Source organism: Mytilus edulis, chromosome 13 (genome assembly GCF_963676685.1).
Source record: "Mytilus edulis chromosome 13, xbMytEdul2.2, whole genome shotgun sequence".
NCBI classification, from domain to species: domain Eukaryota; kingdom Metazoa; phylum Mollusca; class Bivalvia; order Mytilida; family Mytilidae; genus Mytilus; species Mytilus edulis.
This window is the reverse complement of record NC_092356.1, coordinates 63,930,770-64,002,858: the sequence shown is the minus strand read 5'-3', so window position 1 is coordinate 64,002,858 and position 72,089 is coordinate 63,930,770. Positions and strand designations below refer to the sequence as shown.

Below are 72,089 nucleotides of genomic sequence, written 5' to 3'. Positions count from 1 at the left end.
GTGGTGGAACTTTTTAACCCATATTTACAATATTTACAATCCTTTCGATTTACAATTTCATAACATTGTTTTCGTTGTTAACTAATCGCGTGATAAAGCCGATCTGTTTTCGTCTGAATATGAGACATAAAATTTCACACTAATTTAACCTGAATCCCAGAGATGATCAAAACAAAGTAATTAAATCGCCACGACTGCATTTGCAGACGACTGTTATTAAATGCACATTTTCAAAACTAAATGCTACTTTTGATCATAATTCTTACTTACATACATTTTTTATGAAGAAAATTCTGTAATTTGTTCACATTTAGAAGAAGATAACCTTTTTAATTGCTGATTCCAGAAAGCAATTCGCCGACATATTTTCCGTAATGCTTCTTTGTTGATTGTTTACTATAAGGTAACAAGTACGGCTTCAAAACACGACAATTACGTATCTGCTATGTTTTCGTAAAAATTGATAAAATGACCATATGCGTATACTCATATGGTCCGACCATATGAGTATAATACTCGTTTGGTTATTAACGGGCCGGACCATATGAGTATTTGGACCGTATAGGTAAATTGTTTTTAATTACATTATAAAAGTTTCAATAATACAAAAACTTTATCTAAAAAAAGAATGATGGTTACATGACAATGTATTATTTTTATAATTCAAATACTACGTAAAAATTAAACATTGATGCCATAGTTAGTTTTTATCGTTAATTACATTCTTGAATGTAGGCTTGGGGTGACATTTACTTCCACATGGTATCATAGATTTTTTGCATTTGCAAGTCTTGCACGACCCTTTTCATTTACACCTTTTTTTTGTGAGTGAAAAGCTAGCCTTTTTATAGTTGCGAACAGTGATACCGAGGTCTTGGGCCATTCCGATATTTCTACGGTGTTTTAAGAAACTCTAGATTTCAAATATCGTAACATGATTGCAATACACCATATTCACAAGACAACTTAAATTAACTATGTTAGTTTCTAGTGACTTCTTGTGTAGCAGGTCATTAAGAAATTTTATTTATTTAAGTCGACATATTGCCATTCACTCGTAATAACAAATCGGTAATGACCATCGGTATAAAATGTGTTTATTATAGTTTTGACAAGTAAGTAAAATTAACTATGTGAAACTTCTATTTTTTATTTAGCTAATATTTTTATTATGATATAATAATAAAATAACCTATATGATAGCGTCTTTTTAATGAACGGTCATACCATATGAAGACTTTATAAGTATTAAAAGTAAACTGTAACAGATTGTAAATTACCCCGACCATACGCGTACGGTCGGACCATACGAGTATGGTCGGACTATATAAGTATATACCCATATGGTCATGACCATACGCGTATGGTCCAAATACTCATATGGTCCGGAACATATACATGCAATGGTCGAAGAAGTTGATAAACATCATGTTTCACCAGTCACTCATTTTATATCACGTTAGGATTAACAATTTACTTTTAGCAGTGTAGTAAATTCTTTGGAAAATACTGTTATCTTTAACTAATCTAAGCAGACGAAGATGTAACTTTATTTCAACATAATTCTTGAAAATTAACGATAAAAATAAACAAAAATATAAATGTGATTAATAAGACGGATTTCTACTCTATGAAAAATCATAACTAAAAAACAAATCATACTATTAACTAATAGCATTGTCTTCAATCCAACATAGTTTTTTAGAAGTTAAAAGTTATAATAATTAGAAATGCATTCAGGATTTTGGATGACAAGGGTTTTGATCAACTAAAAGTATCACATTAAAAGATGAAATAACTATGCATATCTTTTGATTGCTTAAGTCTCATTCAAATTTTTCTGACCCTACTCAATCTCCTCTAAATCTGCATCTGGATATTTATATTACACTTAAAACTAAGTTGCACAAAGTTAAACTGATAATGAAATTAAGGAGACATTGAATGATTGCTTATAAGACAACTATCAAAATGAAAGTCGAAATAAAAAAAACCAGCCTGATTTATAAAAAAACACTTCGAATATGACAGACAGCAACAAACAACATCGACTAAATGACAGGCTTTTGACGGCAGACATGTGCATTTAAAATATGTCTTGGTTAAACATGTCTGTAAGCGCTCAACACTTCCACAACCTTGGACAATGGTTTGACATTATACCATAAGAACAAACTAAAGAAAAAAAAATTGCGTTGAATCTTATTTGATAGATGAACCTTCCGCTTACAAGTGTTTATTATTCCGTTATTTTGACTAAATTTTGTTAACTAAACTTTGAATCCGAACACTTCCTATAGATTGAGTGCAAAAATACCATAAACAGCTTGCGAATTACATGCGATTGTGTCACGCCAAAATTTAAGTACATAGCATACGAAATGATAATTCTTTACACGAAAATAGCAGTTATTCAATATGAATTACACCAATGAATTATGCAAGTAGAGTTTAACTTCAAAATCTCATATACTTAAATCATTAAAGAATATAGTAACATTTTCAAGCAATTTATAGTTACAAAATCCTTAACTAACAATTTAACAATTATATATTAAGTCATGTGTAGACAAAACACGCGTCTGACGTCCACAAACGCATTCCTTGTTTCTGCAAGAAGTTTATTTACAACCACTGGATCGATGTTGCTGCTGCTGGAGTTTCGCCCAGACAGTATCTCTAACACATTATTCAACTCTTCTATATTGATAAGAATTATCATGTACATGTAAATCAGCATAAATGAAATAACTTGAAAATTTCCTATCAATGATTATTTATGTCAATTTAAAAGTGCTTAATCTATTGAAGTATATCTTCTTTACGTTCTTTACTTACATGACTCAAAGCCTACTTTGTTTCGAGTTGACTCAATCAAACCCCCATGTTGTGCAACCTCAATAAGTATGTTATGATTACAAAATACGTTTAATCGTCGTTATAATTATGAAATTATAAAAAGGGCACTGGCCGTTTTAAATATCTAGTGTTGGGCTGGAATTCAGCTTACTTTGTGAAAAATCATACAGAGTCAAGGAAAAAATATACCGACGAGGATATCACTACAACGCTGGACTTTTTAATTGACAACATATTTATTGAATTTGGAGGTTTGGTCTTCCAACAGATTATTGGATTACCAATGGGTACCAATTGCGCTCCTCTACTTGCAGATTTGTTTTTATATTCCTATAAAGCAGAATTTATCCAAGGGCTTGTACAGAAAGGAGAAAAGAAATTAGCCCAGTTTTTTAATTTCACCTTTCGGTATATTGATGATGTACTGTCTCTTAATAATAATTGATTCAGTGATCACTTACATTTAATATATCCAAGTGAACTCGAAATTAAAGATACTACCGACACAGATAAATCTGCTTCATATTTATACCTTCTTCTCGAAATGACAACTGATCGTAGGTTGAATACCAACATTTATGACAAACGCGATGATTTTAATTTTCCTATAGTCAACTTTCCATTTCTGTGTAGCAATATCCCAGCGGCACCAGCATATGGAGTATATGTGTCTCAATTGATACGTTACTCTAGAGCTAGCTCAAAGTACGCTCATTTTGTTGAACGAGGAATACTGCTTTCTCAAAAGTTGATAAGACAGGGCTATGAATCAATCAAATTAAGGTCATCACTCAAGAAATTTTACTGTCGCCATCATGATCTGATTGGCCATTATGACAAAAGTGTGTCAGACATCATATCTGATATTCTTCCTCTGTCATAATAACCTTCCATCATTACCGAACTGAACATAGAAATAACACGACGGGTGTCGTATACGGTGCAGGAAATGCCTACCCTTCCGGAGCACCTGATTTCACTCCCGGTTTTTAGCGGAGTTCGTGTTGTTTCTTAGTTATTATTTATAACTGTTGATGCAAATGTCCTTTGGTTTTGTGAGTCTTTGTTTTGACCTATAATGGTTTACTTTTTTAAAATTGTTATTTGGATGGAGAGTTGTATCTTTGGCACTCACACCACATCTCCCTATATCCGTTAGATAATGACTGAAATTTTACAAATAAAATCCAAGAAAAAGTGTTTTAGATGAAATTTATTTTTTATTGTGTTTAATTTAACAGTGACTAATTATTTTGTATTACGTAAATACTGACGTTGATGTTCGTCAACAGAATATTTTTGGGATTTACAGCTGCTAACAGAATTAAAAATGTGAATGTTTTATGAAAACAAATGAATATAACAGTCTGGTAAGAACTGGATATGATTAAATTGTAGAAATTCTTTAAAAACTCATGTTACAAATTTGGATATAATTTAAAAAATGTCGAAAGTGACGTAGATGTTTAATTTTGTGTCTATAGCAGTTTAGTTTATCTAGATTTTGACTATTGGGTGTCTGTTTTCTTTTATCAAATCTATATTATAGTTAACAATTGAAAACAAAAATGAAAAGCACTTAATATTCTCATCTTTTAATTATATTAATGTAATTTTGGTAGAGTACATGAGATCGCTGACGAGTGCCCCAGATGAGAGAACGTCATCCAAACTCATGGGAATGATTGGTGGAATTTTCATATTCTCCGTGGTTGGATTTATAGTGCTACTGGACTGTGCCACCTGTAATAAGCGAAGGAAAGGTAAAGCAAAAAAAGCCGCCACTAAGTAGCATCAAAATTTCAAATGATTCTACATGATATTGATGGAAGTTATGCGAGATAGTGACATAACAAATATATATATATATTATCTATACATAATAAGTTATTCTTATATTAAAATAAAGGAATGTTGCTCTGATTGTTTTTGTATTCATTTGTTGAGAATATATAAAAACAAGATGTGGTATGAATCTCAATGAGACAACTATCTACAAGAGACCAAAATGACAAAGAAATTTAAAACTATAGTTTACCGCACAGCCTTCAACAAAGCCCATACTTCATAGTCAGCTATAAAAGGCCCCGACATGACAATGAAACACAATTCAAACGAGAAATCTAACAAACTCATTTTTGTCCATGCACATGCTTAATATTTGATGAAAACGAAAAAAAAAGCTTATATCACAAATGCATTTATGATATGCTCAATATTCAGATGGCCTAATCTGTGAACAAAATAATGAAAGAAAAGCTAAATAAAGTCCAAAAAAATGAAACAAAACCAAATATGTTACATAGCAACAAACGACAACCATAGAATAACAGGCTCTTGACTTCGGACAGGCACATACACTCTTAAAGTGAGGAGGTTAAACATGTTAGCGGTACCACAACCCTACTCTAACCTAGGACAACCTCGTACAGTTGTGTAACAGTTAAAAAACGCTTAACTCTTTAGATTAATACAAATTAAATAGAAATACATATTAGAAAAACACAGAGTGGACGTGGGTACTTGTACATTCCAACAACAAAACAGACACTACGTATACAGATCTGAGTGTACTGCAGTTACTAAGAGCTAGCCTAAAGCAAAAAAAACACATAATAAAAAAGCATATCTATCAAAAAGAAATACTAGTAGATCAAAGATTAAAAAATACAAATGCCTCATACAATTTCATTACCGCTACAAAGCTTCAACATCCTTGCAAACTTTGTGTTTGAAAACAGTGAGCAGAGTGTAATGTACAAAATTGACTCGTATATTGAAATATTGCAGAACAATTACTTTTCTTTACATTCATTAAAAGGACTTTCACACTATTTTTAAGTAGACACACAAATTCAATGTTATGCTATCCCATTTGTAAAGTTTTATGAATCTGGGTTCAATATTTTATGCTCATTCGTAATAAAAGATATAGAAATATGATCACCGTTATGCAATCTTCCGTCCGACAGTAAACCATTGCTAAAGCATGTAATTGGTCTATCTGAATAGTCACGTCAGGTTGGAGTCTGCACATAATAACCAGTCTCGAGCTGTCTTGCAACACTGAGTTGAGTTTCAACCCAAGTTTTTGATTGTTTTCGTGTTGCTCCGTCTTTAGTTTTCTATGTTGTATTTTGTGTTTTATTATTTGTCTGTTGGTCTGTAATTTTTAGCCATGGCGTTGTCGGTTTTTTTACAACTTATAAGTTTAAATGTTTCACATGTCTGGCATCTGAATTTTCCAAAGTTACCTTCTGCATTAATTATTAAGTTGTTCAAACATATGTACAACAGATTAATTACTAGAAATGAACAAAATCAACCAATGGACCATTTTTCTGATGTAAAGTATAAATATGTTTATCTAATTGGTCCTCATTAAATTGTTTCAGGCATGACTTGTTTAACTTTCTGAAATTGTTTATTATCTCAACCCCTTATTGTATTAATTTTATATTTACATTGTGAAATAGATTAAATTTATTCGTTTAGTTTATATTCACTTGTACATTGTATGTTTTCATATAAAATTGAGAATGGAAATGGGGAATGTGCCAAAGAGACAACTTTTGATTGAGTTAAGCCATTTTAATTTATACTATATAGTTTGTCTTTCTATGTTGGGATGTTACACTATTGTTGTAGGTAAGGGTGAAGATTGGTACCTATTAAAACGTTTAAAACCACTACATTTGTTTGTACTTGTCCTAAGCCAAGAACCTGATGTTCAGTGGTTGTCGTTTGTTGATGTAGTTCATACATATTTCTCGCTTCTCGTTTGTTGAATAGGTTAGACCGTTGGTTTTCCCGTTTGAATGGTTTAGAACTAGTAATTTTGTAGGTCTTTTATAGCTTGCTGTTCGGAGTGAGCTAAGGCTTTGGGTTGAAGACCGAACTTTGACCTACATTGGTTGATTTTTACAAATTGTGACTTTGATGGAGAGTTGTCTCATTGTCACTCATACCACATCTTCTTGATTCATATGGTATCTCAACAATTCTTCAATTGATTATACAAGGGAAAGGGGATGACCTGCAGGAGCTAACCCTTCGTAAACAATGAAAATAATGTCTTTCTAGTTCGAAGAAGTATACATATAAACAAGTCTAAATCGACAACCACGTTCAAACCTATAATTGTGTTGGATAAAAACCGCAATTTTATACGTGTGGAAGTAACAAATTTCGTTGAAGAGGGATCTAAATACAGCATAAACAACATTTGCCAAAAGACAAAAGAGTGAAAAATATATTTTAACAAAACGCATTAGGTAGAGAAAAAGATGTTTCTAAACCCATGCTGACTGCCAATGACGTTTGCCAAATTAGTTGATCAAAAGGTGAAGAGTCAAACAAAGTAGGATATACAGATTATATAAACCGGAGGAAAAATACAAACCCAAACAAAATAAATACAGATAAGTCTAAATTAAAAACAATGTTCAAACCTATAATTGTGTTGGAGAAAAACTGCAATTTTTATACGTGTGCATGTAACAAATATCGTTGTAGAGGAGTCTAAATACAACACAAACAACATTTTTCAAAAGACCAAAAGAGTGAACAAATATATTTTAACAAAACGCATTTGACTAACAGGTCGAACAACTGATGTTCTTAAACATTGCTGATTGCCATTGGCGATTGCCAAAAAAATTGATTACAAGGTGTAACAAAATAGATCTCTCTATAAGTTGAATATTAAGTAGAAAACAATAAACTTGTGGAAAAGATGATAAACCACATATACAACTCGTTTCCGCAAATATATTGTTCTTCCCTTGTCGGGATTCGAACAACAAAATATTTGCGAAAGCAAATTGACAGATCTAACATTGTTGGACTGATTTTTAGACGAGTTGTACATACATAAATGTACACAGTCAGGTATCACCATCACTGCCGGTGATCTGATGGATATATCTGTTGTATAAGTTGTCACTGGTTCAGACGTACTTATATATATAAAAAAAAATAAAGATATATATATCTACGGTTTGGTGTTGAACACCTTTAAATCAATTTGTTTTACGTTGAATATTTTTTTGCAGGTTACAACGTCTAACCAAGGAGGTTATTTAAGAGGAGAGAGGACGAAAGACGATAACTACACATAAAATGTTACCGACTTTTCTGTTAGTGGGTGTTAATTAGTTGAGATCGACTCTGTCACAGAGGGAGATTTTGTCCTAATTACATGTATATATGTATGTACTGGTAAATGCCTCCGATATCCGAAGAACCCCTAGAAAGCTGCGAGGGTACAGTGGCATCCATGTACACTCCCTAACGGGATTAATGGAGATGTTTCACTAACGTATATTTATACGACAATTATTTTTACAAGGACAATCAATCCCCACCCAACACAAAGGGAGTGTTAGGACAGTGGGAAGTCTGTTATTATTGTGGAGGAAGCTGACGTACTCGGAGAGAACCACCGGGCTACTCGGTGGAAACAGACAAACGAGAGAGATATCAGAAGATTGATCTCCAGGTCAAAGTAGGGGACAACTTTGACCAACCGAAGCCCCCAACGTACCCATTCTAGTTTAAACTCCGGTCTGGGTACCAGAGATGTGTGTGAGAGGGTGAAAATTACCCTTCTAATGTACTGATATTTTTAGCATCCCGAGTGAGAATTGAACTCGGGACCTTCAGCACTGTAGCTATCGGCCTTAACCACTAGACCACGAACTCACACTAATACCCGAGTAAGAACGGAAACACCCGAGGTGTCATAAACTGACCGGATATACAATTGTTGACTTGTTAAGTGTTTTTGTGATATTTTTTATTAAGTAATTAAAAATTAAAATTCTATGTTATTACCAATAGAAATGACACGAATATCTGTCTGATTGCCGTCAATGTTCATATCAACAGAAAGCACTTTTACGTTGTTCCCGATAAATTTCTCCATGTTTAAATTGCAAATATTGCTTCCGGGCGTTACCGGTCACTGTAACTAAAGTACTTTGCATATTGGTATATTTTCTATGATTATAACCTGCCAATTCTCATCAACAGAAATTGAAAGGTGAAGCGAAAATCTTTTCATTCTGGTTTGAAAATATAGAAAGTGACAGCCTCGATAGAATTATATTTTGTTTTGGCAGTACGATATTTATGTCGATTCCATAATAAGAATGGAGAATGTAAAATGTTTATGCTGCATTAATAATTCACGGTAATAAATAAAAACACATGTTTTTACCTGAACTATAAATGGACCTGTCAAACTAATGTTGATCAAGGAAATATTTCTCATCTCATCAAATAATGCAATTGTATATTATACTTATGAAAAAGGCAAGAAGAAACAGATTCAATTTTTTTATTTCTTAAAAATTGAGCTCACTAAATTTAATTTATATTATAGTAGATTTACTGAAATCATCGAAAAAGAGATTACACTCTTATCACATGATGTCCAGAGTAATCCGTACGCTATTTAAATATTTTTAAAGAAAGAAAAAAACATTTAAAAGTTTGAATGTTATATTGACTTACTAACATGCGTAAAAAGGAACTAACTGGACCAATTAAAACAAAGATATCAATCATTTGATTCCGTTGACACTATTTATCTTTTGATGATGTTTTAGTCAGAAATGTATTTATATTATTAAAGCAAGAAAGCAATCAACATTCTACATCATAATTGTAAACGATTGCTTCACAAGTTTCACCCATTATGTCATCAATAAAAGCTGAAATTCGATATAAAGACAACGAAGAGGATATGAATGTAATTGCGACTTACAGTACATGTTTATAGTATAATTATTTGTGTGCTAATTTTTATATTAAAAAATATATCTCATTGTGTTGATTACTATTACTGTTCATTACCGTGCACATTTCTTGTGAACCAGGCATATTCAACATGTAGTAAGAATCTCGGAATTCACTATGAATTTAAAATGTCCGAAGTATTTGTTAACACCTGAAAGATGTTAGATTACAAATTTGCATTTGTCCATCCTTATTGTTATTCAATTTGATCAATTATCTTTATTTAAAAACGAATGCGTGTAAATAAATCTCTTTGCTAAACAGAATAGATCTGTTATCTAATTTTTGTTGGAAAAATCTCCATTTCAAACTTTGTTGTTAGCATCGCTATTTGGTATTAAATGACACGTAAATAGTATTTGGAAATTTCGTTTGGAAATGCTGACGGGAGCATATGAACTTCAATCATACTTTCCACCGAAAGATGATTTATTTTCCGATAGTCTAAAATTACTAATTTGTAAAACTGTTATTTTATATTTGGACTCTATTAAAATAATGTGGACATCACTTATTCGTGTATGCTTATTTGATTGGATTGCCGACTTGAATGGAAATTATTTGTAATCAAGACTACAACCCATAATTATCTAAATCTCAATATCTCATATATTGATACAGAAACAACTAATCTGATGTTACAATTATGCATCTTGTAGTACAATAAATGCTAATTGCCGATACAAAAGATAGTTTCCCCAGCGCCAACATGAGCCCACTCAAAGCCATTCCGGCAATATTCATCTGGAAACGAATAAATTCTTTCCTGATAGTATTTCGTATTACATTTGCTCCGAAATTGAAGATCCAAACGTTATGACGTCTGGAAAACGTTTACAAAGACTACTTAATCGTAACCACTGCAAAACCTTTATTTTGTTGTTTCATTGTATGTGGTGAAGCTCATTTAATAAGTCAGCTGTTGCGTATAGTAAATGCTTTGAAGAAACCATTTGTATTATATTGCAGAATCTTAAAACTTTAGATGACAACAAAAGTTAAAGTATTTATTCTCAGATGATTCATATGATAAGTGTGTATGTACAAATCTGTTTTTTTAGATTTCAATATGAAATAGGTTTCATGTTATTATATTGTTATCTAAATTATTGAACTAATGCATGTTACTAAATATTTATTACGACTCTTTAACGTATAATCAATATTCAAAATCTAACTAAGCTATTATTGATCGCAAAGATCGTGACATTGATAATAAATCGGCAGAGATCACGTGACAAATAAGTGAGAAGATATGATATATTTTTTCCGTAATATTCCATGTGTCCCATTTGTTTGTTAAACTGTTTATTTTACGTATTCAAACTGTTCTTTACTGTTTAACGTCAAATCCACGTCTATTCGAAGTTCTCACCAGATGTTTCGTTATGTTATTAGAGTCACTGCATACTGAATATCGGCGAATTGGCGAACAAGAGGACAATAATTCAACAGCAGTACATTAATAAAGATTTTGATAATATAAAGGATATTTGTTTACAAGAAATTCAGGTACACTTTTTGTATAGCATAATAAAGCTTTCAAGTTTATATATATATAAGTTTTCTGAAATTGAAGTTTTACATGCTCTAGGAAGACTTATAAATGTTATGCATTGTATTTATAGATATAGGAAGATATGGTATGAGTGCCAAAGAGACAACTCTCCATCCAAATAACAATTTATAAAAGTAAACCATTATAAGTCAATGTACGGCCTTCAACACGGAGCCTTGGCTCACACCAAACAAAAAGCTATAAAGGGTCCAAAATTTACTAGTGTAAAACCATTCAAACGGGGAAAACAACGGTCTTATCAATATAAAAAAAGGAGAAACGCGAAACACGTATAAATTACATAAACAAACGACAACTACTATACACGTAGGACAGGTGCAAACATTTACAACGGGACTAAACGTTTTAATGCTACCAAACCTTCTTCCTTTGTCTGAAACAATAGTATAACATCACAACATAGAAAAACACACGATAAAATATCAATTGGAAGGCTTAAATCAATCAAAAAACGTTTATTAACACACTATGAACGAATAAATTTGATCTGCGATACCTGAATGCAAATACATTGTTAATAAAATATAAGAGACTAACATTCAAGGCAATAAAGCAAATAAACAAGTCAAAACAAAGCCATGGCAAGAAACCACCGCGAAATACTTAATAACTCTTAGAAAATAATCACACTTTTGAAAAACCTTGTATATAAAGAGCTATAGCTGTTAAATTCATTTTCACCAATTTGACTCAAATTCTGCTGTGATTTATAACATACTAAATCGTATATTAATGTAATAATTAGTCTGAAATTTCACTTAACAATGCATATACTCGTAACTATACACCAGCCTTTTGTGCGTATTTCAGTCTAGACGCCATCTAATTAACTATCGAGATGACATATGTAGACTGCCGGTGGTCACATAACCCGATATAAACATACCAGGCCCAAAACATAAAAATAGATATAAATAGATAACGACCTTGTGCTTAACTTTTCTAGATCTGTTTTATTTTATATTATCGGTTATGAAATAAGTTAATCGTCGTTTTAACCTGTATAAGAATGCGTTTAAAAAAAAATCAAATCAGTAAACGAAATGCTTCATCTTTGTTTCACTTTCCCTTTGATGTCTGAGCACGACTACATCATGCGTACGGATTCAATGACGTCGAGTTATTCACTTACTTATTTCTACAAAATTGAACCAAATTTGCTACTAACTGAAATCATTATTTCATTATTTCACTTTTTTTACTGATTGAATAAAAACCATATTGTATTTTTTTCATCTCGTAGCTTATACCCCTGTATAGATATATTCTGTATAGACTGACTCCAATTAAATGTACTAAGTTTTAAGTATTATTTGACATTTCATATATATCGATTGTGCTTATTGGAAAGACGAGACTGTTATTTAACACTGAATTTTAAAACATTAAAGTGTTTTCAAAAATAAGTATAAATATAAAATGAACTTTTAATTTGAACCAAAAACATATCATATTGAAAATGACAGAGTTTAAGTGCTAAATAATTAAACAAAAACTAATACCAACTATCAGACTCAAAATACAATTAACTTTTATACATGGTACTTCCTGGTATTAATAAAAACGACAACAGGTGTGTGTTCTGTTCGTTACAGGATGCCTCTAAAATCATAGTAGATGGTCGATCCCACCGACCAAGAGTTCGGCAAGGGCACAATTAAACAAACTCAATTCACTTAAAAGTTCATCTTTTTATATATCCCTTGACGTGCAAATATAAAATTGACAAAATATGTACCTTTTAGTTCATACCCCCTCTTCCTCCCGAATTGAAAGGGCTTCTCTATTTGCATAATTCAAATGATATGCTTTCATTTACTACTGCTTTGGGATTGATATGATAACATGCAAGTGTCTATTTGCCCATCACCGAATTCAGTCTGTTATTATATTTAAAACATGTTGTTTCCCTTTTTAAATGTAGACGGGTAATATACCTGCCAAGATTGACTGCTGCCAATCGAATTAATGTATTGGTTGATGTTGAGCTTCCAGAGGCCAATATGTTATACAAATCAGGTCAAGAACTTGTTAATGTGATATTGAAATGAACTTTGGTTAGTAATTTAACAACAAGCAATTTCAAAAATGGTTGTTCCCAAGGCATAAACAGTCACCTCCAAAGACACACCTTTCGTAATATTGCTTTTTGCACAGCGGAGACGAAGTAATTTTAAATTCTTTGTTTTAACCTAACCAGTAATAGAACATACGACATCCTGATTCGAGATTAGAACATAGACTTGCTACATGTCCCTTCCTTTTCTTTTTTTTTAAAATTTTGCCCTTTTAACAATTTTCTGCTATAACTAAGAGATTACCATTAAACTAACATCTGACGAAGAGGGACTAAAGATACCAGGGGGAGAGTCAAACTCATAGATTGAAAATAAAATGACAACGCCATGGCTAAAAATTAAAAGACAAACAGACAAATGATAGTACAGAAGTCACAACATAGAAAACTAAATACTAAGCAACACGAAACCCACCAAAAACTGTAGATGACAATCAGTATACTGGCAGTTTTCAGTAAACATATAAATTAGTAAGAAAGAAATAAAAGAAAGGGAAAATAAGGAATGGACTTGAAGCAAGTCTAGTGAGCACATGATACAACAGTTGAAGTGTTAAGCTATATAATGTGAGTAATGATGCCATACAACTGAACAGTTTTCCTAAGTATCAGATAACATGGCTTTGATTCAAAATCAACCGGAGTCATCTTTCGTGGTATACAAAAACAATTCTAATGACAGATGTTGAACGTAGAAATATAAGATCAACGAATGTCTGAAATAAACTCAGCGAAAAATTGTAAATGATGCTTTGTTTATTATTTAAACGACGAACACATTAATTATACAGTAGTTTAAAATGCATGACTTTGTAGCAAATGTTTTATGTTTATCTGAAAATGCAGCTAATACAAACAGGTAAGAATTTAATTATATCGCTTATTTAATTGTTTGAATAATCTTAAAACGAACCAAAAGTGTTTTGATGCAATAATTCGTAGTTGTGTATCTTGTACACAATATATCTTGTTGTTTCAATGTATATTATAGATTTTTTAGAAATAATGTTACATGGTATATCACAAAAATAAAAACCGTTAATTAAAATTGAGAATTGTACGCAAAAGGAGATACAAACAGTACCAATTTTGGTATAATAGACAATTTGATAGTAAAACTCATATTCTAATAAGCTTGTTTTTTTCTGTTCTAAGACCACAAACATGTTTCAAACAATTTTACGGGAGCATTATTTATTGCGCCTTGTGATCACAATTCAACATAATCACTAAACTATATTCGATGACTTTTGTTTACAACCACTGGCCTATGCCACTGCTGGTAAAAGTTTTCTCCCAGCAGGCAGATAGTCTGCACGTCTATTTTGACATGCCGTATCATTGGTGTGGTAATATTCATACATCAATAGTTTCAAAACTTCAAATTGCTCTAAAATGTAAGGATTTTCTAACCCAGGAATACTTTCTCGTTACTGAATTTCACAATATTTTTAGGTTCTCAATAGTCTTCAACTTCGAAATTGTGTTTGACTTTTTATATTTTATTAGTTTCATTGATGAGATTTCTGTAGTAGAAACGCACGTCTGGCGTACAAAAGTATAAGCATTGAACCTTTGATGATGTTTAATACACATACACACTTTGGGATTATACGGATTAAAAAAGTTACCAGTAGGTTTTGTAATTATGTGATATGCTAGAATTTTAAAACTTAATGCAAGACAACTTTTTTATATAACGTAAAAATAAATTTACAGTTTTGCTGATCTATACGGCTGTGAGCCTGCATAGTTGTATGTCTCTTGGCGACGAGGAAGGCTGGACTCTTGTGTACAAAATAGTAACCGGAGGTGATATATCCATACACTGTATTTTCTTACCATGTAAATTGCTTTTAATTTTGATAACAGAATGCATTAATGCATCATGGTTAAACAATTCAATAGATATCGTTTAATTAACTTACTACATCAAACTATGGTTATAGGTATGTTCTTGATTTATACAAAACTGCATACATATTGCTCATTTGTTCATCTTTGTAAAGTCTTGACATACAGAGTGCATTGATATACAATTTGAGTTAAACAAAAATAAAATCGAAACAATATTTTTAATACGAATTTTCGGTGTATTAAAATCGAACATTGGGACCGTATCTTTTTAGCATTTCGAAATGACATTTTGAAGTGAAAGAAACCCGAACATATTAAACATAGACCTCTCCTCTCCGCCCCCTCCTAAAAAAGGAAAACAACTTGAGGTCAGCTTTGTCTGTGGTGAGTTGAAACCGAATTAATGATTCCAGAGTAAAAGATGTTAAAGCCAAAAATAAATAATATTCTGTGGAGTACCATATCAAGAACATGTAAAGCGAAAAATAATAAATTATTCTAACAAGTTGTTACTACAACTGGTACCTCTAAAGTATAAATACACAGCAAAAAATTGAAACTGTTCAATCAAAATGTAATATTCATAGTCTGTCAGTACTGACACACTAACTACACGACAGATGGTAACTCGAAGATTCAGACATTGACCACCAAACGTGGTATCTATAGATGTTATCGATTTCAATGCAAACGACAGGTTTAAAGGTGTGCCACAAAATCCGATTCATGTGATTAAAAGACAAACACAGATTTTCTTCCACAAAATCCGATTCATGTGAATAAAAGACATACATAGATTTTCTTCCACAAAGTGAAATCTTTCTGTCCTCATGTATAATGATTGTTATATTCCTTTACAGGAAATGGTAGTGCTTACGATTTGTTCATGTCTAACTATTCATTAAATGTTTATGACGAAGAGGCCATGTCATTAAACTGTTCTAAAAATCCATCGAAGAAACACTTTAAGTCGGATATCGTCAATTACTGGTCTATAATAGGAATACATCAGGTTTGAAATATTAGTGTTAACCCTACGAAATGCTTTTGATAAAAAAAGACCTCCTGAATTGCATTATCATTTCTTTCATACAGATCTTTGGTGCAAATAAATTATCTACGTGTACTTCTAATATCAATTTTGTAACTGTTATTAAGAGTTTGAATAATGTTAACAATAATAATCAAAAGTCTGTATCATTATAACTATTACATATTATTTCTAACTCCAATTTAAGGTCTAAATGAATGCAGTTAATGCCACCATTTTAGAAAGTAGATCATGAAACTAATTTATTTATGATTTGAAAGACAAATTAAAATTTCTTAACCAATCAATTTTCTTCAAGTTATGAGCCAGATAACATCGGAGGTGAATAATGCACTGATCTTCAGTGTTCAGACACAAATAACTAAAATGATTAAAAATTGAGTAAAAAATGTCATAAGAATATAAAAAGTCTTGGTTCGGGTTTCCATCGCAAGCGGCTAAATTTATTCATTTATTTTTTATTCGAATATACTAATTTTTCTGTTTTTCTCAGTGAAACAACAGAAACTGGTGACACATATTGCTATTACACGAAATGTTGAATTTATCAATATGATTTCAACCGAACTGATTACAATTCAAAAATATGCAGTTCAGTTATAATATGATTGCTGCTGGTACATTTCATCATAAAAGGTAAGATGGGGTGTCTAAATTAGAATCCATTTTTTTTTAAATTTGCAAAAAGGTAGTTTATATTTTGCTTTTTAAAAAGAAATAATAAAAAATAATGTGTCACGGGGCTTATTGTCACGCTACAGGTTGTGCAAAATTGACAGATTTTGTATAGATTATGCATGGAAAATCCAAATGTCTGCCATAAAACGAAAACCACACCAATTTGAGATAAAAAAAAGAGAAGAAAGCTTTAATATTTTGCTTTCAGATTAGAAAATAAAAAATGGGGTCTCGCGACCGGTTTTCTTGCTACCTAATAAAATAGGTTTATTTGTTTTCTGGCTTTTCAAAATCTAAGATGGAGGAAGACGCCCTATCTACCTTAACATTGTAGATCTTATGACATTTAGTATTCCCTTTGTTTAAACGGGAAATCGAAGCAGATGTAGTTTATATTTGACTGTTCATCTGTTTTCAGGTTAGAGTGTCAGTTTATATAAGTGGTATTGAACAGGTATTTCTTTTGTTCAATGGAACTCAAACAAACAAGACGAACTGGTTTAATGAGAGGCGGCTCATTAATAGTAGTTACAGAGACCTGAATGTACAAAAAAACGTTTCTTACTTTTCCGTTGACGGGTAAGATTTCTCTGCTTGATAAGTACTAGTTATCCCATGAGGACGCGGTGTGTCAGTATAAGATCACCCTATGGTCTCAGGCCATCGGGATGATCTTACACTGACACACCAAGTCCAAAACGGATAACTATTTTACATCCCAGCTGTTCTAGATAAGTTAGGAAAACATTTACACTTCATAAACTCTAGTTTAGAACGACACACACTCCTTATTATATTCATTATATACCATTATATACTCGAAGTATATACCTTTAATGTTTAAGTATATTAAATTAACAGTGAATTCGTATCCAGTCGTCCTAGTGTATGGGTGTGAGTCGTTGGTTGATATGATAAAGGTCTTGAGTTCAAATCCCATTATAGACATTGGATTTTTCTACCTATATTTTGATAGTTGGTCTTATTCGTATAAATAATTCTAAGTTGTATTGAACAAAAAAATGCATACAAAACAAAGAAACTGAAGCTAGGATGATCTGATATGATGATCCAGCTCAGATCTGGTAAAACAAAGGGGCTGGGATGTATATAAGGAATATACGTGGTATATTAACCAAAATAGAAATCATCATGCCACGCTAGTTAATATAATGTGTCTTGCTATGTTGTAATGTAACCCTGTTGTTTCCGGTAAACGTGAAGGTTGGAATATTTGCACACGTTTCTTGCTGATCAATTTAGAGTTATTAAACTAAATAAGTATGTGACAAATATTACACAAAAATACAATTACATCATCAATAAAAAAAGGTATTAATCAAGAATGTTTTTTCTAGTCTTAAATGATAGGGAGTGGTCATTGTTGACGATGCACATCCAGGTGAGCGACAAATGATCGTTAGAGCCTCTAGTTTACATTAGAGTGGCTAAAATGTGAACTTTTGAAATAATGAACTCATTCGTTATTACAAAATCATTGAATTTTAATTATTATTTTTATTATTAGAGATAAATAATGAAACAATAAACGGTCATTATACATTTTATGCAATTGAATCAAATGATTCTCCTACCTTAACAAAAGAACCGACTGTAGCTCAATGCTATATGTGTTTACTTTCAAAACTTTAAATTTCAATTTTATTCTCAAGAAATCTTTCGTCTATTATCTTTAAAATGTGATATTTAGAGAAAACCTGACGCGGTAAAAATATTCAGAATGATGATATCTACCTTCTGTTTATTGACATCTAAAATGTTAGGCAACGTCGTGTAGGAGTCATCGCAGTTAACATGGTTAAGGATGTCCACTGTGTTTATATATAACAAGCTTTTCAAAAGACTGTTATAATTGATAATGTTAAATAACAAAACATAAAAAGAAAAATTTGTATTTTTACAGGTCTTTGTATTTGTTTTTGATATAAAATCAACCAAAATTATGTCAGGAAATGAGTCTCCCTAGATGTTAAATACATTTAACATTTACACATTTTTCTTTCAAAAGCAATAAAAAAATAACAAGGATTTTTATTAGATTTTGAGTTATGGCTTTTTAATCTAAACTTAACAAAATTATGAAAACAAAAGTAAGGGTTAACGGGCCAAATTTATTGTTACTTCGTACACAGATAAATCTAGAGGATTTGGAATATCTGACAAAAAGACTAAAACATGAGTAGCGAATATCCTTAAATAACAAATTCTATCATTGTTCTTTATTTTTGCCAATTATTTTGAAAACTTCAATAAATAGATACAATCTTTGAAAATATTATCCGCAAGACATGATCTACAAATAACCCGGCATGGCCGAAGTCCTCGGACACCTCCTTATTGGATTTATAGGACTAAATGACACTATTCCTTTGCTTTTTCTTAAATATCTTGTAAAACATCAAAGATAGACATAAACTGTAAATAAGCTAGAAAGATGATACTGTAACTAGACATTTTATATGAGTTATTGCTTTTAAGTGATGATTGTTTCCCATTAGTTTGTTACGGCAAAGCGTAGAAGATAGACAGAAACGTTCAGGAGAAAAAGGAGACCAACAGCAAAAAGATTCAAGAATTTTATTTAAGTCTACTTATTGTTTGAGAGTGTTAATTGTTGAAGGTGCACCTTTTCCTACGAGAGCATGGTTATCCGGAAAATAGCTTTGAATGAACTCTTTTTTTGAAAGTGTATTTGCTAAATCAGTTTTCAAATCGATCCAACTATATATTGCGAAAGCACTGGTGTCCGACAGACTTTCTGATTTGCAATCATATTAATAGACTCAGACAAAACACAAAGTTTACAGCCTTTGCAGTCAAAGCCAACAATTAATCAGTCAGGTCATTTGAGTTTGGACTTTTAAGATTTTTTTTTATTAGAACTGAAGAGCAATTGGCCTCGATACGAATACCATGCATGCATACTGAACTATCGACACAAGCGTCATTATTGTTTTTTAATAACAAGTTTATTTATCTATAGGTACTTGAGGACAGGACAATTTTTGTTATCCCTCACCTGAAACAAATGTTTCGAATGTTGAAAAGCACGATAAGGAACGAGAGCTTGCCATAACAGTATAAAGAAAACAATTAACTCGAGCAGGTATACAGTTTATTTTCAGTATACTGTTATGGCAATATCCTTCAATATCTTGCTGTTCAATAGTTACCGGGTGCCCGGATGAAGAATCCTCACCCATCCAATACTTCTGTCATTTAAGAATCAAAACACGACAGCACGCGTAGCAAAATTGATCTGTTTTGTCGATAGACGTCGAACTTCATTAAAAGTGCCCGCAGTTTAAAAAGAGGAATGTTTGAAGAAACAAATAATGCAAATTGTCGAAAAGGAAATTGGGATTGATTGATTGGTTGATTGATTGTTGGTGTTTTAATGTCACTTTTAAGCGCCACTTTTGGGCTATTTCGTGGCATCCAGTTTTATCCTAGTCAATTATGATTTGAGTCGAGTGCACCCGCACGATTCGAACCACAACCTCAGTGTTTACTTACTAGTGATTACTGTAGCTTCAAAGCTTCTCCCTATATACTATATCAGTAACCGCTGTGGATAATACACTTTGAGTTGATAGTATATAGCAAATACAATGTAGTCCTGTCTACAAATACCTACGTATTAAATATTATGCTAGTTCTCGAACTTGTACCATATATTCGAGTTCTGATTAAAGATGATTTAGTCGAATTTTGATTTGATTTTGTTCTATGAATTGTCATTCGATGCTGACTTATCATTTTCCAGCCTCCTTTTAAAACTTAGATAAGTATACATAAACACAAAATAGTAATTGTTACCAAAACTTGAATACGTCGGATGTGGTATGATTACAATTGAGATAACTATCACCCAGAGACAAAATAACGTTGATGTAAGCAACGTAAGGTCACGAATTTCGACAAGTAGCAAAAACTATAAGAGTTGTATTCACTCCAATATAGCTTAAATATGTGACTATTTATGGCTTACTTTATGTACTTGCTCAAAAGTTACATTCTAGTCAAAAAGATGAACCTATATGTATCACGATTCCACTTTTATCTTTCTCTTGAATGATCTCATTAAAACAGGTAACGGGTTTGATCCTCTACAATTTTTATATCGTATTTTTCCATACATTTTCAGAATAGCAGGACCAGCTGATCACCATTACGGTGATAACTATAGCAGACGATTTTACATAAGAAATGAAACAGACGGCGAATGTAAAACAAAAGATAATGGTTGGCTACTTGTTGGAGATGATAAGGGCGCCTGCAATTATGAGCGAGATATAAACAAAAAACCATTCATTCTTTTTAGCAATCCTCCCTCTATATCTAAAGGTATTGTAATATTTTTCTATTTCTATTAATAAGTGTAAATCAAATAATGTTCCTGGATTGGTTATTCTGTAAGTCTTATAATGTACAAAGACTTAAACTGGTTAATGTAAATTAAACAGCTCAACAAACAACAACATTTTGCCTTTCCTCATTACTAGACGTGTACGGAATGGTATTGGTTTCAAAAGTTTGATATAAGTATTTCGGATTTTGATGAATTTCGTATACATTTAGAACTCGTTGAACTGAAGTGTCAAAAATGTGGAGCGTATAAACAGCCACATAAACAACCATCTAGGAGTGATGCCAAAACTATTTTACAGATAATTACACATTAGATAAGAATGCCGGATTCGGACAGTGTATTTTCGCATGTTCTAACATTTTTTCCCAATTTCAATCGAATTTGCCTGTTTTTCACCAATGCCAGTGAATATGCCTCAAATGCCATGGTATTTGCCATTTTGGATATTCCCTTTTTACCCAAGCGAGCATCTTCCCGCCAATCTTTTTTCGGATATGACGTTTAATAAAGAATGCGAACTAGCGCGTATAAGTGCATTGCCCTTTATAGCTTGCTGTTCGATGTGAGCCAAGGCTCCGTGTTGAAGGCCGTACCTTGACATTTAATGGTTTACTTTTATAAATTTGTAAGTCAAATTGGCACTCATAATACATCTTCCTATATCTATGTATCATTTACGCGGTTTTATGCTTATATTCATTTATCCTTAATTATGCATCAACATGTTCATGAATTACAGTACAAGTATTAAACAATAATATCTTCATCTGTACAGGGAGTTTCAATACAAATCTATTCAGTGTAATTAAACCATTGATAACTATACCTTTGATAACTATAGACAGATATAATTTGCCTGTTTTTGTCTCAATATCCCCTCTCCGACATGGTATTTGCCATCTTGGATATTCCTATTTTACCCTAGCGAGCCTGATCCCGCCATATTTATTCGGTATCTTTCTGCCTTCATCCCATTAAGATAACATGATTCAGAACTATTGATTGAGTTTAACCGAAAACTGTCAGATATATACATATAAAGAGGAAAAAAACGTCTATACAACTGAACAATTTAATGATGGAATAACAATGACGTTTACACATATAGTTACCATGACGTTACAAAAAGACAGCACTAACCCGTATAAGTACATGTATAATTCCCGAGGTACAACGATTTCCCTTAACATGTACAGACAGTTTCGATCAAATTTAATCGGTGTAATTAAACAGATAAATCATGTTATGGAAGACTATGTACGAAAAATATCAGTCTTAAGAGCAAATTTCCCTCGCCTAGCGGCTTGGGATATTTCATAGTCAATTGACTGGTATTGTTCGCAAATACCCGTTCAAAACATGGTTTACCGGTTCAATGTACCTAAAAAAAAAGCTTTAAATTTAATTTTATTGTCTTTAAATTAAAATTATAAATCCGAATCCACTGAATTCCAGATGTATCAATTGCAACAACATAATTATTTAACAAAAATTTTAAACGAAATTTTGTGAAATCGCTTTTTCTTATTCTTGTTTCAGCTAGAAATTCAGTTTTTTATTATTATATAAAATTGTCATCTTTGTAAGTATAAATGCTACATAAATGTTTTTTTACGTAATTTCTCATCAACGTGTTATTTATGCATAAAAAAATTCTTAAACATCTGAAATACCTTTTTAAAACATATATTTGGAACTCAAGCTATGTTATGTTAGGGTTTGCATGTATTTAAGAACAGCAAATAAACTTTTAGAAAGTATTTAGAAATTCTCCTTTTTTTGCAGCATCGAAACATGAATTGGCAGATAGTTTGGCAATATTTATAAAGTGTAAGTTATTTGCAAGAGAAGAGCAACAGCATGTAACTGTATTGTGCAATTTTATATACTAGCTAGTATCATGTTTTAAAGATGAAATATTGATATAGAAGCGAAAGATATCGATGGTTCATTCAGAACTCATATGCCACAGAAACAACTGACACATTGTTGCAAATAAATGCTACAGTAAGATACCGCTGTTCAATATTCAAACAAAACAAATCGGGGAAACAAACTTAAACCGAGGGAAACACATAAACTATAAGAGGAAAATAACAGAAACAACAAAGGTAAACGCCAACATACCTAGACACGAAATGTATAATAACAATTGCCAGATTCCTGATTTGGTACAAGACATTTTCAGAAATAGTGGTGGGTTGACCTTGTCTTATGGCTAGCCAAACCTCCCGCTTATATGGCAAAACGACAAAGGGACGAACAGATCCACAAAACAATGCTAGAAAACTAGGGCCTGAGTAACACGATCGTTACTAAAAATAGGGGAATGAACTTATGTGCTTCAGAAGGGTAAGTCTTCCTACTTCTATATTCGTCCTGTTGTTAATCTCATTGCTAAAAGAAACCATTTTGAAGAAAGTTAAATAACAAAAATACCAAGGGAAACTAAAAACGGAAAGTCCTTTAAAAATGGTACAATCAAACGCTCAAACACGTCAATAAAGGCAACAGTAGTATACCGATGTTCAAAATTCATAAATCGATAGAGAAAAAACAAATCGAATAGAAAACAACTGACATATTCATGACTTGTTAAAGGCATTGCCGTATGTATCAAATGGTAGATTAAACTTGGTTTTATAGCTGGCGAAACCTCGGACTTGTATGTGAAATATAAGACTGTATTGTAAGATATAATTAGCACACTACAAAATGAATGATTCAAGTGTTCCAGGATCTCAACATTGAAATATGATTGCAGCTGTGCAAGTTCCCAAATTAAATATTATCTGGATCATCATGTTTCAAAGTTGTTCAGTGTTATAATACTCAACACATTTCTATTATATGAGTGTGTCAAAACGTCGAAATATCTAGTACGTTAATCTATATAATGAAAACAAGATGTTAGAAGTTAACAGTTCTGTCAATGAGTAAGCCATATAATGAGCAAGTGTCAAAAAAGGAAGTTACGTAGATATTATAAAAGGCATTTTTGCGCCTGTCACAAGTCAGAAGCATCTGGCCTTTGTTGGTTTTGTATGTTTTTGAATTTTAATACACTTAAACGGTTTGCAAGTTAGTGTGACGTCTGTTTTCACTGCAATAGAACTCTTATGACAGCTGAGGCCCACCATCGGCTGTATGATTTTCTCGCTGCGTTGAAGACCCATTGGTGGCCTTCGGCTGTTATCTTCTCTTTGGTCGGGATGTTGTCTTATTCCCACATTTCCCAATTTCTATTCTCAATTTCATTGATTAAAACTCTTAGCCTCAATCTACATACCGCATTAACCACGTTAAAGTTATAATAGTTCTTTTTTTCAAGTGACTATAAATGATTATTCGATGACAATGAACAAAGTTAAAAGAAAGACGAATATCATTGAAATTTGGTTACGACTTACTGGGTAGTTCAATAGGTGGACGGTACAAATGTGAGCGGTAACATTCGTATTTGAACAATATCCAATATTTACCGGTGTGATTAAAACATGACAAATAAATATAATGCCTAGAATTATGCGAGCAACAAGGCTTAAATATGATGATGAACCGATGAACTGACGTTGCTTATTTTCAATTAGATCCTTTTAATTTGGCTTTGAGCGTTCCTGATGAAGGTAAATCCAGAAAAGCGCTTCGGACGCAATAAATTATTAAACGTGTTGTTTTATATTTTAACAAATGAAGCAGGAAGTTGTTATGTGTTTCTCTTTTTAACGACGACAAAGGTGGCTATAATTTAGCTTATTCTATCTGATGTTATTAAGTTGTTCACAATTAAACCATGTTTTTTAAAATCAGCTTTAAAAATAAAATGGTCTTTGAAAAGACCTGAAAGTTGTGATCAATCCTTGATAGCTTCAAATAAAAATATTAGGAATATATCCGTTTGGTAATGACATTTGTTCCTTAAGATCTTAAGATAGTTACAAATTATATATTAAAACATCACTTGTTCTATTTTAAAATTAAAAAGAAATGTTGTATGATAGCAAGTTCTCAACAGGCTACAAAAAGACAAAAAAGACCTGGATGTAAGCAACTAAATGTCAGCCAAGGGTCTTCATAAATTAGCAAAATCAATACAATAGAGAGTGACAAAAGGCCCCCTCATGAATCTTGTTTCTCTAAATATTCACCTGGATGGAATATTTATAGAAGGAAATGTGATATGAATGCCGATGAGACAAATGAAGTTAACATTCAGTAAAAGGCCATCAGAAAGCAATCTAAGAATGTTCATCAGCATTTTTCTTATATATATGTTTATATAAAGAATAGTCGAAAAGGAAATTGTGTACAGTCGCAAGGTTGCATCCACGAAAACAAAATAAGTCACTATTATGTTGAGCCTGAACAAGTCATAGTTCAAGAATGATGAATAACGAGCCAATGAGACAAATACACCAAAGTTTAAATAGAGTGGGTGTAAGCAATTACAGGCAACCGTACGACCTTCTTAAAAATGAAAACAAACTGTAAAGTCGGATATAATAGAATGTATATGTTGAAAAATTTAGGGTAATAGAATGTTAAAATAATGGTACATATCTTTTACAGTTTCAAGTAAAGCCAATTGTTTGAACCCATTTGTCATCAACTGCATTTACGGTTATGCACAGACATCAACCAACCTTGCAAACATACCATCAACAAACCCTGCACAGACTTCAACAACAAGCCCCGCACAGACATCATCAACAAGTCCTGCACAAACATCATCAACAAGTCCTGCACAGACATCAGCAACAAGTCCTGCACAAACATCAGCAACGAACCCTGCACAGACATCATCAACAACAACTGAAATAAGAAGTGTAGATCTGCAAAATAAATTAGACCAGATCAAAATAGAGCTGACGGTACAGAGAAAATCAACACAAAGTAAGCCATGTATAAATGATATTCTATGCACACCAGATAATGATAGTCCTTGTTGATTAATATTACTTTGAAAAAATTAAGTTATTGTTTTTAGTAATCCACTCAGGATTTTGGATAAGATTCAGTGTGCAAAATATAAAACGCAATAAAAAAATTATATCTATGCATAAACCATTAATTACTTATGTCTTAATCCGGATTGTATCCCTCTCAATCTCCACTAAATATGCATCTGATTAGGTGTTTCAAACTTAAAACAGTACAAGTAGAAAAAAGGAAGACACAAATAGTAATGAATTACGGAAGAAAGAGCACTCTAGATTTGTTAGCTGATAATAATTACACTGTATCATTTTTGTTAGAGTACAGGAGATCTCTGACGAGTGCCCCGGATGAGAGAACGTCATCTAAACTCATGGGAATAATTGGTGGAACTTTCATAATCTCTGTGATTGGATTTATAGTTCTACTGGACTGTGCCACCTGCAATATGGGAAGACATGGTAAAGCAAAGAAAGGCAACAATTAGTGCTAGTAAATAATAACTGGTTCTACATGTTATTGAAAAGGAATAATCTAATGCGAGAAAGTGAAATAACATAACTTTACACAATCTTAATATTAATATGGAGGAATGTTGCTTGTAGTATTCAGTATTAATTTATGGAGTACACTAAAATGCATCAATATTTGATAATAAAAATAGCTTATATTTTAATTTGAACTCAAAGTAAAATGAATTAGACACAAGTAAACAGTGAAGTGTGCTCCTTATAACAATTAACTACAAAACAATGATTAAAATGAGCATGCAATAATTCATATATACAATACTTTACGTGTTTATCTATTGGAAAAAAGATGAAACAGTCATAACGTAAACATTGGTAATGATGTTGATGATGATAACGTGAATGTACTCCAAATACACTATAAACTTCAAATAACAAGAGTTCTCTCAGACCTCGAATACATGCTTACATATATAGACCATTTGTTTATACGAGAGGTCTGGATTACCAGATATTAGTAAATCAACATTGAGTATAAGATCATCAGGAAACCATCTTAAATTGTTCATCAGAATTTATCTCTGGTGGGTAAATAAAAAAACTGTCGAAAAGGATATGATGTACAGTCTCAATGTCGCATCCACAAAAACAAGATTGGTCAGTAATTATAGTGTCTCTGAACAAGTCATAGTTCAAGAAAGATGCATAGCATCTAAATTGTGTTAGAACTATATTTAGTTCCCTCTGTCCATATAAATTGTGCTTAGGTACATTTTATCTATAGTATTTAGCTGTTTTATTTTGTTTGAAACTTCTGATTTTGGAAGGAAAAATCGGTATGATTACATAGTATAATAGTAGACGGTATAAAATATTGTTTAGTAAAGGATAATCACAGATGTATAAATAATGAACTCAATATTTTTCAGCGATTGCGGTTATTAAGTGACAGTTCTTTTCAGGTTTTTTATTGATATCGTGTTCATAAGTTTGTCTTGTTCCGTCTTAGAATATCTATGTTGTTATGTGTATGTTTTAAATTGAAAATAGAAAAGGGTAATATGTCAAAAAAGACAACAACCCGACCATAGAACAGACAACAGCAGAGGGTAACCAATATGTCTTCGATGCAGCGAAAATTTCTCGCACCCGGAGGCGTCCTTCAGCTGGCCCCTAAACACATATATATACTGTTTAAGTGATAATGATCGCAATACTAAACTCCAAATTATACAGAAGAAACTGAAATTAAAAATAATAAAAGACTAACAAAGGCCAGAGGCTGTTTGTTTTTGTCTTCGTTGAGCCTTGGTGTCGTCAGTTATTATTTTTCGACTAATGAGTTTTTATGTCTTTTTGGTATCATTTACCTCTCTGTCATATCTTTTCCTGAATATTCGTAAAATGTACTTATCATTACATGTTTTGCAGAGTGTCAAACCTACATATTGTATTAATTGCAAATATGCATTTTTTGAGTCTGTCCAAAGTCAGGACCCTATGGCCTTTTTTAGTCTTGCTTGTTTTTTTTAATTATAGTTAACTTATATGTTTTTGTGTGTAGTGTGACGTCCATTTTCACTGAACTAGTACACAATTCTACATAGGGGCCCGCTGAGGACCACATCAGAGTCCGGGATTTTCTCGCTACGTCGAAGACCCATTGGTCAAGTAAACTTGTCTGAGGGATAAAATAAAGTTAAAAAGTAAAAAAAAACAAAAAAAAAAACCCCAACAAAACAGGAGTCAAAAAGCAAAATGCAAATCTCGCACCCCTCCCCCCCACCAACAAAAAAAAACAAACCCCAACATAATTCATTACTGATATCTTTGTAATCTTTGAGTGAAGTCATTATTAGTAACCAGAAGTTTGATTGATCGACAAAATTGAATAAGGTTAACAAAACATATAAACGGTTTTCTATCTTATTCAATCAAATTTAAACTATTTAAATACCCCACAAATAGATAACCTTGCAGTCATTCAAGTCATTTCAGCTAGGTCTACCTCTGTCACTATTAACACGCCCGTTATCATAATTCAAACTGATTATAATAAAATTAATCCTTTTTAACATTAATGTGTCCGCCTTCTTGTATATTACCCTAGCAGACAATCTAGATTGTGGTTACTAGTGTATGTGATTGAAAACTGTTAAGAAAAAGTATTACACAAGAACGATATATATACCTACATATCAAATTTTATAGCAAAAATAACTTAAATTAATATTCCTCAAAAGGATATAAACATCATTTAACAGTAGCCACACTGCTTCAATAGATAAAAACCAAAACCCGTTTGTAAAGTTTAATGAATCTTTTTTTAAATTATTACAAGAAGTTGACTCGATAAAATAGGTACCAACAGTTTCCAACTAAACGCATCATCAAGCACATAAGCTAAAATGGTTGTTAAAATTGCTATGAACTTTTGTCAAAATGCTTATTGACTAAACCAAAAAATGTTAAGTTGATTTAGTAGCTAAATTTCTAATAACAGCCATTAAGCGGTTGTACTAAAAAAGTCATTCTTCCAGATCATGAGGACTGACTGGAGTATTGAATATAATAATCCATAAAAAAGCCATACTATATATAGATATAAGACGATGTGGTTTGAGTGTCAGTGAGATAACTCTTCATCCAAGTTACAATTAATAAAAGTAAACCATTATAAGTCAAAGTACGGTCTTTAACACGGAGCCTTGGCTCACTCCGAACAGCAAGCTATAAAGGGCCACGAAAATGACTTGTGTAAAACCATTTCAACGGGCAAACCGACGATCTCACCTATATAAAAACCAAGAAACGATAAACACTTATGGACCACATCAACAAGCGACAACTACTAAACATCATATTCCTAACTAAGGACAGGTGTAAGCAATTGCAGCTGATTTAAACGTTTGAATGATACCAAACCTTCACCCTTATCTGAAACAATAGTGTAACATCACAAAATAGAAAGACACGCTATAATATATAATTTTTATATATATCCATTGAAATGGCTTGACTCAATCAAAAGACATATTAACACAAGTTAACATACACTAACAGAATAAATACGATATATGATACAATGTAAATACAAAATCAATATCATAAGGGATGAAAAATTAGAGTTTAAGTATTATACCGCTGTTAAATCTTAAACAATTTCAGAAAAACAAAATATAAGTTTGAACAAAAATTGAAAAAGAAAATATTTATACAAAATAAATAGTTTTGATGTTCATCATGTTCATAGTACGAAGTAGTGAAAGTTTATAGGAATACCAAACACCTAGATAAGCTGGTATATACTAGTAGACCAATTATAACCCTCACTAAGTAAACATTAAATAACGAAAAAGTATTACAAATAGTATCAACAGGTAAAATAAACAAGAAAGTACGATTTGAGATTACTCGCAGTTACCGACAGCTAGTTCAAAGCCAAAAGCAATTAATAATATAAATCATGCATCGGAGACTAAATTCAACTAATGCACATTCCAGGGATTTAGTATTTGAAAGTCATGGACAATCAAAGAAGAAGTGACTTGTGCAATATCAAAAATAAATGTAAAGACAGAGAGTAGGATACCCCTTTTATAGATTAAATGAACGATTGTGTGTCTTTATACACCCCATTTGAAAAGAACACAAATATAGTTATGTTTTAAAAAGATGAAAAAATGGTTATTAGTGCCAATGTAAACGATATTCAAAAATATAATTAGTAAGATAACATTTTCTAATAAGTTTGTCTAAAGGTTCGATGAGTTAACACGGATTACATACATTTCTGTGCTTTTAGTATAATATTACCGTTAAATTGAGGATGTGAAATACCACTTTTAACCAGTCTTCCATAGGTACAGGCATATGCACGAATAAAAAAATGAAAGAATTTAGTAAAAGTTTTAAGTAATTTATGGTAACGAAATCGCTGACTTAATGATTTACAAGTGATGCATTGATTACGTTTGTTAAAACCTATGACATTATTGCACACACGGGCATAACGAATGCGTTAGTATATAATAAAACTGTATGATGGAGCCAAAGGAAGAAGCACAATCACAACTGTCATATTCCTAACTTGGTACAGGCATTTTCTGTTGTACAAAATGGTGGATTAAACCTGGTTTTATAGCTAGCTAAACCTCTCACTAGTATGACAGTCGCATCAAATTCCATTATATAGAAAACGATTCATAGACAAAACAAACAGACGGAACAGGTAAAAAGTTCAAAAAGGGGTGCAACAGTCAACATTGTGTTATAATCTTAATCACTAAAAAAGAACACAAAAAAACAAAAACAAAACCAAACACAACAAACAAATATGTTACAAAGAATAACAAAATATCATATAGCCCCATGCATATTAGATAAAACTAAAGACAAGAAAACACAAATTTACCATAGTACGATAACTGGATGTATAAGTACAGAGCCACCTCATAATTGTATCAAAAAAACATAATAAGGCATATAGACAAAGTACATAGCAAAACCGAAAGTCAAGCATACAATCATATTTTACAATAGCACAATTACAGGATGTAAACATACAGAGCCAAGCTATATATATCGAAGTAACACCAAAAGGTATACAGTCAAAAATATAAGCAAAAATGAAAGACAAGAATACGAGAATTATCATAATCTAAACATTATGACAGGATGTACAATTACCACACTTATCTTAATCAGCACAAAAAGGCATATATCAAATTTAACAACCTCATTCATAGCTTTCTTATTTTTGAATTTTATTTCTGTATGTTTAATTCACCAATAAACGATTGAAATATTTTAAGTTGTGTAACCGAAATGTTAGATAACATTAAATCTGGCGTAGAATCGCGCGTTTGATATCAGAATGTAAACGTCACACAAGTAGATATATAAAATGATATTGCGTTAAAAGTATGAAATAATATAGTCTACAGTTATTTTAGGCATATCCTCTGCAGAATGTAAATTAGAAGTTCACTATTCCTTCTTGTCGCTCATCTATATGCTTACTGTGTATTTTTTCAAAAAAAAGAGCCACGTCATTCATGTCATTATGTAGAAAAGAAACACAAAAGAGCATATAGACAAAGCATTAGCAAATATGAAAGACCAGAATACAAAATTTATAGAACAATAACACATTAGCTGGATATATCGATGTTAGTACATAGCCACGTCATATATATATAAAAAAAAATTCACACAAACAAAGTAAAACTAAGAGATAACACAAACAATACAACGAGTTGCATAAGTACAGAGCCACGTCAAATGGATATTACCAAAACAGACCAAGCAGTAAAAGTATTAATAAAGACAAATAAAAGATCGCTATAAAACGTTATTAAGCTGACGTCAGTACGCAAAATTTATACTTCAAGATCATCGTGTATTATTTGTGGAGCTGATACGGAATATTTATCAACAAGGTCTTGGTACCTTCCGAACAATTTATTTTTAGAAAAAGGACGTGAAGTCCTCTGATGTTCCCCTGATTCATGCACTTTCTGCTCAGATACTGGTGACGTTTTGCAAAGTCTGAGAAGAAGCTGCATGCTGTTTTATATCGAATAAGTTGGGAAATGTATATTCCATGCAGGCGAAGTTGGTATATTGCTACTAAGATGGATATCAAGTAAACAACAATCAAATAGCGAAGCTAGCAAAGATAAAAAATCCTGAAACAATTTCATCAGCTCAACTTCAATATCTTTGCATTTGTAAAGAAGTTGCTTAAATACCTTAGACGAAATATGTCCCGTCCTTCTACAATTTTGCTGGAAAATAATATTTACTTTCAGAATTCGTTTTTTTTGTTATAATTTCACTTTATACTGTCATAACGATTTTCGAAAAAAGGGCTCTAAATTTGTATTAAATACTGTCTGTAAACGTTAAGAATCTGAGCTTAAAAATGAGGAGTAATTAATTAGACAAAAGATGTAAGCAACTGTACTGTCTCCTGCTCGTCATCATGCACTTAAAAAAAAATTGTAAGTAAGCTGTGCTATATAATTGAGTTTAAATGCAACTTGTCAACGCAAGACAAGTTTAGTTAAAATAGTAGCTCAATATGAATAAAACATCCATCAAACGATTGTACAGAGATTGTATTCCATCCATATCTGAAGGGTTGTACTACGATCTCCCATTGAACCTCTTCTGTCCTGTAGAGATACCCTTGGTAAAGCGAGGAGTCTTTCTACACGTGTTGAATGCATAAATACACTGTCGTGTCTGGTTGTACCATTAAATCCAATCCAAAGGTAACGGGATAGTCTTAAGCTGGCTGAGAATAATAATCCCATGCGACAACTCTTTGGTCCGTAATTTGATGTTTCATGAACACATATCTTCTCTCTTTCTAACTCATTCGCATTTTTCGACCAAACTTCCCGAAGTTTACTACTGCATTGATTTTTCTAGTGTATCAATACCAGTGAAACATTTGACACTAGAGATAAAACAAACAAAAATAATCAAACAATCAGCCATTCTTCCTTGACATAAACATTTTTTTTAATTTTTTTTGTGTCATTAGAAAGTTGTTCAAGAGCATTTCCAAATAATATTTCCATTTTGCAACATACGAAATTACACATGAAACAAATACAGTCCTCGTTGGTTGATAGAAAAAAAAATCAGTTCAGTTCTTGTCGCTTTAATTTATACTGACTGGTGGTAGAAAATTGAGCGGAAATTTAAGTGCTATTGAATTTTATCTGAGTAGTTATAACCCACACTTCCCCTAAAATAGAATATATATTTCATAGTAATGCATTTTCTTTACACGATTATATATTCATTTAAAAAGAAAAATAATCACGAAATACGGGTTTTGGTTGAACAAATGAAAATAAATTGTATTTTAGATCAAATGTTAAAGATCGAAGTTAGAATCATATTCGTGGTACGCAAAACATCGCCCTAATGTGCTACTCTTATGCGTCAATTAAAATAAATTAAATGATTGAAACGAATATGTCGAAGAAAATTTAATAGAACAATGTTGTATAAGAAAAACAAGACAAAGAGATTGTTAAAAGTTACAACCTCTAACGAATGTATAAACGTCAGCAGCAATCTGAGAACATTATGACTTTGAGCCGAATCTATTTGTATAATATCTTCAATTATTTTTTTTACGGCATTTGATTTATATCAATTTCAGAACAATTGTATTAGTTGCATATGCAGTACAGATGCATAGATAAAGACATGATAATTTAGTTTTCAAACTAAGTGTTTGTCGGAAAACTCATTTATTGATTTATAAATGACAGAGAAGAAGAGCTCCGTTTAGACTTTTTCATCGATTTAATTCATATATATATATGCCAGTGTATATAAAGTGCGAATCCAGCTAGTTCATTTTTACTGTTATATGCGGGTATGTCTATTGTAGAATAAAGGATCATGGGAAAACTGTATTTGTTTATGTTTTGAAAATATCAAGTTAAGTGATTTGAAGATAAGTTTTAACATATTTTCATTGTGATATGTCTTTATAATATACAAACATAGCATTAAAGTTCAAATAAGTGTTATAAAAGCATCATAATATAGGATATCGATTATTGAAAGCGATCCATTTTAGCTATAGATGCGATGAATTATCACTGTTAGTGCAGTCATTATTAATGTAGAATTTTCAAAGATGCGAGGAATTTTTATTGTAGAATTATGTGATAAATGCACTTGCAACAAACGAAAAAAACTTAGTTGATGACTTTAGGATTTATGATACATGTATTTTCAAATTGAAATACAAACTCCTCATTCATTCTTCATCAAATATATAGCTTTTCAAACCTGTAACAAAAGCGATTCTCAAAATGAAAAATTCTAGATCCGCGAATGGATACTACCGCAGAGGTAAAACCATACACATTTGGGTTATTGAATTGTACACGAAATGATTGCTACAATTCATTTTTGTTGATTTTAGACCTTTTGGAACTCTATGTAGGCTGTTTCAGCAACTAGACAAAAAATCCCCAAACTAGATACACGGTTAGATTCAGCATGTCAACGAATCCCAAATATCTATATTAAAGGACTTTTGTCTTTAAATTTGGACCCCTCAAAATTGAAAAAGGGACCAAAAATATAAAAAAAAAATGCATGCATCGGATACATTTGTTATTGAAGGCATGACTGTAACAATAGGATTGATATACACAAATATCTTATTCTGGTAGTCTCATTGGGGGGGGGTTCTGATCCCGGATCCCGCTTACTGTTTTGGCAGATTCCCGTATTCCGCTTATTGTTTTGTCAGATTCCTGTGTCCCGCTAGACTTCATTTCTCGTTTTTCACGACACAATCATTTGACTTTCACCTGTCACGCTTGCAAAAAATCGGCAATCCGGCGTCACGCTTATACCCAAATGCGACCCACTATTTTACTCTATTCTGAATCATATTAAGCCCATTATACATATATTAAAAAAGTAGTGTGGATTTTTTTATACCTTTTTATCCCGTCTCGTTTCGTTTTTGAGCCATATGTGACAATGAGACAACTCTCCTTCCGAGTCACAATTTATAAAAGTAGACCATTATACGTAAACATACGGTCTTCAACATGGAGTCTTGGCTCACACCAAACAGCAAGTTATAAATGGCTCCAGTGTAAAACCTTTTAAACGGGAAAACAAAGATTCAATCTATATCAAGATGTACGTAATTAGTGGTGAAGTGTCATGGAAATGGATAAAAAAAAGGATAAAGATCCCTATACGCTTTATAAGAAACTAAATGGAATACATTTGAAATAAATGTTATTTCTATTGAATTTATTAGAGTGTTTTAAAACCAAACTTTCCTCCGTAAGTTAAATTTTATCAAATCTTTCTCTTACTTTATCTATTGTTTGAGCAAGTCGACTAAATTAAGGCCTTACAGCTAAGTTCATAATGCATGCAAAGCAAAACTTTGGTTGGCTTGCTTGCTTTGTTTGTTTAATTGTTTATACAAACTTTGTAAATAAGATTGACATTTTTAAACAATATGATTAGGCATATGATAGTTTAACCGGTATTTTTAATATTTGAATTAAATTGGGTGTTATCATAACGATTATCCAATAAAAGAAAAACAAGCAAGTCAACTAAAGTCTTGCTCTACATGCTTAAAGAAATGAGCTGTAATAGATAAAAAAATAAATAAAAAATTATACAGTGAAAATGCACCGCATATACAGTACTAATGATTCGCTCCACAGTAAAAATGAAATAATAGTATCATTATTCGACAGTAAACATGACTAGCATTACGAAATCATCATAGTGGAATTTAGTTGAATATGAAGAAACTGAATGACAAAACATATTCTACGTTATACAACTTTATTAATTGTATTAAAATGAATATTTTGTACTGCAACAACATCTTACCTGTTAGTTATAAAGCACCTGCACGATCTGTTCGTGAAATGTCATAAATATTCACCTATTTTGGTATATATTTCAAAGCTGGATGGCTTTAGGCGCAATAAAACCCCGCTCGCATCTCTTACTTTGTTTTATTAGTATTATGTATTTCTGAACATATACATTTTAACTAATTTTCTTCATTTTCTTCGAAAGTAAAAAAAAGTTCGTCTGTTTATTTATCATTCTACATTAGACATTTATGGCATACACAGTAAAAATGATATTTTAGGATCCGCACTTTACATACACTGTATGCTGTGTACATGTTATCATATTGTATAATTGTCAAAAGAAATTGTGCAAGTTGTAATCTGTACAAAAAGTGCTTGTACAAACTACAATTTGTATCATACTGAATGTCAAATGGGTCAATTTCTGTTATACTAGAATTGTTACTGTTGCCAATTACTATTATTATCAGAAAGTGACTGAGACAAATTCATAGTATCTGTTCAGAGTTGTCACTGGGGCTAATTTCTATTTACTATGAACATGCATGCATGTATTATCAACATTTCCTGTCTCTAGATATTGTGTAGGTTTATTTTGTTGTCATTGAATAAAAATAAAATATAGTGTGTAACAGTGATTTTTTGATGTGTGCTGTTTGATGCGATTGAGCTTTTGATTTTGCCGTTAGATTAGGGACTTTCCGTTTTGAATTTTCCTTGGGGTCCAGGATTTATGTGGTTTTACCTTTTATAACAAAATCCATATTTTAAATTGTTGTATGACTTGTATTCAAATTTTGGGCAGATTGTTATTGTTATCTAAAGTATAATTTGTACAAAACATTATACATGTATGTTTTTGTTCATTTGTAGGTCGAAAAAAATATCGCTTTTCTAAAAATGATTGACGTCATAGTATGTACTTCTGATATACATTTACAAAATATCTGTATACCTGAATACATATTAAAAGTCAAATAACAAAAGAGGTATATTTTATTTATGCGGATCAATGTTCAGGATTTAAAATATCATGGTTTACAGAAAATCAAGCTATATATATTTTTTAAAATTAGTTATATATCGACAATTGGATGACGAGGCATACATTTTTTAAACTTTAGAATTGGAAACGTGACAATATTGTTTATTGAAAATGTTGTCGTCTGATGAATTAAGTCTTGTTTCGTGAATATCCAAAAAGACAAGGTAAATTGTTTTGAGTTTATGTATTATATAAATAATACTTCACACAATATTTGTGACATGAATAAGAATGTTATAATTCAAATTTATATTCCAAAGACAAATGTTATATGAACATCTCTATTCAGTGTGATCAATCACATATGTTTAGCGTCCGTCGTCCGTCGAACGTTTTCCCTTTAAACCGTCCTTGAATCACAGAGACAAAATCATTGTTGAACTTAAAACATAACTGTCTTTCCTTTTTCATTTCTAAAAATAAATTAAGAAAACTTGTTAAGGATTTTTATGATACGCACTTACATTTTCATCTCCATCTTGACACCATTGTTATTATTATAAAGCCAATTTGCACTTGTTTATGTCAAATATTTGCAATTTAGATAATTGTTTTAACGATTTGCTAAAATCGAAGTTGGATTTGTTTCATAATTCACACCTTGTCAACCAGAAAATTGTACAAGACAAGACAACACAAGATATTAATTAAGGTCCTAATGTATTGCTATTTATTTGTTTGTTTTTCCGGCAAATTGACATTTTACTTTATTTACAATAGAAATATATAATGCTATTAAATAATCACAAACATTTTTTAAATAATGCCCCGCAGTAGACAACAGGAGCATTAAGTGGTACCCTGAACTATCTGTCTTTCCGTTTATCGTCCATCCCCTTTAGCTTGCATCAAGCTTGATAGCAAGGCCATTCGTGTCCTCAGACACATTCTTGTTTTAGTAATCAATAAACCAATGACGTCAGGCGTATCATTGGATGGTTTTGGATAAAAACCGGTTTCCAGAAAGTCATTCCATTTTTTCCTATCTCATTCTCTATACTTTGATAAATGCAGAACACAGATAACAGTTATTTAAAAACTTACATATGAACACTTGTCAATATTGGTTATAGAAAATTGGTTATTCGATAGTATGTATATGTGATTATCCAAATAGGTGAGTTAATTGTTTTCGAATAAGTATATTTTTAAATAACCACATAGACAGTAGCGTTTTTATTTTGACGTCTTATGAAAATATTTGTCATCAATCATTTGACATCCATTGTTGGTCGGATAACTTTTAAAAAATCGTCCCTATTAAAACAATGGAACAGATAGACAAAAATCGTGGATATCATTAAGTCCTGTATTAGTTTTAAAGATATGTGTGGTTGACCGATACGAAATATCCCCATTGCGATGTTTGCCTTGCTTATATCATTAAACAACAACTTCTTAGTTGTATTATCTTTAACCGAATGTGCACTATTCTGAATTATGCAATTTGTTGAGCTCGCATTGCTAATATAGGACAAAACGCAATTCAACAACGAAGTTCACCATTGAACACGAATTGTTACCAAAGAGTATGGAAGTATATTTTATTATTCTGTTAGAGGTATAGCTGATGACTCAAGCGTCGTTTAAACTTTGTATTACCGTATTTAATTATGATACTGATCAATGCAAAGTGTGCATTTGTTACTCGAACGAACATATTTGCCTTAGTGGCATAGATGTCTTTTGAAGAAGCTTGTCATATTAGATATTAAACACTCTTCTATTGTGCAAGTTTGGGTATTATTATTTAGTTTGAGCAAATGACTTCGCTATATATCCTTCTTTTGCCTAAACCAAACGATGTGTACCTACAATTCATGTGTATGCATTTTGAGTATCTTTTCTATAATTCAACCGGAATTGAAAATTGTGTCTATAAGTATATAACTGCATCAAAATGACAAAATGATTTCAAAAGGTGTTATTTGAATTTCCTTCTTCACAGATATATTGAATACAATTATTAACTTGTATAATTTTGTTTCAAAATCAACATCACTCCCTCCCCCCAACATAAACAAACAAAACAAAATATCCATACAAACAAATGCAACATAAATACCATCAAAAAGCTATGAATGATCACCGATAGTGCCTATGCACTTGATTTTCCCATGTATACGTATATAGTTATCAAAGGTACCAGGATTATAATTTAGTACGCCAGACGCGCGTTTCGTCTACATAAGACTCAACAATGACGCTCATATCAAAATATTTATCAAGCCAAACAAGTACAAATGTGAAGAGCCATTCAATCAACTTTAAACACTATAATCATTTCAACGTAAAATGATGCATTACTTGGTAATATTAGTATTTCAGTATTATCTTAAAATCACTGGTAGTTATAAGTAATCACTAATTATGTGACGGTCATAAGAAATGTCGTTATTCCTTAGGTAGAAAATGAAAAAAAAAAATGATGCTGTCATGAGTAAAATTTATTTTAGGGAAATTCACCATTTAATAAATGATCTGAATCGTGGTTGACGTTTTGTTATCGAGTTAAATACAACTGTTCAATTCAAACACGAATAAAATCGATAAACAGTTAACGATCTATGGGTTCTACAAAGAGAGATTTAAAGATATAGATTTTAACAAAATGTATTATACCTTTCATATATATTTGACATTATATTGAAAAAAGAGAAATAGTTTTATAATAAACCGACAATCAATATTTTTTGAAATTTAATAAACTTAAGTTTTTAGAAAATCAAACGGTATATAATTTTGGGGAATTTGCTGTCCTATATCAATTGAAAACAAGAGTTTACATTTTTTGAAAATTGAAATTTGTAAACATGCCAATATTGAATTTCGATTTTTAAACATTTTGATTTTGATTCTGATGAATATTGTATATTGTATAAGAGTTAGTGGTATGATAACATGGATAGTAGTTTCATTGGCATTCATTTTACTTCTTCTGATTCATAAAGTCTACATAGATTTTTTTTACATTGTCATTTTTGGGCCTTTGATAGCTGACTATGCAGTAAGGGCTATGGGCATGTTTAATGAATAAAGATTTGGAAAATGAAAATCAATTAAAACGCGTAAGATAAACGTTTGCTCGCATATCATGGTAACGGTAATGTTTTATACACGCTTGTCTATTGTTCAAAACCAAACGTTGACTATCAGGCATGTACATAAACATTCCGAGTAACCGAAATCTGAATAAAATGTTAAGATGCCTATACCAAGGTCATAGGTCTTTTCCTAAAGAAAGACTTTGTACTTCCATTTAATAATCAATTACTGTGAGACATATACAGCAGAGATGGAATCAGATTAAGATCAAACATGTCAAAGGACATTATATATTTTTCAAAAATAAGAAATCATTCATCAATGACACTTTTCCATGAATTTCCCTTCAAAATATCCAACACGTTAGAATAAGTCGTCGTCTCTGACACGTTCACAATTACATTTGAATTTTTGACATTGATAATCACTATTTATTTTTGAAAATCGGCAGCTTTTTTTCCTTTCCACAAGTTATTTTCCCTTTTTTTTATTTCCGATATTAGGTTTCTTGCATGTTGTGACATTTCATTCCAAACAGAAGTTTCAATTTAAAGCAGGAAATCTGTCTGTTAGAGATAGCGCTAAATTGTCTGAAGATATATTCAATCTACCATTAAAATAAAGCCTTAAACCTTTACTTAAATTGACAGTATTGGGGTTTTATGTGTATACTTAAAGGTTTTTTATACCATGAATTATTTCAATAACTGTGACCATATTATCAATTTCGTCAGTGAAAGTTGGCCTTAGGTGGATTTGGCTATTTTCTATATGTCGTTTTTGGTTATTTAGATCTTCAACTCTTTCCATTTTGATACATCTTGACTTGTCTCTAAGCGTTGATAATAAAGGTAATCAAGAAAAGCGCTTCAAACAAATACAATCTAACTTGGTGTTTCAAAATTGCTGAAGATTGCAATTTTGATACATTTTGGTAAACTAAAAAAACTTTCTCAACTAATAAAGTTTATATTTTAATAGCCAAACATTGTCAACCAAATGTTACAGGTTTGAATGTTTACATTTTAAAAATTTCATTTAATGCAAAAGTATGGCAACGTTGTACTTCTGTCTTTTTTAAAAGCAATTTGTAACGCATAATAAAACTGATGGACACATGTAAAAATATTAAAAAAAGTTTAGGAGGTATGGTGGTTGATATTTATATTCAAAATTGTGTTTTTTGTATGATTCCATAAGATAATAATTTTTACCATACTTATATAGAAAATCTATTCATTTACGTTATGTCTAGGGTGTGGGCATTTAGACTTGCCATACCGTTTAGACACTTTTGTGAAGTCTAACTTAAATAACAATTTTTTGCATTTTTTTCGCAGATTTGAGTCATGGCCTCCAGTAATAATGTAGAGATAGTTACAGAAACAGATATATGTTTGCGTATCGTTGATGAATTATCTAAGTATGACTTCATAGCCATGGACGCCGAAGGAGTTAATTTGGGAAAAGAAGGTCCTCTGACTCTATTACAGATTGGAACTGTGGATGACAAAGTTTATCTTTTTGATATTAAACTTAATCCAGACTTATTTAAGAAGGGACATTTAGAAGACCTATTACAATCTGAAAAGACAGTAAAGGTACATTTATTTTCAAAACTAGTTATTTATCAAGTTTGGTAATATGCCCTGTATCGTTTACATTTACTGACTCAATCCTTAGATCTCTGTTATTTTCCTGATTTTGAAAGTACATGTTTTGATCTGTTACAATAACTAAAAAAAATGATATCGGTTTTATAGTAAAAGCAATGGAAAGGTTTTGGAAGGAAGATGGGAGAAAAAAGCAATACTAAAGAGTCATTACTTAACACATTACAAAATTCTATGTGTTTAACCTATGAATGTATAAAGTATACTTTACTTTATAAAGATTAACTTAATTTTAGTTGAATTGCTGTCTCAAGAACAATATGTTTTTTTTACATGGGATCTAGTGTAATTAGAAAACATATAATTAGCAACCAAATGACTTTTTAAATGATGCTATATTTTCTATTTTAAGGTCATACATTCCTGTGCCGGAGACAGTGCTGCTTTGTACCATCAGTTTGGCATAAAACTGGAAAATGTGTTTGACACACAGGTTTGTATTAAATAGGACGATAATGGGAAGGGGTGGAATAAATGAACGCATCGAGATAAAATTGAATTAAAAAATGAAAACAACACGTTATTAATTGCATGCGTCAAAGGCGCATTTCAGAATAAAACATATATTACGAACAAATGCTATGAAAAATAAATCACAATAACAAATAATTCATTTCAACAAAATGTTCTTATTGATAAATAATATATTTCAAATCAGGTAATTTTAGCAGTACGTTTTAAAAAACTTGTATTAGGATTTGAAATTAAAAAGAAAGATAATTAATTTGTCAAAAGAACAAGCCTTGTATCGGAAAATACCACCCTGCAGTTATTAGTGGATTCAAATTTCTTTCTAAATGTATAAATACAAATGATATCATACACAATAATTTACATACAAAGATTCTTTATTGATCCTTGTATTTTGTTACAAAAATAAATACTGAAAAAAATGCCAAAACATATCGATTAAGTTCTTACTTTAAAAATCAAATTTGACGATGTGTATTCATGCAATCAAAACCAACTATGTCATAATACACTAATGAATTATAACAAAGAATTATATACAATAACATTGTCCAAACATAAAAGTATATACAAAGAAAAGTTCACAATACAACAATGCATTAAATTAATTAATCAAGGTAAAAAAGCTGTAACTAAGTACGCAATACAAGCTTCTAGCTATATATATTCCAGGTGGCTCATCTTGTCATTGAGGAAAGCAAAGGGCGGAGATTACCGTCTACCATTAAATTATGCGATGTATGTCAAAGGTATGGCGACAATCCGGAACCTCTCGAACAGAAGGATAAATTAATGGTTTGTTGGTTTAAAAAAAAAATAAGAAACGACAAAAGAAAGAGAAACTATAATACAAAGTAGATCCTTCAGACACTTACTTTTATACCCCCCCCTAAAAAAAAACCCTGATAAAACAGTCTAAACAAATGTAGCCAGGTGTTGAGTGAGGCTGATAGAAGTGACATATTTGATGATGGATCTTTATTTTTTACTAATTAACAAAGGTGGCAGGTACTCCTGCAAATACACAAAAAGAAGGTTTTTAATACAATTTTCTACTTGTAGAACACAACTTCAGTTATAATGTACACTAATATGTAAATGACATCAGCAAAATACTTAATTACAATGATTTGCTTGCCTTAGCCAATAATTACTCAGTAATAATACCAACAACTCTTGTATACATTTATTATGACAAAGTATGGTTTATATGCAGTAAATATTGCTTAAATCATCTCATCAACTCTTGTTCGCAGTTTACTTAATCAAAACACTCATTATATTGAATTACAAAATATTGTTAAACCTGCATTCCATAACATGACACATTAATGTTAAACAGGATTTCCATAGTTTTTATAGCAAATAGCTCTCGTGTTCGTGCACAAACTAAATGTTAATTAAACTTTGCAGAAGTGAACAGGAATGGTTATTGTTCAATCACTATAGATGCATGTGATTAATATACCAAAACAAGTATTTAGCAATGAAAAATACAATGTTTATGCAACAAAACCAACTAACCTAAATTATAGTATTCTACGTGACATAAATTATGTGTCACATAATTACAGAAGATATAATACGATATGTTTGTCAGTGTTATTAATTCATAGTGCTGCTGTATACCCAGATAATGATACAAAAATATGAAGATACATCGGCAATGGTTCGCCGTATAAATATTTGTTTTGATGTGTTTGTCATGTTTATATATGTGTTGAAGACTTTACAGAAACAATAAAAGCAATTTATAATAATATAAAGGCCAGGGAATAATTAATACAATAATAATTTACCTGCAGATGGTATAAAAAGGGCTTAGGTACAACAATTTATGGTGTTTCTTTCATTTCATTTCAGCGTTATCATAAATGCTGTTGTTTGCTCTATGGTCGGGTGGTTGACGCTTTCACCATTTCCTTTCTCAATTTTATAATACGTCATCAAAACGGTGTTTCCGGTCACAATAAAAATAAAACATTACCGGTTATACATGATTAACTCCGGAATCGTAAGTGTTTTGCTCACACAAACAAAAGGGAAAACTAATGGTTGAGGAGCACGAACTCTACCAAAACACCGCCCATTATATCAAATGCTCTTGAAGGAAATGCAGGTACTTGTATCATTATGGCAGATGCCGTCCTTCTAATGTACGTACGAATTCAGTAATTATGTCTTACTCTGTCGTATTTAATTCGAGAACAAAGGATTGTCGTGACGACGATTGGAATTTATCCGTCGTAATCTATGAAAGTAACTTTCAAATAAACATGGTACTTTATATTTTTATAAATAGATTAATTAAAAAAATATGTATTCCGATGAGAACAATGTTCGCCCGTGTTTAATTTTGTATTCTAGTTTCTTACAGTTATCTATTCATACATGTTTTCATATTATGAGATAACAAACAACGACAAACGACAACATGACGATTTATCGGTGAAAGGCTTAAAATAAATTAAAGGCTTTTAGGATTTATCAAATTCAGCTACTCGAAAGATTAAAAAATCACAATTGATTCATAATTAATATTGCAATTTGCATTATACCGATTTAAAAAAAATATACAAATATGTGTATTGCTATATATATATTGTACTCCTATTTGAGACATTTGTACCTATTATGTATGTTCACACATCGTTGTCAATATACTTTAATTTAATGCGACTGTCATACAAGTGAGAGGTTTAGCTAGCGGTAAAACCAGGTTAAATCCACCATTTTCTACGTTAGTAAATGCCGGTACCAAGTCAGGAATATGGCAGTTGTTATCCATTTGTTTGATGTGTTTGAGCTTTCGATTCATTGAATAAGGACTTCCTATTTTGAATTTTCCTCGGAGATCAGTATTTTTTGTGATTTTTCTTTTTTTTAACACACGTGCTTTTAAAAAAATAACATAGGGTATAATTTTATTTGTGGACACATAAATTGCTACATTAATCAAACATTAAGCAAATAAAAAAGAAGAACCTCCGATAAAAAAAAATGTGTGCTGTAATATTCTCAAATGTCGTCATAAATTAACACAATACAGTGAAGTTATTAAGCAATATTTCGATTAAAATTATTTAAAAGTTTTATACAGCATCGCTATCAGCATTTATATTCACCTACCTACCAGATGACCTCCTTTATCTGAATTTTATCATTGTTTTTTTTTAAATTTTACAAAGTATTACAAAAATGTTGTTTTCATATTAAATATGCTCAGTCTGATTTTTAACTCTCTTTTCGTATTAAAGAATTGGTATATTTGTTTTTACTGATGAACATTTACCCTCAACTTATCTTTATATAATTTTTAGATTAAATGGACGAAAGAAGATGGCGAGTTATGGGCTAGGAGACCATTAACACCCGAGATGATCGAATACGCTAGTAATGACGTCACAGCCTTAATACCTACAGTGTATAATAATCAGAAAAGGTAATTTAATTTCTTGACTACCTGCTGTTTTCTAAGTTTTTAAAGCTTTCCTCTAAATTTAAAAAAAATAATTATTGATTAAGTTTTACGACCCCTTTTGTAGACATTTTTGTACGAATTTGTCAATCTTCAATTGTATCAAAACTACAGCATGTACAGATATAATGAATAATAGAGATAGTCCATTTAGTACATATACCAAGGGGAAACTTGATGGAAAGCATGATTATTTACTGTTTCGTTGCATTTACTAGAAAAAGAGTACTTTGTGGCAAATAAACCAAGATTTTTATTGAAAATCCACAGCCTTTAATACAGAGGTTTTCGTTATAAAATTTGAAACATAGATTACTCACTTGCTTGTCTATATATGATGTGCGAATGTTAATTTTCTACACAATGTTCTAACCAACCTGATAATTCCAAAATACATCGTGCTGAGTCACTAAAGTCGAGCGCACCCTAAAAGGTGTACATGGCTTGGTCCATACTTTTATTTGTTTTAACCAATAACTACATTAATAAACTTGTTTTTCGGAAATCGATGCTAGCACTGCATGCAATAATCCTATATCTATTAGTCATCAAATTGACAAATATGAGGGTACAAGGATAAAGGCTGTGGAATTTCTATAAAATATCGAAATGTTTAGCATTGAATCAACACAAGGGTACATAATCCTTAAGCAAGTTGTGAAAATCTGCAATGACTCATGGTTCTCTATGGGCACTGATGTATATAATGTCATAGTTTATAAAACTAAACTCTGTTATCTCCTTTTTTGTTCTGGTTGTTGTCTCTTTGACACATTCCCTATTTCCATTCTCAATTTCTATCGTACATTGTATCTTATATATTTTGTTGTAGAACACTGACAGAAAGTAACTCGTTAAATGAATTTGAAAAAAGAGTTGAGGATGAGATCAATTACAATATTGATGAGGCTCCCTTGAAACGAAGACGAGCAAGAGTTGATGAAATAGTCGAGTCTATCATATCAGATATCGAACAAAAACATAAAACAGATACCAAATTCGAAGACATAACAGATGAGGATGAAATAAATGCGATACACAATATCAGATTCGACAGAGTTGGGATATCCCCATTTATCATGCGACTACGAACAGAAGATATAAAAGCACAATTGAAGGAGATAAATGATCAACTGTCCAAAGAAGGAAATAGGTTTCTACCGAAGGGGCAATCGTATGGATTCCTAAGGGCTTATCAGTACCACCCAGATAAGGATATACAAGAAAGCGCTAAACGTCTTCAAAAAGCCTTAGAAACACTATTTCTAGCTGACATGGTTAACAAGTACAAGAAGGAAACAGAATTCAACGTTATCAAGACATATGAAAAAGATGCATTGCGGAGTATTCGACCAAGGAGCAAAGATGACCGCAATATCAACCCCATACATTTATCCCTTTATTGGAAAAAGCAAGAATATGAAATAGATTCTGAAATTGAACAACTACAAATTGATGGAAGAAACTATAATATACCACTAGGAAAATATAAGTGGCTTAAGTATAATTGCACTGACAATGTACCAAACGGAATACAAATGAAAGCGAAAAGACACATTGCGAACTTGGACAAAACATTTGGAAAGGGGAAATATTCAGCTTGAAATTAACACGGATCAATGTTAAAAGCTTGTCCAGCAAAATTCATAATTAGAAAATGTTGTGTTTCTGTTGTGTCGTAGTTCTCCTCTTATATTTGATGTGTTTCTCTCAGCTTTAGCTTGTAACCCGGATTTGTTTTTTTCTCAATCGATTTATGAATGTTGAACAGCGGTATACTACTGTTGCCTTTATTTATCAAGACTCCTTAAAATAGTTTATAATTATGACTTGATTTTGTAGCTATGATATTATATATAGTTTTTTCACATAGCACATTTTTTGCATTTACTCAAGAAAATTCAGCGATACAATAAAACGATACTTCGTTAATTATTAAAACTCGAAAAAATAGTTTCACATTAAGCAACAGACTTTGATAAAAAAAAAAGTATCAGTCAAAAAGTCGCAAAACAGTAGACTTGGCAAACAAAATGTACAACTAGACAGATATTTACAAACATATGAAAGACTAACTATGTCATTTGAATAAGCTCTGGTAATTTTAAAGTTAAAGAAAAATACAAAATGAGTAACTGTTCCATAATGAAAAATGCATTAAAAAAGTGTACACAAATTTGAATATTTTATTTTATTGAAACAAATGACGTCAACCAAATGAATCTATGCAGGCAGTACATAATAGAGTCGTAATATTTCTGCCTTAACGAATAGGTCTTTTATAACAATTGAGGAATGTTTCAAAGAGACAGCAACCCGACCAAAGGGCAGAAAAGTCGAAACCGAAGGCCACCAATTAATCTTTAACACATCGTGAAAATCCCATACTCGAAAGCGTGTTTCTGCTGGCCCCTGAACAAAAAGCCGTACTAGTTTAGTGACAATGGACGTCATACTAAACTCCGAATTAAATAAATGATCTGAAATTAAAAAAAGACTAACAGAGTCTCCCGACTTTGGACAGGCGCAAAATTGCGACAGTTTCAACATGTCTCAACACTCCCTTTCACCTCTAAAAACGCACAGCGATACGCATAGTAAAACGCAATTTTAAAGAAGTCCGAGTCCGAGTAGGTAACAAAAGAAAATAAGCAAAATGACAATGATACGTAAATTAACAAATGACTACTAGACGTTACTGACATTCCAGCTCAAGACCTCAATTAAATAATTAAAAAGATTATTTTTTCATCATATGAATATCACGTACAATCCATCCTGTGAGAGGTTTCGTATCATACCATCATACAATATTTGAGAAAACATAACGTATTAGAAGAAGGGCATATTGTAACATACGTCTACTTTGGATCGCAAAAGTAAAACAAAAATGTGTTCTAATAAATATTGATTGTATTTAACATTTTTGCGTAATCAAGGATTATTATAATTCTCATCTCATCTCCTCAACTTCTATCCAAATGGAAAAAAAAATTGAAAATCAACAATTAGCAATGCATGGACTCGATAAAATGCATCAGTTTTTCGTGTGTATTTTAGTCTAGACGCTGACTAATCAACCATTGAATTAACCACCGAAGTCTGCCGACGGCAATATAACCTAGATTTAAAAATTAATATGAATATAGATGGATAGCGAATAGGAGCAATGTTTTTGTCTAGGTCTGTTTGATTTCATATTAGAGGTTAAAACTATGGAAATTATTGTTTTTACCAGTATAAGAATAATTAAGCGTGGATCGAATCATTCTATCAAATGGTTCACACTGGTTTTACTGTCGATGACCATACTTTTGTCAATAACAGCTGAACACGCCTAGTCCATGCGTAAACTATATCATGCTAAGAGATTAAATTCAAGTTGGGCTAATTCGACTGCCTAAAATAAAGTATCATATTAAGATTCCGCTTATACAATACTCGAAATGAATATTATTTGATTTTATATTTTTCTCTTATTCGTAGCTGATGTCCCTTTTATATGTAGTAAACAAAAAATGGTATACGAAACATTAATTGATAGCTTAAACTTCTTTTAAAAAAATGACGGAAGATACCAAATATGCATGCAAACTTATAAATCGAAAATGAGCTGACAACACCATGGCTAACAAAGAAACAGACAAATAATGGTAAACAAAACACTAAATGGAAAACTAAAGACTAAGCAACACGTACCCAACCAAAAAACTGGTGTGATCTCAGGTGATCCGGAAGGGTGAGCCGATCCGTATCCACATGTGGCACTCGTAATTCACCTGTACATACAGACGAAAATATAAATAAATTCATTTGTCGTCAGGACATCATTAGCAAAGAGAAAACAGGACAAGGATAAACAAATCTAAGATTGTTCGTGGCACTGTCTTTCAAATGTTTTCTTTTAATTGAAGATATGAGAAGATGCTCATAAAAGATTTAATTTTAAAGATTAAGTTTAAACATAAATTCTCAATTATATAGATAAGCAAAATGGGAAAATGGAAATAAATTTAAATATGAACGAAAAAATGTGATGCTGTTTGCATACCATACCGATGCACATAGCCGTAATTAATCTATTTATTTATTACATAATATCTTACAACAAACATTAGTTAAGCATTTAAGCTGTAAAAATACATAATTGATTTCGTTGTGAAACTGCAAATATGTTGCAAAATGTCAGTCTTAAATACTTGAATTACAGACTTTACGAGAAAACATATTATTTTTCAAAACTGGAGATTGAAATACGTACCAAAATTAGTAAAATATATTGCGAAATTTAGTTAAATATTTGAAATTATCTGTAAAGGTGAGTTTCTTTTTGTATTTTCAAATATTATAGCAAATACTATATATATAGACAATTTTGATGAAAAGTGGTGTAATATGTTATATATCACATTCTTATATAAATTATTAAACTTTCTTATATTTAATTTAAATTACTCACGATGACCAGTATATCTTACATCGAAAGTTTATTTTTCATCGTTTGTTGAAAAATGTAAACAAAATATCTAATTCAACCGATTTAAAACCAACACAAGACAAGTACAAAAGAATCATGAATACTCCAAAAATTGCTTTACCGACTTCTACTTCACTTATTATTTATTCTATGATCTATTTCAAGCAAAGAAAACTCTTTTGTTAAATCACTATTTCAATGTATTGAAGCTCAAAATTGACTTGAAATAACAGATGGGTTAGACAATGATATCTGCAAATGGATGATACTAGTGATTAAAATGAGGTTTTTTCCATTAATACCAGTTCTTATTAGTTAACATCTGAAATAACAATTTCCTTACTTATATGTTTTATCTTTATCATGTACTGTCCTAAAATTTAAATATAGTAGTTCAAACATAAAATATAATTGAGAGATTTGTCCCCAATCTTTTCTGCAAGTTTGTTCAAAATTGAACTTAAAGGAGAATTAATTTAACAAATTATAAACATCCGAACTCACAAAATATATTAACCAAACGTTATCAGCTTAATGTTAACCAGTCATTATATTTGTTATATACATGTTTCATTGGTTTCAGTCTAAAATAATGAAAACATTGAAAACTCAGTTTAAGTCTTAACTGTATACATGCTACAAGACAAAAAAGAAGGTTGAACTACCCATTTTGGCAGTTTCACGGCTGTTATGTGTCACTAATCGTTATTTTACATGATTACTAATAACAAATGTGACCAATTTTCATAGTGAAACGTTTATTTTCTAAAATATTTATTTTTAAATGCTTTTTTTGTTATAGACAGAAAAACCACCAGTAATTGAAAGCACTCTTTCTTTCTATGTTTCATTCCTCAGTTTAAAAAAATCAAACCTATTTTGTCTTATAATGTGATACTAGTAGTCATTTCGTGATAAAACTATACATTAGCTTGCATGAGCTGAAAAAAATCAACATGCCTTCAATTGCAAATTATAGCGATCTAGTTCCAAGAACTTTAGTATTATAATATCAGGTAAATATCTTTTTTTGTTAATAAAAAAATTGAAACAAGGATACTATAGTGATCACAAGTCTTCAATCTTTGACAATTTACAGCTATGTTTATGAAGTATTGTGTTTAGAAATATACTTCTTTCTTGTATGTTCGTTTTGACCGAGCCGAATTAGTAGTTCCATGCCGAAAAATATGTTTTATGAAATTGATGAAAATATACAATTGATGTTTTCTTTGAATTACGTTGGATGACCACAACCACATTCGAACTTAGACTATGCAAAATAGTGTTTAAATAACTAAATAGTGCATTTATGATTTTCTTTCTATATATTTTTTATAACTCTATAAGATTTTTTTAACATTTTAACCAAAAGTATTGAACAAATGTAACCCCTGTAATGTAGGTTAAACAAAGGAGAATATAGGGATCACTCGTTTTGTATATCTCTCTTCTTTTTTAATTTTTTTTTTTAATATAATTTAATTTTTCATTATGAGCATGTGAAATTAAGTACTATAGTATCAAACACATACTATAAAAGAGGGACGAAATATACTAAAGGGACAGTCAAACTCATAAATCTAAAACAAACTGACAACGCCATGGCTAAAAATGAAAAAGACAAACAGAAAAACAATAGTACACACGACACAACATATAAAAGAAATGCTTGTAAGATCGATCAAGATATAATAAGATATAAATAGTACAACTGTTTATGTTTATTAACAGCTGCCTTTAACAAGTGCTACGTCTGATTCAATTTTTAATTATTGTACTTTTTTTTTAATGATAATCCGATTTTTAAATATTTTATCCCTACATGTTTTGTGGGGATATGTTCTTACACCTACATTTGTATATATAGTATTCAAATATCAACAACATATTATTCACTATTTACATGTTGAAAAAATCCACAGACACACATAAAATGACTTCTTTTTTGCACTGAGAGCCAAGATAAGGCCATAATTTAAAATGCAGTATATTATGGATAGCAAGAAATTTGTGTCACATTGCATTCCCTAAAAATGTGGAATATATTTTCTCTTATTTGGGAACACAATGTACATAGTTCAGTTTCTTTTAATTTAAATTTCAATAAAAATGAATTGCATGGTAGAATCCTTTGAGCAATATTGAAAGTTTTAATAAAAGCGAATTACTGTTTATAATGAGGGACAATAATTAAATAGCATTCCAATCTTCAATCTACATGTTTAACCATTTATTGCGGGAAGATAAAGATAACACTCTATTATCTTCCAAACATAATGTATAGAAAAATGTACAAGATTTTGGTTCCTTTTATCTGATATATTTTTTTTAGCTCAATCATTAATGAAATGCAAATAGTGAAATAATAATTCGCTTTAGCAGCCAATATGGTTCAATTTTGTCAAAATAAGGCTAAACAAGAATGTGTCCTCAGTACACGAATGCCCCACTCGCACTATCATTTTCTATGTTCATTGGACCGTGAAATTGGAGTAATATCTCTAATTTGGCATTAAAATTAGAAAGATCATATCATAGGGAACATGTGTACCAAGTTTGAAGTCGATTGGACCTCAACTTCATCAAAAACTACCTTGACCAAAAACTTTAACCTGAAGCGGGACAGACGGACGAACGGACGGATGGACAGACGGACGGACGGACGGACGAACGAACGGACGCACAGACCAGAAAACATAATGCCCCTCTACTATCGTAGGTGGGGCATACAAACATTGATTATGAATTATTTACTTCAGGTGAATAATTCGACCACATTGAATCCGTATTCATGTGAACTTCAATTTAACCCCTTAGCTTGAGATGGACAACACGTACATTGTATGTAAAAAGTGAATTAAAGGAAAAGAATGTCAACATTGAAAGTGAAATAAAGGTAAATCATTTGATTGACTGATTCGATCAACAAAAAATCATTCTTATACAGGTCAAAACAATGATAAACATTAATTTTGCGTCTCAAATATGAAATTAAATAGATCTAGAAAAATCCAACATCACGTTAAAATGTCGACCCCGTACAGCCAGATGTAAGAAAAACCCATGATGATAGAATGATGATATGCTAACATACGTGCACTGGAAGGTTAATAATTATTATTATTGATTCTAAGAAAACCATAAAAATACAAATCATCAAACGACAGCTGTCGAAAAAGTTCATTAGTCACATATGGGATAGAAAAATATATGAGTAACTTAACATCGCTCTTCCACCTCCCTTTGTTTTTGTACTCTCCACATGTTTCTTGGTTTATGGATGTCACTGTACATTAAACTTCAGCAATTGAATAAAAAAATTATGAGCCTTCGATCAACATTAACATAATGAAATATTATACGTCGATTAACATAAACATAATGAAATATTGTACGTCGACTTTTTGATCGACGATTTATTTGTTGAGTTAAGAGGATTTATATTTCAACAGACAATCGGTATTCCAATGGGTACTAATTGTGCACCCCTACTGGCCGATTTGTTTTTGTACTCGTAAGAAGGAAAATTCATTCAGAACCTTCTAAAAGACAAAAAGAAAAAAGGCACCTTGCTAAATTCTTTAATTTTACTTTCCGATATATTGATGATGTTCTTTCATTGAATAACCCATATATCAGCCAATACGTACATCTCATATATCCCAGTGAACTTATAATTAAGGATACTATTGATACTAGCAGGACTGCTTCATACCTTGATCTTTTCCCCAATATTAACGCAGATGGACGACTTCCCATGAAAAACTATGATAACTGGACGATTTCAACTTTCCAATTTTAAATTTTCCATTTCTCAGCAGTAACATACCCTCTGCCCCTTCGTATATTGTTTACATAACTCTATTGATACGCTATTCTCGTGCTTGTTTACACTATACAGACTTCATATACAGGAGTATACTCCTTATGCAGAAACTGCTCCAACAAAGTTATGAGGAGGACAGATTAAAATTGATACTCCATAAATTTTGCGGACACCATCACGATTTGGTTGGTAAATACGATGTGTCTTTGTCCAAACTAGCTAAGGACCACAAGTTAGATTGTGGTTTTTAATTACGTCGTCTAATATTTTAATTACCGAACGTGGCTTGTTCCCGATTGTGTTTTACTGAGTATGAATTCGCATTGCTATAAGACGTGTTACGGTACTTTTATATCCCAAATTCATGTATTTAATTTTGATGTTATATTTGTAATTCTCATCGGATTTTTCAAATGTCTTGACGTCTTTTCGGTTTTAATCATGAGTTATGGTAAAGAAAACTAATCACCGCCTTCATTTATTAGATTTGATTTGGTTCAACGTAATTTGTACGATGTATTACGTTTGCAGTTTGATTCAGAATTAACCGGACATAGAATATAGTTAATTGTCTAATTTCTACCTCAGTTTGATATTAATAAGTATTGCGATTTTTATTGTTATTAAATGTAATATCAGTATTTAGTACAAATATAATCTTAAATCAAGTCTAATTCTATCTTATTTTTGATAGATAGTTTTATTCATTCAAATGTGACGTCATTTTTTGTGTGCTGATTTACAAATTCAAAAGTGACGTCATTTTTTGTGTGCTGTTTTACAAATTCAAATGTGACGTCATTTGTTTGTCCTTTTTTACAATTTCAAATGTGATGGCACTTTGCTTTTAGGCCTTGACTTACTCGGGTGTGTCTATTTTTTGTGTTGGATTTTGTCGGTTTATGTAATGTATACGGTTGTTTTCTGTAATTAGTTAATACTTCAGTTTTATCATGTATATCTTTTACTATATAGTCATTTTATATAATTTACTGTTTGCAAAAGTATAAATTATTCTAAAAATTAGGGATGTTCTTATCCCAAACCGAAAACCCTGGCCGTTTTTGGCACAACTTTTTTGAACTTTTGGTCCTCGATGCTGTTCAACTTTGTTCTTGTTTTGGATTTCAAACTTTTGTATCTGGGCGTCACTAGTAAGTCTTTTGTGGACGAAATGCACTTCTGGCGTATAAAATTTAAAACCTGGTGCCTTTTGTTAGCTATCATTTGTGTGTTTCTTTGTCAAATATGTTCTCCTATTTATTTTTTATTGTAGTCCTGAAATGTTGTGTTGTCATTTTAATGTTATATTTAACATGGCCATTAAAGCGGGTGGTTTGGCATGCCACAAAACCAGGTTTAACCCATTATTTTTTCCCATAAAAAATGTCCTGTACCAAGTCAGGAATATGTTCATTTTTATATTATAGTTCGTTTCTGTGTGTGTTACATTTTAACGTTGTGTTTCTTTTTGTGTCGTTTGTTTCCTCTTATATTTGAGTGTGAATTCACATTATTGTAAGACGTGTCACGGTATTTTCTATCCCAAATTCATGTATTTAGTTTTGATGTTATATTATTTGTTATTCTCATAGGATTTGGTCGAATGCTTAGTTCGTTTCTGTGTGTGTCGTCATTCTCCTCTTATATTTAATACGTTTCCCTCGGTTTTGGTTTGTGACCCGGATTTGTTTTTTCGCTATCGATTTATGAGTTTTGAACATCGGTATACTACTGTTGCCTTTATTTATACGTTTTAGATTTGTTATTAATGTGAGAACGTGCATATAGGAATTAGTTTTGTATGAATGCTTGCGTTGGATCAATAACTGCCTTAATATCAAAATATTTTGAAACTCGTTTTATATGACTTGAACGCCTTGTTCTCGTTTTAAAATTGAGTCATGGCCCCCAGTAATAATGTAGAGATAGTTACAGACACGGGTATATGTTTGCCTATCGTAGAACACTTATTGAGATTGGACTTTATAGCGTTAGATGCTGAGGGCATCAACTTGGGAAAAGAGGGTCCCTTGACACTGTTACAGATCGGGACTGTGGATGAAAAAGTTTAAGCTTTTGATATTGCAACAATTTATAGGACTGTGTGGCATATTTTCAACGTTTATAAGCCCCGAACTTCTAAGAGTTTAAACCTACACTATAAGCAACTCTGTACTACCCCTACAATGACTTGAGGTTTCCACATATATCAATTTGACAGATATGTATATGTATATTCACTGTTAACATTACCTAGAATATGTCTCTACACGATGAAACAAAGAAATATAGCATTCGGAAAAAACATACAATCGTGAAAATTAAAGATCGGACAAGTTTCGTGGTATCAAAGAAATCTTATCTGGTTGTTCACCTTTGTGTCGTCTGTGATACAGTTATAAGAAAAAGTATATTTAGAAACATATAACAAGACATGTGCTAGTTAAATGCTACCAATGTAAGGACGTCTCCCACGATTGATGTAGCAAATAAAGAATCCTTAAGCAAGAATTGGTTGTAGTTTTCCCTTTTCCATAACGGCAAGTTGCGTCAATTTTTCCAAATAAATTTCAAAAGACATCCTGGTATTTAGTGACGAGAAGAAAAAACACTTCTGTCATTGAATGAGGAATCACCCCTACCTACACCCTTAATCGCCTTTTTAGGTTTTTATATATCATGTACTGCAGTACGCCGCTAGATTAAAACTGACGTGGAAAGGTAACACACGGCCAGCGAAAGCTCTATTTTAAGAGCCCAGGTGGTCGTGTGGTCTAGCGGGACGGCTGGAGTGCAGGCGATTTGGTGTGACGATATCACAGTAGCATGGGTTCGAATCGCGGCGAGGGAAGAACCAAAAAATTTGCGAAAGCAAATTTACAGATATTACATTGTTGGGTTGATGTTTAGACGAGTTGTATATATAATATATATATATATAGAGTCTATACGAATCTACCAACCAGTAAACTTAATAGGTATTGGATCATCAAAATTGACAATACTACACAAACAGTATGGTTAGGTTTGGAAAGGTCAGCACGGACAAGTATATTTCTCAGGCTGTTAGGTTGTTTGAAGGCAATCATGGGAGGCTCAGGAAAGATTTTGGATAACTTCGAATGTTTCTCGATTGCTGTCCAATGATCACGAATGGTCTTGAAACTATTTCTCAGGCATGGATGGTAGGTGAGCACACATGGGATTCTTTTACTTTTCTGTTTATCTTTGTAAGTTAGCAGACTGCTTCTGGGGATGGATTCCGCTTTTCGAAAACTATTTTTGATGTTTTTGTGTTTATATCCCCTTCTTTTCAAATGTCCTTTAAGCTGCCCCAGACGTTGTTTTGCAGTGTCTTCAGAGGAGCAGATTCGCCTTATTCTTAGAGCTTGGCTGTATGGAATGCTCTTCGTGCAGTGTGGAGGATGGCAACTTTCAGGCGACAAGTATTGATGAGTATCTGTAGGTTTAGAGTATATATCTGTGTTTATTATACCTACAGAGAGGGTGCTAGATGTATCAAGGAAGTTTATGGTGGAATAAGATGTTTCATGGGTGAATTTGATGGTAGGGTGTTGATTGTTAGCATTTGTTATAAAAGTTTGTAATGTTTGGTCTCCCTTGTCCCATTTCATGTCAACGTCATCAATAAATCGATACCAGGAAAGCGGTTTTTCGATGGAGCTCTCCAGCAGTTGCTTTTCAAATTTACCCATGAATATATTGGCATAAGATGGAGCCATTTTTGTACCCATAGCAGTGCCATTTGTCTGTAAATAGTGTTCTCCTTGGAATGTGAAGTTGTTCTTTTTCAAGACCATAGTAAGCATTTCAACTAAGCAATCAGTAGGTGGAATTTTAAGAGATCGAGAGTCCCAAACTTCTCTACATGCTTCAATACCATCCGCATGGGGAATATTCGTATAGAGAGAGGTGACATCCATAGTGACAAGAGTAGTATTGGCAGGTAGAGGGTTTAAATCCTGCATCTTTAGTAAGTAATCTGTAGAATCTTTAATAAAAGATGGCAAGTTTTCTACATGAGGTCGAAGATAGTAATCAACGAATTCGGATATTTTTTCTGTGGGATGACCATTAGCTGAGACGATTGGTCTACCTGGGTTACCAGGTTTATGAATTTTAGGGAGCAGGTAGAATCGCCCAGGTTTTGAATTTTCAGGTTTTAAATATTTGAAAGTATCTATATCAATGATGTTATTGTCACACATTTCCTTTAAACATTCTGTTATTTCCTCGCTGAATTGGAGGGTGGGGTCCGAATTAAGTTTTCTGTAAAACCGGTCATCATCTAATTGGCGAATGGCCTCTTGGACATAGTTAGATTTGTCCATGACGACAACTGCACTCCCTTTGTCTGCAGGTTTAATAACAATGTCGTCATTATCTCTCAAATTTGTCAAAGCCACACGTTCATCAGGTGTTAAATTATCATAGGTCTGATTGTTTATTTTTACATTTGTAAGTATATCCGTTTTAACATTGTCTATAAATGATTCTAAGGTGGTGTTTTTGCTTGGTTTAGGGACCCAGTTGCTTTTCTTTCTAAATCTATATTCGTTGGAGTCATCAGAGTCACTATCTGAGGTGGTACTATCGTCCTCTTTCGGTGCAAAATGTTCCTTGATGCGGAGGCTCCTGGCAAAATAATCCAGTTCCTCAGACAATTTAGTATCATTCACTGGACCTGGGACTGGACAAAAGTTTAAGCCTCTGGATAGTAATGACGTTTCGTCCTCAGTAAGTTGTTTGCAGGAAAGATTAACAACGGTATTGATCTTGTTGCTAAGGACTTGAGGTCTACGTCTAAAATGTCTGTTTTTGGTTTTATTATTCTTTTTTTCTTTTGTACTAACGGATGGGAAAGAAGTACCATCCCGTTGAAATTTGCATCTTTGTCTGGAGCGGAGAGTGGCGGTCTTAGTGTTGGTTATATCTCTCAGGCGCTCTTGGATGTTCTCGAATTCACTTGCTGTAAGATCTGTTTTGCAAGCCTGAGACAAGGAGTCAAATTGAAGTGTTAGGTTTTTAAGATGTTCAATACAGTGTTCTCTAAGAAGTATGAGTAGACGGAGGGAACAGTGAAATAGGGTTTGATCCCACCTGCGAAGAAATGTATTAGACAGGTTGCCGGTAGTTTGAGGCAGTGCTTTAATACATAAGCCACTGGGAATAACATTATTGTCAATATAATGACAGTAATTAGAAAGATGGTGTCTAGTAGTAATTTGTTGTTGTTTAGTGATCCTTAGTTGTTTAAAATATTGATCATAATTCATGTTGTACACAGTTGGAATATAAGTCTGCTGGGATTATGAAAAACACAATGCAGGTAGCCCAAAAATAATATAGAGTCTATACGAATCTACCAACTTGTAAACTTAATAGGTATTGGATCATCAAAATTGACAATACTACACAAACAGGAAAAATTATATGAGTCTGAAGATTGTGTAACAATACCGATAAATAGATGGAAAACAAAACACTAAAAAGTGTTGAATATCATTGCACAAAGATGGAAAAACTGAACAGATGATATAAATTATACAATAATTGCAAATATTTCGGCTCAACAAATGGCCTTCTTCGGTGACAAAAGATTTAACAATAATGAGATATAATGTATAAGGTGTAAACATAGATCACTAATAATACAGGTAAGTTTTGGTCGATTGATTTTAATCCAAAATCCTGAATATAATAATATAAACACTAGACTGTAAATTTAATTATTTCTTTCTATTGATTCCATCTGGATGGAGGACACCCAGTGTTTTTATCCAAAACCTCTCCCGATTTTCTCTTTGCCTATGTTGCCATGTACAATCCTGTTCGATCACAAGGATCTTCATGTGATCAAAATCTTTCAGATTGTGATCTGGTAACCTGAAATGTTGGCTGACAGGAATATACGGTTTTTTTGTGAGGTCACTCCTGTGGCCATTGAGGCGTTTGTGAAATGGCTGCATAGATTCACCAACATATTGGAGACCACATCTAGGACACTCAAGAACGTAAATCACGTTTGAGCTTTTGCAGTTGACATTGCAGAAGATCTTGTATGTCTTTTCTGTGGTCTTACTGTGAAATGTTGACGAATGCTGCAATTGGTTGCAACATTTGCAGCGCTTATCCCCACAAGGCTGACAATTACCTACAGTATGGTTAGGTTTGGAAAGGTCAGCACGGACAAGTATATTTCTCAGGCTGTTAGGTTGTTTGAAGGCAATCATGGGAGGCTCAGGAAAGATTTTGGATAACTTCGAATGTTTCTCGATTGCTGTCCAATGATCACGAATGGTCTTGAAACTATTTCTCAGGCATAGATGGTAGGTGAGCACACATGGGATTCTTTTACTTTTCTGTTTATCTTTGTAAGTTAGCAGACTGCTTCTGGGGATGGATTCCGCTTTTCGAAAACTATTTTTGATGTTTTTGTGTTTATATCCCCTTCTTTTCAAATGTCCTTTAAGCTGCCCCAGACGTTGTTTTGCAGTGTCTTCAGAGGAGCAGATTCGCCTTATTCTTAGAGCTTGGCTGTATGGAATGCTCTTCGTGCAGTGTGGAGGATGGCAACTTTCAGGCGACAAGTATTGATGAGTATCTGTAGGTTTAGAGTATATATCTGTGTTTATTATACCTACAGAGAGGGTGCTAGATGTATCAAGGAAGTTTATGGTGGAATTAGATGTTTCATGGGTGAATTTGATGGTAGGGTGTTGATTGTTAGCATTTGTTATAAAAGTTTGTAATGTTTGGTCTCCCTTGTCCCATTTCATGTCAACGTCATCAATAAATCGATACCAGGAAAGCGGTTTTTCGATGGAGCACTCCAGCAGTTGCTTTTCAAATTTACCCATGAATATATTGGCATAAGATGGAGCCATTTTTGTACCCATAGCAGTGCCATTTGTCTGTAAATAGTGTTCTCCTTGGAATGTGAAGTTGTTCTTTTTCAAGACCATAGTAAGCATTTCAACTAAGCAATCAGTAGGTGGAATTTTAAGAGATCGAGAGTCCCAAACTTCTCTACATGCTTCAATACCATCCGCATGGGGAATATTCGTATAGAGAGAGGTGACATCCATAGTGACAAGAGTAGTATTGGCAGGTAGAGGGTTTAAATCCTGCATCTTTAGTAAGTAATCTGTAGAATCTTTAATAAAAGATGGCAAGTTTTCTACATGAGGTCGAAGATAGTAATCAACGAATTCGGATATTTTTTCTGTGGGATGACCATTAGCTGAGACGATTGGTCTACCTTGGTTACCAGGTTTATGAATTTTAGGGAGCAGGTAGAATCGCCCAGGTTTTGAATTTTCAGGTTTTAAATATTTGAAAGTATCTATATCAATGATGTTATTGTCACACATTTCCTTTAAACATTCTGTTATTTCCTCGCTGAATTGGAGGGTGGGGTCCGAATTAAGTTTTCTGTAAAACCGGTCATCATCTAATTGGTCCGAGACCACCATTGTCGTCCCTTGATTTTCGTTGTTCACAAATATAGTCCCTAGTGTTGACAGTGGGTTACTTGCCATTAATTTTTATACCCCTTCCAAATTTATTTCTCCATGTTCACTGCCTCAAATTGCAAGAAGGGGGTTGAATTACACTGTAAAAAAATTTGGGTCCAGAATTTTAAAGGAAAGTAGTGATTTGGTCCAGCTGAAAAAGGTTGAAAATGAGCACTTCGGAAGCTGTCAAAAGATTTCAAGACGCCCTAAACATAAAATTGGCCATATTTTGAGTTAGAGGCGATGAAGTTTTCTATAAATTTGATATAATTTGTCCCAAAAGTAGTACAACACACTGTAAAAGTTTCTTTGAGAAAGCGCAGGTGGGATTTTTTTTATTTTCATTTATGTTCTAAAAGAAATGCACTACGAATTAATTGTGTTCTCGGACCTAAGAGGTGAAATCTGTAAATATAGAATTTGTACTCTGGCAACTTCCCTAAATGATTTGATGGTGTCAACTTGTCAAATAGCATGAAACTAAAGGATTTAAACTTTTATTTTATAGAATTTCTGCCAAAACGACCAATTTTGACATTTTATGGTCAAAATAGGCATTTTATAACTTTTTCAATATTGATGCATAAATGGCATCCTGACTTTCTATCTGACAGGTTTTTATGTGTCAATATTTGTGTTTCTATGCCTTTACCTGCTTCTTTTACTTATTTATGAACTCTGAATCTACAGAAAAGAAGTTTATCTCAGATAAAATGTGCAAAATGTGTTGTATGAATGACCCTTGTCTAACGCCTTGTTTGGATGAAGGCAATAGTGGGGAGCTTGGTATATAAAATTTGATGTCCATATTAGAGACTTCACTAAATTTGTATCAAATGCACTTTACAATGTCTATTGTACCTGTTCCATTTCACATACTATATTTCTTTTCTTCTGTAGGATAGCAAGTGGTTTAAATATAAGCCTGTTGAGAATAAATTGCATGAAAGTTTTTCCCTAAAAAGGCAAAAATCTTTGTTTCAGCCCATACTGCTTGTAAGAAAAGTTATTTGCAAGAGTCTTTTTGTGCTCAGATTTGTTGTATCATGTCACATGAGTATAGAAAGGATAAAAATGACACACATTTTTATTTTTTATAGCCTCAATATGCATTTTTAAATGTAAATATGTGGCACGGCCTTAATTGACCCTAATTTTTTTCCAGTCTTACTTGGCCTAAGACCCTTTTAAACTAATATGATATGTTATTTGTAACTTTTCTTTCCATTTAAAGTACTTTAAATACATATGTAAGGATTATTTATAACCAAAAAGCTTCACAAATTTAAAATTGCTGGAAAATATTACATCTTCATGTAAGGCTCCACTTCATTGAAAAACCTGAATTTTTAGGCGCAGGCTCATATAAATTTGACTTATGAATAATTATGCCAAGTCTGATAAATCAAATGAGTACTCTATTGCTTTTAGTACATGATAAGTTATATATTAAGGCATTTAACAAGTATTTTTTTGCAATATTTAAATTTTTAAAGCCCCAAATGTTGATAGTTGAAATTTTTCAATTTTAACGTCAAAATTTTACACGCAAAGATGAGTATAGAACTAAACTTAATGTCTATAATATACATCCTATTGTCATGAAACTTTGTAAGTAGTGTTATAATACATTAAGCTTTGTTCATACCAAGTTTTTTTAAGATTTGTCTACTCTTTCTACCCTATTAGGTCCGAGACCACCATTGTCGTCCCTTGATTTTCGTTGTTCACAAATATAGTCCCTAGTGTTGACAGTGGGTTACTTGCCATTAATTTTTATACCCCTTCCAAATTTATTTCTCCATGTTCACTGCCTCAAATTGCAAGAAGGGGGTTGAATTACACTGTAAAAAAATTTGGGTCCAGAATTTTAAAGGAAAGTAGTGATTTGGTCCAGCTGAAAAAGGTTGAAAATGAGCACTTCGGAAGCTGTCAAAAGATTTCAAGACGCCCTAAACATAAAATTGGCCATATTTTGAGTTAGAGGCGATGAAGTTTTCTATAAATTTGATATAATTTGTCCCAAAAGTAGTACAACACACTGTAAAAGTTTCTTTGAGAAAGCGCAGGTGGGATTTTTTTTATTTTCATTTATGTTCTAAAAGAAATGCACTACGAATTAATTGTGTTCTCGGACCAATTGGCGAATGGCCTCTTGGACATAGTTAGATTTGTCCATGACGACAACTGCACTCCCTTTGTCTGCAGGTTTAATAACAATGTCGTCATTATCTCTCAAATTTGTCAAAGCCACACGTTCATCAGGTGTTAAATTATCATAGGTCTGATTGTTTATTTTTACATTTGTAAGTATATCCGTTTTAACATTGTCTATAAATGATTCTAAGGTGGTGTTTTTGCTTGGTTTAGGGACCCAGTTGCTTTTCTTTCTAAATCTATATTCGTTGGAGTCATCAGAGTCACTATCTGAGGTGGTACTATCGTCCTCTTTCGGTGCAAAATGTTCCTTGATGCGGAGGCTCCTGGCAAAATAATCCAGTTCCTCAGACAATTTAGTATCATTCACTGGACCTGGGACTGGACAAAAGTTTAGGCCTCTGGATAGTAATGACGTTTCGTCCTCAGTAAGTTGTTTGCTGGAAAGATTAACAACGGGATTGATCTTGTTGCTAAGGACTTGAGGTCTACGTCTAAAATGTCTGTTTTTGGTTTTATTATTCTTTTTTTCTTTTGTACTAACGGATGGGAAAGAAGTACCATCCCGTTGAAATTTGCATCTTTGTCTGGAGCGGAGAGTGGCGGTCTTAGTGTTGGTTATATCTCTCAGGCGCTCTTGGATGTTCTCGAATTCACTTGCTGTTAGATCTGTTTTGCAAGCCTGAGACAAGGAGTCAAATTGAAGTGTTAGGTTTTTAAGATGTTCAATACAGTGTTCTCTAAGAAGTATGAGTAGACGGAGGGAACAGTGAAATAGGGTTTGATCCCACCTGCGAAGAAATGTATTAGACAGGTTGCCGGTAGTTTGAGGCAGTGCTTTAATACATAAGCCACTGGGAATAACATTATTGTCAATATAATGACAGTAATTAGAAAGATGGTGTCTAGTAGTAATTTGTTGTTGTTTAGTGATCCTTAGTTGTTTAAAATATTGATCATAATTCATGTTGTACACAGTTGGAATATAAGTCTGCTGGGATTATGAAAAACACAATGCAGGTAGCCCAAAAATAATATAGAGTCTATACGAATCTACCAACTTGTAAACTTAATAGGTATTGGATCATCAAAATTGACAATACTACACAAACAGGAAAAATTATATGAGTCTGAAGATTGTGTAACAATACCGATAAATAGATGGAGAACAAAACACTAAAAAGTGTTGAATATCATTGCACAAAGATGGAAAAACTGAACAGATGATATAAATTATACAATAATTGCAAATATTTCGGCTTAACAAATGGCCTTCTTCGGTGACAAAAGTTTTAACAATAATGAGATATAATGTATAAGGTGTAAACATAGATCACTAATAATACAGGTAAGTTTTGGTCGATTGATTTTAATCCAAAATCCTGAATATAATAATATAAACACTAGACTGTAAATTTAATTATTTCTTTCTATTGATTCCATCTGGATGGAGGACACCCAGTGTTTTTATCCAAAACCTCTCCCGATTTTCTCTTTGCCTATGTTGCCATGTACAATCCTGTTCGATCACAAGGATCTTCATGTGATCAAAATCTTTCAGATTGTGATCTGGTAACCTGAAATGTTGGCTGACAGGAATATACGGTTTTTTTGTGAGGTCACTCCTGTGGCCATTGAGGCGTTTGTGAAATGGCTGCATAGATTCACCAACATATTGGAGACCACATCTAGGACACTCAAGAACGTAAATCACGTTTGAGCTTTTGCAGTTGACATTGCAGAAGATCTTGTATGTCTTTTCTGTGGTCTTACTGTGAAATGTTGATGAATGCTGCAATTGGTTGCAACATTTGCAGCGCTTATCCCCACAAGGCTGACAATTACCTACAGTATGGTTAGGTTTGGAAAGGTCAGCACGGACAAGTATATTTCTCAGGCTGTTAGGTTGTTTGAAGGCAATCATGGGAGGCTCAGGAAAGATTTTGGATAACTTCGAATGTTTCTCGATTGCTGTCCAATGATCACGAATGGTCTTGAAACTATTTCTCAGGCATGGATGGTAGGTGAGCACACATGGGATTCTTTTACTTTTCTGTTTATCTTTGGAAGTTAGCAGACTGCTTCTGGGGATGGATTCCGCTTTTCGAAAACTATTTTTGATGTTTTTGTGTTTATATCCCCTTCTTTTCAAATGTCCTTTAAGCTGCCCCAGACGTTGTTTTGCAGTGTCTTCAGAGGAGCAGATTCGCCTTATTCTTAGAGCTTGGCTGTATGGAATGCTCTTCGTGCAGTGTGGAGGATGGCAACTTTCAGGCGACAAGTATTGATGAGTATCTGTAGGTTTAGAGTATATATCTGTGTTTATTATACCTACAGAGAGGGTGCTAGATGTATCAAGGAAGTTTATGGTGGAATTAGATGTTTCATGGGTGAATTTGATGGTAGGGTGTTGATTGTTAGCATTTGTTATAAAAGTTTGTAATGTTTGGTCTCCCTTGTCCCATTTCATGTCAACGTCATCAATAAATCGATACCAGGAAAGCGGTTTTTCGATGGAGCACTCCAGCAGTTGCTTTTCAAATTTACCCATGAATATATTGGCATAAGATGGAGCCATTTTTGTACCCATAGCAGTGCCATTTGTCTGTAAATAGTGTTCTCCTTGGAATGTGAAGTTGTTCTTTTTCAAGACCATAGTAAGCATTTCAACTAAGCAATCAGTAGGTGGAATTTTAAGAGATCGAGAGTCCCAAACTTCTCTACATGCTTCAATACCATCCGCATGGGGAATATTCGTATAGAGAGAGGTGACATCCATAGTGACAAGAGTAGTATTGGCAGGTAGAGGGTTTAAATCCTGCATCTTTAGTAAGTAATCTGTAGAATCTTTAATAAAAGATGGCAAGTTTTCTACATGAGGTCGAAGATAGTAATCAACGAATTCGGATATTTTTTCTGTGGGATGACCATTAGCTGAGACGATTGGTCTACCTGGGTTACCAGGTTTATGAATTTTAGGGAGCAGGTAGAATCGCCCAGGTTTTGAATTTTCAGGTTTTAAATATTTGAAAGTATCTATATCAATGATGTTATTGTCACACATTTCCTTTAAACATTCTGTTATTTCCTCGCTGAATTGGAGGGTGGGGTCCGAATTAAGTTTTCTGTAAAACCGGTCATCATCTAATTGGCGAATGGCCTCTTGGACATAGTTAGATTTGTCCATGACGACAACTGCACTCCCTTTGTCTGCAGGTTTAATAACAATGTCGTCATTATCTCTCAAATTTGTCAAAGCCACACGTTCATCAGGTGTTAAATTATCATAGGTCTGATTGTTTATTTTTACATTTGTAAGTATATCCGTTTTAACATTGTCTATAAATGATTCTAAGGTGGTGTTTTTGCTTGGTTTAGGGACCCAGTTGCTTTTCTTTCTAAATCTATATTCGTTGGAGTCATCAGAGTCACTATCTGAGGTGGTACTATCGTCCTCTTTTTAAATTTGCAAACTATATAAATGGAGCAAAAATAGAAAATATGAAATTTTTTTATACCAGTATATAATTAAAACAATGACATTGTTTGAATTTGTAGTAAGTACAGAGAATGTCAGTGAAACAGAAGTGCTGGGGTGTGCATATATATATACAATAATCTGTGTGTGTTGTTCTAACTGACATCCTCTAGTACAAATTTTAGATGTTATCATACTTATTGTCATAGAAAAGGATTTAACTCTTCTTTCTATTCTAAAAATTGTATGAGAATAATGATTATTTGTTTATTTTTCTTAGTTTCTCTTAATATGACTATAGTTGTCAGTTTATGAAGATCTAAAAAGACATGTTACATTTGCCTTTGTTCTTACTTTTCTTTTAACATATAACGTTAATCAATTAAGATAAATGTTATTGGCACTTTCATAAAAAAAAAAAAAGAAAAAAAAAACCTGTAGCAAATGTTTGTATTGTTCCATATATGAGCATAGTGTGTTGTGTTTGTTGTTTTCATTTCATTTCTAAAAAATGACTGTCATTGTCCATTGTAGAGAATCTTAAAGTGATGTATTTTTCCTTAATATGTACTATTAGCTTATCTAGTATAGTAATCTTCAATAGATCAGAGTGTTTAAATTGAATATTGATACTTGTTAAAATTAAATGCTTGCATTTCATGGTCAATTAGTACTGGTGTTTGAAAGGTGAATGATTTACTGATGTATGCCACAGGTAGAAAAACGTCTGTTTTATTACGCTCAATGGACTGACATAAAGGTGAAGTGTGCATTGCACTTGTGACTTGCTTATCATTATTCTAAGGATATTAAAAAAGGAAATGATTTATATTCGGGTGAGTTTTTCTTTCATCTTAAATCTTGTTGGTTGTATATAGTTATCAAAAGTACCAGGATTATAATTTAATACGCCAGACGCGCGTTTCGTCTACATAAAACTCATCAGTGACGCTCATATCAAAATAGTTATAAAGCAAAACAATACAAAGTTGAAGAGCATAGAGGATAGACTTATAATGTTTAATCACCATATTTTATCAATGTGTAAACATGTTAATTTTGAGCTATGGAAATCAAGTAGTTTGTGCATTTTTCCGAGTAGGTTTTAAAAATGTCAACCAAATGTATTTCACTGTAGGTTAGCGTTCATTAGCTGTCACTATTTTATAGATTTACAACTGTTTGTTATAATGATAATTTAGAATCGTCATTAAAGGTGGCGCACAAATTCGTGTTTAATAATTCTTTTCACGTATCATTTGTATGCAAGAGTTGCATTCCATTGTACTATGTTCAATTCCAAAAAAGTCAATGTTGATTGTCTACCTTGAACTGGTCATATTTCAATCTTTGCGTCCAATTATTCTATCAAGCTTTAAATTGCTCCACAATTTCTAAATGTACTAGATCCTAGTATTTTTATTTGTTTTGTAATGATTAAACTTAATCTTTACCAACATTAAGAATTTTTTTATTTTTTGAAAAAAAAACTATATAAATGAACAAAGCGGCCGTGCGAGGGATGCATATCCAGTCAATGTCGTTAAACACTTCCATCATTGAAATATATTATCTCCCCTTAATGAAAGAATGATTGGGAAAACTGACCAGAGATATCTTATATTAATCACAGAGTGGGTTTAGCATACAATTTTTAATTATAGCTTAATTTACGTTCAAACAATTTTCCACTAAAAATTAATGTTACTTTATTCAAATATGAGGACTTGGTTAGCTAAATCTACTAATTTTATTAGATACTAAAATTTTTTAAGACAATAGATAAACATTCTATAGTATCTATGTAATGCTAATCAGGTAACAACGTTTTTGGTCCTATTACATCCAGTCAATAGATGTATTTTTGCATTTCACAAGGTCGGGTTTTTCCAGACTGTTCATGATGCTTTCGCCCTAAATCCATTGTTTATGTACTATGAATCTGGACAGTATGATTTATTGTTTGTTGACATGGGCTGAACCATAGAGATTCGTAATTACAGGAAACAGCTCAGAATAGAAAGTATTTCAATGTCACAAACAATGATATAATTTCCAAACTGATGTATTTGGAAATTATATAATTTTTAAGACAAAGAAAGATTTTTGATTATACGTTGTTTCATGTTATTACGACGCACACTAGTGCAGCCTATTGTATGTATTTTCATTACATAATTTAATAATACGGGAGATATTATTACTGTTAATTTTTAAAGTTTATACAAATATGTTATAAGTTTTATTAGAAGTTGTGTATCTAAAACTAACAATTGATAAGTTCAATCCACAATGCTGTTAGTAATTATGAAGTACAGGCTAGTTATAAGCAAATCTTCAATGCAATAACATAATTCGCCTGTATTGATTATAATGAAAATGATATAATTAAAGTTTGACACTATATGTCGATGTGGTCGATTTAGGCCTGTACTGTACGACAGGTATAATCATCTTCAATTCTGTCTTATATAAAACAAACCAATCAATGTATTGTTATATATATATATATATTGTCAACCAGAATTTTCGATCACTTGAAATGCTGGACAGGATGATGGACAGAACTGGTAACTATCATTTAAATAATAGTCAGGGATGCCGTAAAAGCCTTTAATCTTAAAGCAGAGGCTTTGGATAAACATTTATTACAAGTTTGCTTAAATTTAATTTGATTTAACTCAACTTAACATTTTGCATGGTTGTTTTCTCTTCAGAGACGATTTTTTGTCACTGTAGTTATTGGTTGCTTTTTTCTAAAGGAATGAGTTGTTGTTTTTAAAGGGATGGCCTTTTGTCCGTATAGGGATTTTTATTTCTGTAGAGACGTGTTGTTAATATAATGGTTGTTGTCCCTGAAGGCCCGTGAAGTGATTGTGTTTGTCTCTGTAAGGACGAATTGTTCTCTATAAGGACGACTTATTGTCACTGTAGGGATGTATTGTTTTCATTGTAGACATTCCCAATATATTTTGTTCTTTCGATTAGCTGTATATATTAAATTAAGGGTTACTTATTCCCTTTATTATATATGAGTTGAAAGAATTGGTGAATTAATTCCTAACCACTTATTTACGTTCCATCTTTTAACGTTTATCGGTAAGTATCTTTTAACGTTAATCGAAGATTTTCTTATGGATGTGACCTATTATCTTTTTGTTGCATGAAAAGATATTTCTGGTATCACACGTCACGGATTTTGATAAGAACAATTGGAAATCGCTTAATATCAACTCTCGTTATTGAATTTGAATTGTAATAATAAAGTCACAGAAGGTTCGTTTATTATCATATTGAAATTAGATAACTCGGATTATTATTCAGCTATACCTAAAAAAAACAATTCTCACTCGTTATGAAACCATAAACAAACTATGTTTTAACCTGCCCTAAGTCATGAATGTTCAGTAGTTGTCGTTTGTTGATGTTGTTCATAAGTGATTCTTATTTGTTTTTCCATATAGATAAGACAGTTGGTTTTCACGTTTGAATGGTTTTACAGTTGTCATTTATATAGTCCTATATAGCTTGTTAGACAATGCTCATTGTTAAAGACCGTACTTTGACCTTTAATGGTTTACTTTTATAAATTGCGACTTGAATGGAGAGTTGTCTCATTGGAATTGATAATCTGCAGTAACAAGAGTGTCGAGCTGTCTTGCGACACCAAGTTGAGATGCTTGTTTCAAGACATAGTTTCTGCTCCAGAATGTTACGTTGGCCTCCGAAGTTCAGAGAGATCAACCTAAGTTTTTGGTTGTGTTCGTGTTGCTCAGATCTCTCGCTTATAATAATTTTTCTAAAGGTTACCTACCTTCTGTATTGATTATTAAGTTGTTCAAAAATATCAATAACAAATTAGTTAATGGACATGAATTGAACAAAATCAACCAATTAACCATTTTATGATGTAAAGTACAAATATGTTTATCTAGTTGGTCTCCATAAAGTTGTTTTAGGCATGACTTGGTTGACTTTCTGAAATTATCTATTATCTCAACCCTTTATTTTATTGATTTTGTTTTTACATAGTGAAATAGATTAAATTTGTTCGCTAACTGTATTTTCCCTTGTTTGTTTTCATATGTTTTTTGATTAAGTTAAGCCAACTCAATTTATATTATATAGTTTTTCTTTATATGTTGCGTTGTTACACTATGGTTTCAGGTAAGGGTGAAGGTGTTCCTATTGCAACGTTTAAACCGCTGCATTTGTTTGTACCTGTCCTAAACCAAGAACCTGGTGTTTGTCGTTTGTTGATGTAGTTCATACATATTTCTCGTTTCTCATTTTTTATATAGATGAGACCGTTGGTTTTCCCGTTTGAATGGTTTAACACTAGTAATTTTGTAGGTCTTTTATAGCTTGCTGTTCGGAGTGAGCCAAGGCTTCGGGTTGAAGACCGAACTTTGACCTACCTTGGTTTATTTTTACAAATTGTGACTTTGATGGAGAGTTGTCTCATTGTCTCTCATACCACATTTATATCTATATGGTATAGTGATATCATCTAAACCATTCTTCAATTGATTATACAAGGGAAAGGGGATGACCTTCAGGAGCTAAACCTAAGTGAACAATGAAAATAATCTCTTGCTAGTTCAAAGAAATATACATATAAACAAGTCTAAATTGAAAACAACGTTCAAACCTATAATTGTGTTGGATAAAAACCGCAATTTTATACGTGTGCAAGTTACAAATTACCTTGTAGAGAGGTCTAAATACAGAACAAACAACATTTCCCAAAAGACAAAAAAGTGAAAAAATATGTTTTAACAAAACGCATTAACA

At 32.1% G+C, this 72,089-nt stretch overlaps 2 protein-coding genes across 3 annotated transcripts; both read left to right on the top strand.

Moving 5' to 3' along the window:
* Positions 1–14,055: 14,055 nt before the first annotated feature.
* On the top strand, positions 14,056–28,381 carry LOC139499923 (uncharacterized). The gene is made up of 8 exons (XM_071288563.1): positions 14,056–14,175; positions 15,036–15,128; positions 16,034–16,185; positions 17,321–17,481; positions 21,071–21,270; positions 23,081–23,125; positions 25,865–26,188; positions 26,551–28,381. The coding sequence occupies exons 1-8, from the start codon at positions 14,136–14,138 to the stop codon at positions 26,715–26,717; spliced, it is 1,182 nt and encodes a 393-aa protein (XP_071144664.1). The 5' UTR covers positions 14,056–14,135; the 3' UTR covers positions 26,718–28,381.
* An 8,816-nt stretch (positions 28,382–37,197) lies between these two features.
* LOC139499921 (uncharacterized) lies at positions 37,198–47,991 on the top strand. 2 transcript variants are annotated; one of them, XM_071288560.1, is made up of 6 exons: positions 37,198–37,310; positions 41,532–41,792; positions 42,217–42,297; positions 43,008–43,130; positions 45,656–45,777; positions 46,646–47,991. In XM_071288560.1, exons 2-6 carry the CDS (start codon positions 41,541–41,543, stop codon positions 47,415–47,417), a joined length of 1,350 nt encoding a protein of 449 aa, XP_071144661.1. In that variant the 5' UTR covers positions 37,198–37,310; positions 41,532–41,540; the 3' UTR covers positions 47,418–47,991. The 2 variants fall into 2 exon arrangements, with proteins under 2 accessions (XP_071144661.1, XP_071144662.1); XM_071288561.1 differs by lacking the exon at positions 37,198–37,310 and adding an exon at positions 38,164–38,263 and having other exon boundaries at positions 46,646–47,538.
* Positions 47,992–72,089: the final 24,098 nt, after the last annotated feature.

What these genes read in the sequence shown, in the direction of transcription:
- LOC139499923 (XM_071288563.1), top strand. Translation starts at nt 14,136, where the DNA reads ATGTTTTATGTTTATCTGAAAATGCAGCTAATACAAACAG. An exon ending in AATGCAGCTAATACAAACAG is followed by an intron (nt 14,176 to 15,035) that starts GTAAGAATTTAA and finishes ATAAATTTACAG; the next exon opens with TTTTGCTGATCTATACGGCT. An exon ending in TTTGGCAATATTTATAAAGT is followed by an intron (nt 23,126 to 25,864) that starts GTAAGTTATTTG and finishes TATCTTTTACAG; the next exon opens with TTTCAAGTAAAGCCAATTGT.
- LOC139499921 (XM_071288560.1), top strand. Translation starts at nt 41,541, where the DNA reads ATGGCCTCCAGTAATAATGTAGAGATAGTTACAGAAACAGATATATGT. An exon ending in AATCTGAAAAGACAGTAAAG is followed by an intron (nt 41,793 to 42,216) that starts GTACATTTATTT and finishes TTCTATTTTAAG; the next exon opens with GTCATACATTCCTGTGCCGG. An exon ending in AACAGAAGGATAAATTAATG is followed by an intron (nt 43,131 to 45,655) that starts GTTTGTTGGTTT and finishes TATAATTTTTAG; the next exon opens with ATTAAATGGACGAAAGAAGA.